Source organism: Eucalyptus grandis, chromosome 6, assembly GCF_016545825.1.
Source record: "Eucalyptus grandis isolate ANBG69807.140 chromosome 6, ASM1654582v1, whole genome shotgun sequence".
Taxonomy (NCBI): Eukaryota; Viridiplantae; Streptophyta; class Magnoliopsida; order Myrtales; family Myrtaceae; genus Eucalyptus; species Eucalyptus grandis.
In genome coordinates this window covers 35,940,009-36,012,097 of record NC_052617.1, presented here as the reverse complement: position 1 = coordinate 36,012,097, position 72,089 = coordinate 35,940,009, and the positions used below count along the sequence as shown (strand labels likewise).

Sequence of the window (72,089 nt, the reverse complement as noted above, 5' to 3'; positions counted from 1 at the left end):
CGAGGTTAGACTTTTATTTGAAACAACCATAGCCATTTTAAGCTCTTATTTGAATAATAATTTGGCAATAATAATAATAATAATTTGAGATTTTCCATAATAATAATAATAATAATAATAATAATAATAAGTAGTTTTTGTAAATAGGCGCTCTACTCTTTAAGCATACTTAATATTGAAATTTCTAATGCACTAATTACGTAAAAAACTAAAAGAAAGTAGTGCATGGGAAATGGCAAATTTTCTTTAATCGGGTTTTTAACAGAATCCATAATAATAATACTAGATATACAAATCTCGCATCCAAGAACTTAGGATATGGGATGCTTTGGCTGATTTTGGAAGGTTAGCACTCGAGGTTATGGTATTTTACCCACTTCAGTTAGGCTAGTGGTCTTCTATTCTAATCTATGCATTGGTAGCCAAGCGCACCAAAGTCGCCTGTCTAATATGAAGGATCCAAGTAGTAAAAACTGACCATTAGTTGATAAAATTCCAGGATAAGCTTTAGAAGGGAGTTGTTTTGGCCTTGGTGGGAACTTGCAAGTATAGTCAACGACCGCACACCTAATCTTCTGTTTGCTTGTTCATCTTCATCTCTATTGGTGATGAAGTATTAGCTTGAGCCTCGATTAACTATAATATGAATCCCTGGATTGTTCTACTTTTTCCTCTGATAAGGAACAGAAATAAGTTTGAGTCTCGCCATCCACAAGTTCTAAAGTAGGCTTAAGTAACTCCGGTTCCGTGGTGAACTCAAGCTGGGTTTGACAATCACTTCTTCAAAGGCTTTTGACTAAATGCTGATGTGGTTGGCAATTTTTTTTTTTGGAAAGCTTTGAGGAAATGCTTGCATTTCCAAAGTCCACTAGCCTAATGCAGGTCCGTAGGAGTTTTAGGTTTTAACATGTTTGGAATGTTAATATATCTTTTTCTTCTAATTTTTCCCTTGCTAAATTTTCAAAAGTCTGAAAGTGCCCTCACCATTTTCCACCTCATGGTAACATTGTTTGCAATGCTAAATCCGATCACCAACAATCTAGATCTATAGTTAGATCTAGTGCTAGCAAGCCTTGCTTGAGGTCGTGCCACCCTTGCTAGGGGTCGGTTGAGGTTATGTGACTTAAATGATGGCTACAATGCCAGATCTTGCTTGTCGGCGAACTAAGCCCTTTTCTAGTGTTGGTGAAGAGTTTGAGGTTTATTTGAAAAAAGTGTGATTTTTCAAAATAACATTCAAAAAATTACTCTTTTCTATATTACATAGTGCCAAACCGTATTTGCATTTTGAAAAAAAAAAGCCTTTTTATTTAAAGTATTTTACATTTCACCAAAGACTTTTCGCAAACAGCGAACGAATGCAGCCTCAAATATGCTGCCAGTGAAAAAACTGCATGATGCTAATCCAATTAAACGTGGTGGAGTAGGAATTTAAATCTTCTAGAGACAACTTCACGGGCTTGGTTAGTCTTGAGAACAGCTATTACATTCATTACGTTCTCCTGCCACTTGTCCATCTGGCTGACCGTAATTTATTGAATGTTTAACGTTTATTTGTGAGAGTATGGAAACAGGTGCCTAATTTACTCCTTGCCTGTAAGGTCACTTGCCAGTTTAACATGCTTTACATGCTTTTGTACCCATGTTGGTGAAACCCAGAAATGGTGTTTGACCACTCATTGACTGAAAAGGGTTAAAAAAAGAATAGAATCCTTTGCCAGCTTAGACGTGAGTGTTTTGCCCTAATAATTAGGTGAAGCATTTTCTTAAGGGGCTGGCAACGTTAGGCCCGGGCCCATAACTTGAGCATTAAGGCTAGTGGTCCTTAAGCCTCAAATTTTTAGCAAGGGAGGCTTGATTGGTAACCGTACTGAAATATAATCCAGAGTGCTTAACAAAAGATTAACGTATTAAAAATTAACACACAACCTCACAACCCGCATAAATACTGATTCCAAAAAAATCATATTCTAAACTATCATACCAATAAATATCACATCCCAACTCTACAAGCATAAATACTGATTCTAATATTAACCTAAAAAATTCATCTATGTGTCTAATAAATCAGCAAACTGGTCATAGGATCATAGCTCTAAAGTCAACCAAAAATAATATACATCTCCACCAAACTAAATGGTTATACAACTATATGAACTATACTAAAATTCTTCACCTAATATCATTCTTCTCCTATTTTCTGGTGGCTCTAGAAACTGAAAAAGAATTGAGATGAATACTATAAGCAAACCACCGCTCAATGAGTATTGTAAATATCTTCAAAGCATATTGAGCATTTGTTATGCACATTTTTAAACGTTGTCAGAAACACATTTATTTGAATTTAGTATAAAATATAGGTAAAAAAAATAAAATCAAAGATTAGTTATTTTGCTTCAACAAATATTTATAAATATTAGAAGTACTCATTCAATCAACAATATCAAAAACAAAATCAATGGTCAAGTTTATTGATCAATCTAGTGTTTAATATTTGACTATAGTCACACTTAACGCTCCTTGACAATCAAATTAATATAAAAGAGTTAATGGAATAAAAAAAAAAAATATGCAAGACAAATTTATAGTGGTTAGACTTTCCACTTGCCTACTTTATTCTCCCAGCTCCAATTGCCACAAATAAGCCTGAAATTCACTATATTATTTTCAACATTTTACTGTTCATGGACAGTACTAATTCTACACAAAGCTTTGCAGATGATTCACCAAAGATAAGCACCTCTCACAATACTACAGCTCACTCTTTTCCCCGATTACAAGAATTCAGCCATCAATAGAGAATTACAATAAAATAATAGTCAAATTTACCCATGTGAAAGCTAGAAATTTGATGCGACAGAGTGAGAATGAGAGTTTTTATTTCTCGCCACTCTTCGCGACCACATTTGATCTATTTAAATAGATCTTAAATCTTCAAAGTATTCGTTGGAAGCTATGTTAGAGTCAAATAAGATGTTGGTCTACCTTCTGTGATCATTAGACTTGCATTTTGCACGATCAAACGACAATATAAGGACAAAGTAGGGCATTTGCAGTTATAGAGTTCTTTACTTCTGTGGTTTGTCTTTACCGTTGATATGCTTTTACAAAACTAACGGATTTGATATTCCCGCATTTACATTTGGTTCCATCCACACTTTTCACACTTCTCACTTCTTTGTCTGTTCACCTTCTACACACTAGTCCTTCCAAGCATATAAACAGCCTCATATTCTACAATTAAATTCACTATCTACTAGTCAATCCAAGTTTTAATGAACCCTCATTCTATAGCCTGTTCACATTCTACAAAGTTCATCTAACCTTCTACAAATTATTCTACATAATTAAATGCACAAATTAGCAGCATTTGGTTGTTTTGTCATCATCGAAGCATCATAGATGTTCTTAACAAGCCAGTGGCTAAGCCTAAACAAGATTTTGAGAATAGTTTGCATACTCACAACTGTTCAATGAGTTCAACACATAGCTGCAAGAGAAAAAAACCATCAACATAATTCTCCAACTTGCCACAAAACCATTTTATAATTCATTTCATAAACTAGAACCACAAATCATTGTATATGACCTTTGTAATTTCCTTCATGATAAAGAATGCATTTCATATGGCATTTCTCAAACTATTTCACAAATTATCAACTCATTAACTATTTCAAGAGATATCTTACTATGTCATTTCAAATAACCAAAAGGGTAATAAATGCCCGATTTAACTTTGTGCAACAAATGTTCTTTAAACACCACTTTTTCTTTTGGGATAAATGAACTAGAAATCCTAAAATTTGTTACAAAAGTATTGAGATATACAATTCAAAAAGTACAATTAAGTCATAAAACTTATTAAATTGATATAATCAAATTCTTTAATTATCTCTATTTAATTGATGAACAAAAAATATTTCATTTATTATTTTTTCTTTCCCATATGATGTTAACGACACTAAAGCATTAATAATGAGATTAAAAAATATATGTTTTGGTTTAATTCTTTTTTTTTTACCCAAAAATCTTGCTTAAATAAGAATTAAAAAATAAGGCTAAAACATATTTTAGGAAAAAAAAAAAACACTTGTGAGGGCCTATGGGCCGTTGTCTCATTGCCAAAAAGAGCCAATAAGGATCACCGGGGCCTTGTTGATGACCAACAACTCTTGCCCAGATCTTGGAGAAGGTCGACCCTCTCCTAAATTTGGAGGATGGCCAGCCTTGGGGTGAGGGTTAGTGAACCTCACCCAAATCTACAACCCTTGTTGGTCATTTCTAGCAATGTTGATGAGGCAGTAGCACCCCCATAGGGGAATGCCTATAGGCCCTCGCCTATGGGAATTTTCTTCCTTTCTTTGTGTGTGTGTTTTTATATAAAAAAAAAATAATAATAACCTTTTTTTTAATTTTTTCTAATTTAATGAAGATTTGAGTTAAAAATTTAGAATTTGGACAAAAACATCTTCCTTTTAGTCTTATACTTGATGCTTTAATAACGTTAATGTCATGGAAGAGAGAAAATAACAAAAAAAAGCCATGTCAATTATTTTTGTTTGCCTAAGTTGGATGGAGTTAATTGAAGGACTTTAATTTACTAATTTGACAAGTTTAAAAACTTGATTATACTTCTTGAAAGTTTTATTACTCAATCACATTTTTGTTATAAATTATAGGATTTCTAGTGAACTTATTCTCCTTCTTTTTTAATAAATACTGTACTATATGATTTTATAAATTATAACATATCCATTTCCTATAATCTTCAAGAGATGAGTTTCCGAATCATAGAAGAGAAAAGCACCATTTACCTGAAAATGCAAAATCAAACAACGAAAGTTACCTTGAGCAGAAAAACTCGAAATCATAATAATCGAGTGAGAAACAAGTATCAAATCCAGCATATAACTAAGTTAACTAAGACTAACTGAACTAAGCTTATTTGATAACAAAACAACTTTGACGCATCAACGGAAAGCTAGCCCAAACTAAAACAACCACTGTTGAAAAAGCTTAAATGGGCGTTTGAGCTCTTCCAACGTCTGTTTCTTGTTATTTGAAAGTTTAGGGTGCGTTTGGCAACGATCTGTTCAGGGGCGATTCGACAAGAAATGATTATTTTTATTACGTTCAGGAAGCGATTCGAGTAAAAGAACGTGTTTGGTAACTGTCTAAAATTTTGATTACGGAATAGAATTGCGTTTGATAACGTGTCCATTGATTGTTCCAAATTATTTTTTATTTTTAAATAATTTTTCTACTTTTTTTTTTACCTTTTTTTCCTTTTCTTTTTTCATTTTTTCTTTTCATTTTTTCCTTTTTCTCATATTTTTCTTTTCTTCTTGTGGCCGGTCGCCGGATCGCGCAGCGACCTCACCGGGCGTCGCCGGCCCTCGGCGGGCGCCCCTCGTCGGCCGGCGTCGCCGCAGCCTCGCCCGGCTCTGGCGACGCTCGCCCGGCCCGCCGAGGCTCGGCCTTGCCAGATCGGCGGGCGGCGTCGCCGGTGGACGAGGCGGGCCTCGCCCGGCCGGCGGGCTCGCCCCGGCGAGGCCGCTGGCCACCGTCGAGCTAGCGAGCCCGGCCGGTGGCTAGGCAAGCCTCGCCTAGCCCGGCGAGCCTCGGCCTCGCCCGGATCTGCGGGCCTCGCCTCGCCGGTAAGCAGGCGGGCCTCGCCCGGCCCGTGAGGCCCACAGTCACCGTCGAGCTAGGCGAGCTCGGCCGGTGGCGGGCGGGCCTTGCCCAACCCCCGGCGAGCTCGCCGGTGGGCTGGCGAGCCTCCGGCGAGCTCGCCAGACCGGCGGCCGGCGATCGGCGGCGGGCGGCCGGCGACCGGCGGTGGTGGTGCGGCGGACGGCGGCGGACGGCGGCGGGCGACGGTCGCGTGATGGCGGAAGGAAAGAAGAGTTTTATTGTGTTGATTCTTTTTTTGATTCTCGGACGTAGAATCAATTTTTTTTTTATTCTCAAATCTACTCCAAAACTGATTAAGGAACAAATTTGTTCCCGGGAACAAAATTTTTACCAAACGCGATTCTCGTCCCAAGGCGATTACGGGAACAAAAATCAGAATTAGTCACTGTTTGGAGTGTTGCCAAACGGGGCCTTACTTGACAAACTTATAATGCCCACTCGCCCCGGCCTAAAAGATGGTCAGAGATGGGCGAAAACCAGCACCAAATGTAGTTTTTTCAATCTGGTTCCAACAGTGTGCAAAGATTTAAGAATATCATCCTGACCATATCGTAATCCAAAATCGACTTTTATAAGATTTAATACTTCCAGGACACCCAAAGTTTCTTTACAACATGATTTTACATTTCAATAATGTCTAGAATCAATCCAGTAACCTAAAATCAGAACTAATCCTAAATTACGGCTTAAACAAGAAATTTTGTTCAATTAGATAAATTAATCCTTCGAATTCTTACAAAGCGCTTCGTAAACGGTGTAAATCCAATGTGTCCACATTGTCCCGTTGAGCTGGAACTGAAACTCTCTGTCTCTGTCTCTGTCTCTGATGTGGTTCGCTTCTCTTTTCTGTCTTTCCTTTCTTGTTTCCCTCTCCTTTCTTCTTCATTTCCTTGCTAAACAAGCTGCAACATAAATTTATAGGCTGAAAGAAGTTAGTTTGTTGGGCTTATGATGCAGCTTCATGAGGTAAGAGATGGGAATTGGGTCTCTTGGACCTAGGTCCATTTTGTTTATTTAAAGGCCCATTCGTTAAGGTAAACGACGTGATTAAGTTCTTTCTGAAGCACTAAAAGAGTTTCACCAAATTTCTTAAGACATAATTTGCATCAAATTCTTGTAACTGTAGTCAACCTGGGAAATAATAGATTTTTCTTTTCCAGGATCCAGCAAACGAAGTGAACATATTTCGGCAGGTAAACATCTCTTTGATATCATTGGATTTGTATCTCTTGCTTGGGTAAATGGCTGATATCTTTTAAGTGAATTGAAATGGACAGCTGGAGCTCTTGCTATTGGCATTTTAATATCCGTCATTGCCATCATTTTCATCCTCAAGATTAAAACTGGAATCTTCTCATGGAAAGTTCTACTCTTTAAGAGTGAGAGATTGTGATGTTGAGAAATTGATGAAAATCCATGGATCTCTTGTTCCAAGAAGATACCGATATGTTGATTTGAAAAAAATGACCAGCTCATTTTCAGAGAAACTTGGTCCAAGGAGGATTTGGTGCAGTGTATAAAGGGCAGAATAGAGATGGTAATCTTGTGGCAGTGAAAATTCTCACGGAGTTGAAAAGTAGCCCAGAAGAATTTATCAATGAAGTGGTGAGCATTAGTAGAACTTCTCATGTTAATGTAATCACTCTTTTAGGTTTTTGTTATGAAGGGAAGAGAAGAGCTCTAGTATTCGATTACATGCCAAATGGTTCATTGGATCATTTCATATATTCTACAACAGCTTTAAATATGAGTAGTTCCTTGGAATGGAAGATACTAAATCAAATTGCAATTGGCGTTGCTCGTGGGCTAGACTATCTGCACCAAGGTTGCAATACTAGAATCTTGCACTTCGATATAAAACCTCAGAACATCTTGCTTGATCGAGATTTTACCCCCAAGATTTCAGATTTTGGCCTTGCTAAACTTTGTCATGGGCGAGAGAGTGCTTTATCAACTCTTGGCATGAGAGGAACTGTTGGGTTTATTGCACCAGAAGTTGTTTTCCGAAATTTGGGGAGAGTTTCTCACAAATCTGATGTTTATAGTTATGGAATGTTAGTTCTTGAAATGATAGGCTTCAAAAATGCACCCATGGAAGTTTCCAACAATAGTGAAATGTACTTTCCTGAATGGATTTATAGAAACTTAGAGCTTGGCAAAGATCTAAAATTGCCGATGAATGTGACAGTGGAGGAGAAGGTGCTAGCGAGGACGATGATTATTGTGAGTTTGTGGTGCATTCAAACTAGTCCATCTGATCGACCTCCAATTGGGAAGGTGATAGAAATGTTGGAAGGAAGCTTTGAATCACTACAAATGCCGCCAAAGCCCATCTTGTATTCTCCAACACAACCACTGTCGCAACACTGGGAAGAGATGACGTCGCATTCCAATGGGAGCCTTGAGGAGAGAATACTACAGAATATAGAGGAAAGCAGAAACACTTGGTAAAGTAGTAATGTATGACAAAACTTCTTGAGGTAATTGTTATGCCTTTCTTTAGTTAGAATATGTTTTTCTTAGAGTTGTGGTGAAAGTGGAGAGATTGGTTAGGCAGATTTCACTAGGACAATCATAGTAACTAGCAAGAATGATAAAAGAATTTCTATTTAGTAGATCAAATGCTTTTTGAAGGCTGTTTGTAAGCACACTTTGAACTTGGAAGATCAGTGCCATCTCTCATAGAACTCACATAGAAATGGTTCTTGGCAATGTTACTCTTCCATTATCATGTAAATTGATATTCTATGAATGTATAACATGACCATTGAGATAAGCAACATTTTTGTTAAACTTCAAGGACGGTTCTACAAAAAATTTGGTGGTCTTTATCCACACTTTCACAATCTCTTGTACTTAATGCCTTTCATTTTGTTGAAAATTAAATTATTTATCAAGTTGTTCAGGCTTCGGACTAACTACATGTGACATTTCTAAATTAACTCACTCAAGGTATTATCGGCTTTCGCCCATTCCATATTGAGCCTCGCGGTTGTATCATTTGGCGTACAGGTAGGCACTTTCTAGGAGGTCACTTATTCTAATAGTGCTCTAATTTGGACTCACTTAAATTTGGAGTTCCAAAGCAAAGTTTGCCATTACGTCAAAAAGCGCATCCGTTATTTAATTCCAAATAATATATATTATATCCCATAATCGCACAATTCAGCTCATTCCTACCTTCATCATCCCAGAAGCCGCTCCTTGGTCAAGCCTTTTAATCTTGGTGACCACTCCCTACCCTCGTTGAACCAGCTCATTGCATTATATGGTATACCAACAATGATTATCACATCATCACAAAATTTGCAAGATTTCCAAATTTGTACTAATCTGCTTTTACTTTGATGATGGAGTTTTTTATACTCTTCTTTATAGAAAGACTGATACTGATATCATTTAACAGATATTAATGAACTTAATCATGTCTTCAACGAAAACCAAAGAAATTCCATATATGGTAAATGGCATCAACGCCAGCCGACCTTTAAGGCTCTGTTTGTTTGCACTTCTTTTTTTTTTGTTTTTAAACACTTTTTTCTGTTTTTTTGTTCTTTTGTTCTCAGGAACAAAAAAGAAACAGAAATAAGAAACACAAAATTTGTGTTTCTTATTTCTGAAACACATTTGAGGAGAAAAAAAGAACAAAATCGTGTTCCTTTTCTATTTCTTGCTCCCTTCGAACACCGCCTCTTCTCCTGCGAGCCTCGTCTCCAAACAGGCTTCGGTCGGCGGCGCCGATCGTCCGGCTTCGGAAGCCGGTCTCCGCCTCGGCTCGGCTTTGTTGACTCGCCGCTCCTAGTCGTCGTCGTCGTCGCCGTCACCGTCGTCGCTTCAAGGAGAACGAAGCACCCCACCTTCGACGCTCGGGTCGCCATCAAAGCCTTCTCGAAATCCTCAAGCTCCTCTCGCTAGCTCGGCCATGTTCGGTGCTCGCGACGCCTTCGCCGCGTGATCTTCAGCTGCTACGGTTTCCCCCGCCGGCTCCGGAGAGACGATGGTGAGCAAGTTCCTCTGCGACTTCCGGTGGTTCCTCCTCCTCGCCGCGGCGGCGTTGATCCACATCCAGGTGATTCCTTGGTCCCGATTCTCACGCGATCTGGAATTTTTGCGGTTTTGTGTGACCGATCCACGTGCATATGTGCTCGCGGCTGCTTTTGTGTGGTTTTGTAGGCTTTTGTTGTTCGCTTCTTTCTTAAACGCCATTTCGCGTGTAAAACAGAAGACGATGCGAATAAATGGAACAAAAGTTGTTTCGTCTGCTGAATTTTCAGTTTGCTAATGCTGATGGACTGAAAATGCGGGCGAATTCAATTGCACCTTTATCTTAGCTTATGTATTTTGACCAGAGATTCTGTTCCTTTTGCGCGTGCTTGCATCGGTCGCTGAACTAAAGTAATTTACAAAATCATGCGAGATAGAAGGACTAAGGCTTCTTTCCTAACATGTGAAAGAAGTGTTCGATGTAGAACAAATGAGAAGGGGTTGATAGCACTAGATTGTCTACTCCTAGTAAAGATGTAGAAAATTATAGTGTTTGTGGGCCGTCTATTAATTGCAGAAAGTCTCGTAACTATAGAATAGCGTGATTTTAGATGTTCGTTGCCTTACGTCTCGTGTTGTGGGGTTACTTTGTAGGAATTTTGCTTTGATGACCATGGACATGTGGTACTTTAGGAATTTCAGCAGGAAAATTAAGAGATGCTTTGATTCAAGAGGCAAAATATGGGTCCATTAACTCAGGTATTTGATCTTTGTAGCTGTAGTATTTTTGGTGAAACTCGTTTTTCTTTCCTCTGTTTGGTCTGGTTTCTAGTAAAGGACAGGACATCTTATGATTGAGTACAGAATTGTATGGCCTTGTGCCCCATTCATAAATTTTAACTCATCAAGTTACCATCAAGAATTATAGTAATCCAATCCTAAAACATACTAATTTTCTATAACCACACTTAAACTATCTTTTTGTCGATTCACCTTCAATTGCTGCCTTTTTAGCCCTTTAGCTCTCCAATTTCATGTATAAACTGTTGTTCGATGGTTAGGGAGATGCTTATCTTTGATTATCACAAACAGATATCCAAAAACGGTTCTTGGCCAGGAAAAAGGATTTGTGCTAAACTTTTCTTTTCTCCAGTTTCGAGTTAAATCTTTCAGTTCAGTTTCTTCCCCAACATTATCATCTTTTTTGGCTTTAAAGAGATGCTCCAAAGATCAAGCAATGTACATATGTATGTAGCAGTCATGTTGGCTTCCGTGATCAATTCTTCTTGCATTGGTATGTTTATCCAATGGTTGTCCTTACTTCATTTGTTTATCCACCAAAATTATATGTTTCCTCGTTTGACTTTTATCTTTCTGTTTTTGTTTTTTTCCCTCTCTCCCGCAGATGTGTCTTTTCACGACACAATTGGAACATGCTGATCAACTTGCTGCTGCTGGAAGTCTCCATCCTATTACCTCATCCTGGTATCTACTTCTGGATCGATGGCCATTTGAACCTCTAGCTTTGTTCCAAGAGATACACATTCAGTTATTAAGATATGTACTCGGTAAATTTGTTATTATCATGTACAGCCAGCATCTAGACTTTTAAGTTATGTAATTATAAGCTTAGGTGAATTTAGATCTGCAACTCACTCTGCCTAGTGAATTTGAAAAAGAAATTTGAGTGTGTGGTGGAACCCTTTCCTTGCTGTGTGGGAGGAACCTTTCTGAATTTGTCATATTGAGCAAAATTTTTGAAAACGCTGAGTGCTGAATCTCTCTTTCATCCAACGTTTAGTAAATTTACTGTCTTGCTTGAAATATCAATTGGGAAGAGTCAATCCGTTCAAGTGAGAATATTATACCCCATCAAATGATGGTAGTAATTCTCATATATTGTGTTTTTATGGTTAGTCAAGAAGTACTAATGGTGGATCCATTACATTATTTGGTTAGTTTTGTCTTCGGATGGTTTTATTGTGCTGCTGTCCTTCAGGAGGAGTAGCTTCTGAGAGGATTCACACTTAAATGATGCTAGTAATTCCCATGTATTGTGTTTAATGATTGATCCAAGAAGTTTTAATGGGGGACCTGTTTAGACAGAGGGATGCTATAGTTCATTTTATTTCAAGTTTGAAGCTTCTTTTATTCATCTTCACAGCCTTATCAACCTTTTCTTGTCGAAGATATGTGTTTCCTTCTCCATCTCTCTTTTCTTGTAATCTTTAAATACATTTTGCGGAAATCCTTTATCGATCTGATTTCTTTCTGGTAGGATGGCTGTTGACCAGATCTACATGGAAGGAATTATCCCCAAAGTGGCCTAAGGCATATCCTTATTGGTTTGATATATTGGTTTTAGATCACGTATGTTTATAGCTCATGTGTCTCCCGAAATTTTCTTTGACAACACTAACTTTCTGGGATGACTGGTTGAGGCTACAAGAGAACCACCAAGGTTGACAATTTACTCTGATGTGTGGTCACTTCAGTCTTGTGCAGTTACTTTGCAAGTTTTGCATGTATAATATAGTATGTAAATTTATAACTGATTATTCACGGCCATGCTCATGGTAGAGGGCTTATAACGGCTCCCTTACGCATTGTCCTTGCTTGTATTAATGATTCTAGAGTTGGATACTCTCTTTCTCTCTTACTCGCACAAAAGATATGATGCTTTCTCCCACGTGCGGGATGGTGTACCAAGGACAGCATATGAAGGAGCAGTAATCTCCCGGTATTCACCACCACGGCATGCGTTTCTAGTGGGTCAGTTCTTTCAGGCTGCTTGGGATCAAACGTGTTTGATGCATTGAGGTGAGGTTCCACGGCGCTGGTAAATCATGGTGCCAGGACCTGAGCTTCCTCTTTCCTCCTCAATGCCTAGTGTAACTGGTACACTATCGGAGGAACCACCGGGAGCATAGCAACTGGGCTCGGCGATGAGCGCGAAGTGTAGAGGGCTGACGATTCCTTTTGCGATTTTGATTGAGGAGAGGGAGGATTCTTCTGAACGGCAGTGTCCAGTCCATACATATGCCTTTAAATGGCCGAAGCAAGCCGTCATTCATTGGAAGAGAGCCATAGGTCATGTTAGCTTACTTTTACACTTAATAGCACGTAACCTCAACAAATTTTGTTGCTCCCGAAGAAACATACATCTGTCTCTCGCCATGTTTCCCCGCTCTTTTGCCCCCGCTTTGGCGGGTTGGAGCGCGGAGGACTAAAATGTAAGAGACCCACACAGTCGAAAGTGGGAGTTCATGCCTGTCTTTGTATGCAAAACACGAGGAACTTCTAGTCATGTGTGTTGTGAACAAAATGGTGAGAAAAATTTGGTACAAAGTTTATTTATAAAATTTTCTTCAAAGTATGCACTTATAACCATGTTCAGAATGTTTGACTTTACTCACCATGAACAAAATTAAATTGATGAGCATTTTATGATAATGAGAATTCAAAATCAAGTTTACACTTTATTTAAAAAAAAAAGGGGAAAATTTTGGTACAAACTTAAAAAAATTTCTTCCAAGTAAGCAAATATGATCAAGTTTAGAATGTTTGTTTTCACTTAATATGGACAAAATTAAATTGATGAGCATTTCATGAGAATGATAATTCAATAGCAAGTTTACACTTTATTTAAAAAAAAGAACAATTGAAAAAAAAATTGGAACAGAAATTTTGTACATTACCAAACGTGTTTCTGTTCTTTTTCTATTCTAGAAACAGAAATTTTTGCAGTTACCAAACGTGTTTTGTTCTTTTTCTATTTCAGAAACATAAATTTTATACAGTTACCAAACGCGTTTTTGTTTAGAAATTATTCCTGGAACAGAAACACTTTTTTCTATTTCTGTTTCCTGGAACAATTTTTAAACATAAACGTTACCAAACGCACCCTAATTAAACAACTATAAAACAACTGCATAGTTGGATGCTCTGAAATTTGGCCCAGTTGAATTGCACCTCCCAGTAAGCCAAATTTGTTTGCTCTTTCTTTGTTTTTTGGCCGCTAGAGCCGAATGTTATTAAATTAATATATTTGAAGTTGACTATTTCTCCCGACAGAATATGAGTCAAAGTCCATTGGACAATCTGAATGCTCCGGATCAAGCCTTTTACTTGGTGGGAAACATTTATAAGGTTACTGCAGAGGCTACGAACCTTGAAATGGAGAGTCAATATATTTATCTATAACTGTGTAATAGACCCTCACTCAGATCGAGACGTTTAAATATGAGATTCGCAAATCGCGAGTCTCTGTATCTCTAGCATCATCCGTACTCATCAATGCTCCGGTATGCATATCAAGGTTAGTCCAAGATGCAGTTTAATTGTCCAATTACTCTTTTCATTTCCTCTTCCTCTTCTTATTCAACAACTTCTGTGGTATGGCGGCAGTGGTGACTGCTCACCGACACGCTCTCATCTTAATGCAGTGGACTCCGACTAAGCTGCCCCTTCTGAAGCATTGGTGGTGACTTCTCTGGCCTTGGCCTAAGCTGCACCAGCGGGTCTCACCCGCCCATCCTCAGCCTTGGCAACGTCTTAATCTAGGTAAATATCTAAAGTGGCCTGGAAAAGTGACCGTTGAAGAGGGAGAGATCACGAGGAAATTGGTTCAGATAAGCTTGTGGTGCACCCAAGCCATTCCATTGGATCGTGCGTCAAAATCTAAAGTGATAGAGATGCTTAAAGGAAGCCATTAGCTCTTTCCCATGCCACAAAAGTCCTATCTATCTTCTCCGGCGAGACCACCTTCATATTCTAAACACACTTAATTGTCGAAGTTCTCCATTAGCTATTGCAAAGAAGAGGTAGTTAGAATTAATTTGAATGAAGAATAATAGAACTAGGATTACATTGGGTGAGGTTTAGCTAGTGTCAAAGGCTTTTGAGATAGTTGTTTGCAACATAGTTACTATTCCATGAGAAATTGAGGAATGACAGATGTCGGGCAAATTTTATTACTTTGATACTTTGACATATGATGTTGAGCACTATTCTTAAGGTATTATTTGCCTTAATTATTGTTATTATTAGGGTTTCAAACAAATATACCTCCAAAATACACACTAAAACCACAGATAAATGAGTTCAACAATTACTCAATTTTTCTGTTGGAATTTCACCTCGAATGTGTTATCAAATTTTTCTATATGAAAAGAGAAGAGAGAGTTATGAAGAAAAAGAAGTTTTGAACGGTTGTGTTCCTTGTGTAGTTGTGATGAACAATATATAGTTTTGTCCTATTATAGACAATCGATTGATACATCTCGAGTATAAGTATTTTATCCTCATCGTATCCTAAGTAGAATTGACACTAACACGCGACATGTCGACACGTCGTTTTTAAAAAAACAGAGAATTTCGATACATTGGGACACTTTTTTTTATATATATACATAATAAAATATCTTTTTATGATTGTTGACACCTAAATTTTGGCGACCCAGTCATTTACTTATTGCATAAAATTAGGGATTAATTTTTAACCCCTTAAAAAAAAAGGGCTAGGTCGGTGTGGTGTTTTGGTGCTATTTGATGCAAGACCAACTAGATGTGTTTGGATAGAAGCGTAAACAGCTCACGTGCTAAACTGTGGAAACATCGTCAGGACAGGGTCGAAACTGACTAGTTCCAAGCTGATTTAGGAAATTCATAGTTCAATGTGTCAAATTGCATACATGTATAAAAGCTTGTGATGATTGTCACATGGTGTTATCATCAATCAGCTCACTATTATCACTGACTTTTCATCCCTTTTCGGTTTGGAATTTAGTGGTGCCCTTAAGCCAATTTCTTTTTCAATACATGAGTGCTGAATCTTATATTTGTGCAGCCATATTTCCTTATACTCATGTATCAGGAAAAATAGGAAAAGCCCAATTTTGCAAGGGAGTTGAATCGCAATGGCCCTACACTGTTACACATTGTGTCGGCCATGGGGGATTTGGAAGTCACGACGGAACTTCTAATAGTAGGCCTTGATTTTGGCATCATTTTCACCCCTACTGATGAGTAATGCTTTTATCGAGAATCATCTTCGTAGAATGCTTTGGATCAATCTTTTTGAGCCACGCGCATAGAGGAGCTCCATTATTGAAAGTATAGTAATTGGAAATACCACCCTGAAGCTGTAACGCGAAGGATTCAACGAAGAACCACAAGTCGATCTATAATACACGGACGGTTCCTTGTCTCAGTGTATGCTGGCTATGAAGGCCGTGTCGTGCAGTGAAGGCGAGGAGCAACAGAAGGCCGTGTTAGAAGCTCGAGAGACCCTGAAGACCCTGGAGAGTGGACTGGAGGGGAAGCGGTTCTTTGGAGCTCATTGCACCGTTCACGACGAGACCGCACTTCACCTGGCAGTGAAGAACGATAAGTCCGATGCGCCCAAGAAGTTGTCGAAGATGGAGATGCGGATGACCTTGTACGATGACGATGGGAACACAATCTCACAGCTGGCTGCGGCTTCGAAACATCTCTAGTCCACTGGACGGAAAAACAGGGTCAAGCTCATTGAAAGGTTATGATGACCGCACCCTCTTAATGCCAGAATTTTAATTCTGTTAAGCGAAAGTTTTGACCCATTGACCCATGCAAAAATTCTTTCAATTTTGTGTGGGCACGCGACTTTCAATAATTAAGGAAAGGAAGGATGCGGTGGAAACGAAAGCTGGTAGAGAGTAGGAAAGAAAAGGGATACGGGCGAGAAAGTTGAAAGAATCAATATATTGGTATTTATGCTACATTACTTCTTGTTTTAAAACAAGAAAGAGTGCACCATCAAAGAAATCGCACGCATCCATGAGCTTGAGCAAAAGGGAAACGAATTCTCTGCATCAACTCAAGGACAGAGAAAGAAATATTGTTGGATATGCCCATGGATCTATTCACGGCAAGAAAGGGGAGAAATCGACAAAACTTGCAAGCTGATATTCAATTTGAAGAAATAAAATCAAAAAGGGAATATTCAGCACGTATTCAATCGACTTGGAGCTGCCATATTATAAATAGAGCAGTAAACTGAGAGAGAAGAGGGGGATTTTCGAATTTCAGAGAGACACACGAGAGAGAGAGTAGAGCATACGCGAGGAATCTCGACCAGCTCTTGGCTGAGACGCTCCTTCCACGCATCCGCCCCTTCCACAGCCAGACTTGGGGTCGTGCTTCTGTCTCCATCACCGCCACATCGTGCTGCTGCCCTGGTGAGGTGTCGACGACGGCCAAGCTGCTCCCTGCATACGTGCCACCTGAGAAGTCAACCGAGTCCGAGCTGTTGCACCCAATCGCGTTGCTGCTTTGGTTTCGTTGTTGCTACGCACTGGCGCCATTGCTCCCTGGCCCGATGGCGCTGATCCTCCACTGATGAACGCTGCCTGATGCTACCCCTCTGCGAAGGGATCGCTGCCTCATCTAGTCGGCAATCTTATTGGGTTTCTATTTTGCAGCAACTCTCCCCGTTACTGTTCTAGTCTTCTTGTGGCTGCCCCCCCTTGTGCTGGTCATCCTCGTTGACTTTTCCAAGCCTGACTTTTCCAAGCCGAATCAGCGAAGCATCAGCCACCACTTGCGAGCGAGACACCATCTTTGAGCAGCACGTCATCTTGAGCTGCCATCAGTGAGTCATCCCGTCGTCCTTGTGCTATCACGTTGAACCTCTACCGTGATTCACGAGCCGCTGTTCGAAGGCCAAATTTGGAAGCAAATATTTGGGATAGGTAAGGATTTTGTCTATGTTAATTTCCGAAAATTTTATTTCCTTATTTGATATATTCATCAGTGCACATGATGAAATCCCCAATATGCCATGACATTCGCAACACGATTAGCCTTTTAAATTGGGAAATCTTCATAATTTCGCAACGTACATATGATTGGCGGTCAGATTTCACGCTCGAAATACGACCCGCAATCGTACAGAAAAATCACCAATCCGATCTCACGCTTGAGATATGGTTCGTGATTTTATTTAAAAATTGGCCAATCCGATCTCATGCACGAGATATGATTCGTCAATTTAGTTCCCAAAATTAAATGGACGTGGATGATGTCTTGTTTGATTTGGTGCCGTGTTGTTCTTGATGCTTTATTTGTTTGCTCCCGTAAAAGAAAAATATTTGAGTTAGATTAGATGCATGTTAGGACGTTACTTGTTTTAGATTATTTTGCATGTCTAGAATAGGAAATTTATTTATTTCGAATTTTTGAAAAAAATGAAAAATACAAAAAAAATTAGGATGTTAGATTTCTGCTTCACTAGTCTAAATTGCATGTTTAATTATTTGGCAATTATTAATTTCGAAATTTCAAAAAAAAAAGGAAAAAAGGAAAAACACACAAAAACTTCATTATGCATATGTCATGTAAAATTAGGGCATTTTTTGCACGTCATTGCATATTAGGGTGAAATTGCATTTAGTTTAATTTTAGATGATGTTTTTCTTAAGTTATTATAGGTTTAGGTATTTATCAAATAGACTGCATTTTAGGATTATTTAGGTTAAGATAATATTTTAGTTTAAATTAGGATTTGGCTCAACCTAATTCTAATATAAATTAATTAGGATCTTAATCTAATTAGGTAATTTTCACATTTCACCTAATTTCAAATTTCATGAAAAATACAAAAAAAAAGTCATAGGTTAAATTAGTTTTATTATTTAGGATAAAATGCATTCTTTTAGGAAAAAGAAAAAAATGCCATATGCATGTCATTAGGGTTAGATTCACTTTGAGATGTATGTCATTTAGTATTTTTGCTAGGCCCATTTAATTAGAAATTACATGTCATTAGAATTAGGTCATTTAGTTAATATTGTATTGCATATTGCATGATTTTCATTAATTAAGTGAAAATAAAAAAATTGCGTGTTAATTAGAAACCATATCTAGGGTTGTTGATGTGGATTTTAATTTAACATTGCAGATACTTTCGTTGCTTGGAGGTAAGTTTTTGCAATTTATTTATTGTTTATCTGAGTATTAAATTGGTGGTTTGCGCACCTGTATAATCACCTTACATGTTAGGGAAATAGTTTAAAATCAATTCAAGCTGCCTGCAATATATTTTTTTGAAAATAAAAAAATTGTACCGAAAAGGCATTAGAGAAATCTAGTGTAACCAAGTCCCCGTACCCATAGTCTCTGGTTCGTAGGAGTAAAATAATTCTCCCGTTATTTTACTTGGGTTTCTAATCGACCCACCAAAAAATAGATTAATGGCGACTCCTTATTGAAAATCATTTGCATGTTAAGAAATTTAAACTTAAGTCGCGAATTTGTATGGGCTTGGGAGAGCCCGAGTTAAGTCTAGGCTTAACAATCTATTAGCCAAACCCTAGGTAGATCACACCCGAAAAATTGGTTGCGACAATGATTATTTCAATCAAATTAATTTGAATCAAATTCATAAATAAATAAATAATTAAAAAAGCCTAGAATAAATATACACTAAAAACATTATTTTATCATTTAACATTATTTTATCATTTATTAATATCATTCATTGTTTCAATTTGACAAATTCAACTCTATTTCAATAATTCATAAAATTTGGAGAAAAAACAAGCGATCCATATTCTGGACTCACATGTTAGATATGTTGGAAAAAGAGAAAAAAACACTTAAGGGGTGAATTGTGTATCACGAGAAGTGAGAGTAAGAAGAGAAGATAATACTAGATTTTTCTTCTTTCTCAATTTATTATTTTTATTATTGTGTTTTATTTTTTCACACACACACACACACACACACACACACACACACACACACACACACACACATATTGACCTCTCATTAATTGAATTTTAAAATTGACCTTGATATCGGAATTGCATGTCAGAAACTCGTATGTCAGAATTCCGACTCGAGTGTCGGAGAGTGTCAAAAAAGTTGATTAAGTGTCGGATTTTTCAGCACGTGTTGACCGAGTGTCCGAGAGTGTCGGACACATGTTGAAGTGTTCGACACGACACGAAAACTCTTTGAAAGTGTCGGACACGACACGAAAACTCTTTGAAAGTGTCGGTGCTTCATAGATTGTATCAACTTTTCATGATCAACCATCACCAGTTTTCACGTTAACAATCATTTTCTTTCATAACCAAGAGTCACTTCTTTCATAACCAAAGATCGCCTCTTTTCGTGATAACAAACTATTTCAATATTGTGACTAAAGTTCATATGAATGATGTGAAGGATGTTAACTATTCTTTCTGTTAGGCTTCCAACTTAATGAAGAGAGTGATTCTCGACCTCCCTAACTTTTAAAGCTTAGAATATACATCTTGAATAATTTCCAATCTCTGATTCAAGTTTGGTCATATTAGATTCGGAATAGCACTTTGTTTGGCATAATAATTGAGAATGTCACAAAAAATTTCTTTATGTTTAAATGTGAATGGAATGACCTAGAACATGTGCACAAGTCAAAAGCATTCTATAACTATAAGTCAATATCCTCACCATATCCACTTTTTAACTCATGTTAATATACGACTTATATAGCTTACTCTCTCTCTCTTTTTCCATCTAAACATATCATATCCAATGCTATCAGCCCTAGCTTAGATATTCTTATCGTGTTAAGAAACTACTAAGTTATGATTTGAGCTAGTTAAGAAACAACCTGTCATCCCCAATAAATAAATAAATTAATATATTTGAGCCGGCAAAATGGGTCATAAACCCATATTATGACCCATTTTTAGTTAAATGGATCATATATGGATCAAGTGAAAGTTAACTATGGGTCTGAAATGGGTTTGAGAAAATAAAACACAAAAAGAAATGGATCTAAATGGGTTATTAGGAAACCCACTTTAAAGTTTAAACCTATGGTCTTTTTTAACTTTATAAAAAAATATTTTTATAAAAAATCGAAATTATAATTATTTTTCATATTTCAATTTTTCTTTTCTTTTTCTTTCTTTTTCTTCCTTCCTTAGCCGGTGGCCGGTTGGTGATAGGCCGGGCAAGGCTCGGCCTTGATGATGACTGGCGAGGCTCAAGCCTCGCCGGATCTGGCGAGACTCAAGCTCGCCGGCGTTGGGTGGGGCTTCGGCCCGTAATGATACAAGAGTTGTATATTGTTTCAAAGGGGCTGGGCAACTTTTGACCCGGCCCATAAGCTGAGCAATAAAGCCAATGGGCCCTAAGCCTCAATCTTATGCTAGGATGGCGTGGTTGGTAACCAAAATGAAACACGGACCATAGCGACTACAATTTTTTTTAACTTAGTAAAAATTAACAGACAACCTCACAACATCCATAATAGAGAAGCGTTTTGAAAAAGCTCAAGCTAAGAACAGATAAATCCCTTTGTATGGGTAGATGGAAAAAGGATGTGGCATTCCAATCCAACCGAAGGGGAGAGGAAGTTACTCGAAATAGATTAGTATCGCTTCATGGATAGATTTTAGATGATTTCCTATAGGGAAAAGACTAGTCATGTCTTGAACATTATTGTGCAAATGTGGATATTCATCACACCGACAGAGATCGTCAATGGCTGAAAAATCTTTATGATATGGTTCTGAAAAATTCTTGACTCTTCGGATATACAGAACCCATCTTTGTGGTCGTCTCCCAAATCGTCAAAACTTCCTGCTGCCTCTGGAGATTTTTTTTTTTCCCACTTCTCTAAATCCAAACAAGCAGCTTCAGTTGCTAACTGTTAATTATAAATGGTAATGGGTTAATGCATGTGCATGATTACCATGGAAGAAAACATATTAGATTAGCATTGGAGCACTGGTTCTGAGAAGTGCAAGCATGAGTACAATACCCACTTATAGTTCTGCTTTAGTGATTCCTACAACACTATGCACTTAGCGTATTTACAGTACTATTCTGATGGATGGACTGGGATGCTCTTCTCCGTTACCGGTTTTTGTATAAAGTCTTTGTTCTATCCTTATCCGCTCCCTTGGACTGAGTTGTAGTATGACCTAAGGGGTCCTTTCATTAATTCAAAATGCTGGGATTTGGAGGATGTCTGCCTATCAAATTTCTGATCCTCGTATGTTCCAGTCGTTTTCTTCCGTTGTTAAGAGAATCATGCCGCGATTGACAGTTCTCAATTTAATTCTGCAGGGAACCAAGATCAAGCGACACCTAAAAAAGGTAAGACATTTGCTTTTGTGTGACTGGTCAAGCTGTCCTAGTACTATTCTGATCGATATGTTGGGGAATTTTGATTGGTGAAGAAGATAGAGAAGTGCCCGTAGATTATTGATGTTTTAATGCATGATGAGGATTACTGTCCTTAAAGTATTATTTACCTCCACTATATTACTGCTGGATTTAGAACAAGTATCCCTTTGTGTGGGTAGATGGAGACAAAAGATGGCTGGAGACAGGCTAAAACCAGCAACCAACAATAGTTGTATTTATTTCTAGCAGTGTAAAACAAACTTAAAAATATCACTAGGACTTAACTGTAAACTCAAATTGACTACTGTAAATCTTATGGTTCCAAGACATCCAAAAAATTTTGACGACATGATTTTAAAGCTCAACAACCTGTAAATTTAACCTAGCAACCTAAAATTCGAACTGATCCAAAAGTACAGTCTAGTCAAGAAAATTTATTCACTTAGATGAGCTAAAGCTTACGCTTCAATTCTTATCAGGTGCCCCGAAATAACGATAATCAATCACATTAAGATGTCCTTGACGAGCATGAACCGAAACCCTTTCTGTCCCTGGCGCAGTGCTTTTCTTTTCTGTTTTCCGATTATTCTTTTTCTCTTTGCTCTAACTTTCAATTCCCTATTAAACCAGCCGCAGCTATTATAAAGAGGCTGAAGGAAGTTAGTTTGTTGAGCTTCACAATGCAGCTTGCACGGTCCCCCTTGTCTTTAAAATGACCATATGTTGCAGTAAAGAAGATATTTAAGTTATTTACTAATGAATCTACAAGAGTTTCACCAAATTTCTTAGACACAATTTGCATCCGATTCCTGTAACTGTAGTCAACCCTGGAAATAATAGATTTTCCTTTAACAGGATCCAGCAGGCTGCTTATATTGTCCCCAGGTAAACCTCTTTGATATCACTGCATTTGTATCTTTGGCTTCAATGAATCGCTGAAACATTTTAATTTTTAATGATTGAAAAGGACAGCTGGAGTTTTTGCTATTATTGGTGCTTCAATATCTGCGATTGCCGTCATTTTCATCCTCAAGATTAAAACAGGAATCTTCTCATGGAAGGTTCCACTCTTCAAGAGCAAGAAAGATCCTGATAATGAGAAATTAATGGGAATCCATGGATCTCTTGTTCCAAGAAGATACCGATATATTGATTTGAAGAAGATGACAAACTCATTTTCAGAGAAACTTGGTCAAGGAGGTTTTGGTGCAGTGTATAAAGGGGAGATCAAAGATGTTGGTCTTGTGGCCATGAAAATTCTGACAAAGTCGAAAAGTAGCCTAGAAGAATTTATCAATGAAGTCGTGAGCATTAGTAGAACTTCTCATGTTAATGTAATCACTCTATTAGGTTTTTGTTACGAGGGGAAGAAAAGAGCTCTAGTTTTCAAGTACATGCCTAATGGTTCGTTGGATAAGTTCATGTATTCTAGAAAAGCTTTAACTATGAGTAGTTGCTTGGAATGGAAGATACTATATCAAATCACAATTGGCATTGCTCATGGGCTAGAGTATCTACACCGAGGCTGCAATACCAGAATCTTGCATTTCGATATAAAACCTCAGAACATCTTGCTCGATCGAGATTTTATCCCCAAGATTTCTGATTTTAGCCTTGCTAAACTTTGTCTTAGGAAAGAGAGTGCTGTATCAATTCTCGACAAGAGAGGAATGGCTGGATTTATTGCACCAGAAGTATATTGTTGAAACTTGGGGAGAGTCTCTCACGAGTCGGATGTTTATAGTTATGGAATGTTGGTTCTTGAGATGGTGGGCATCGAAAATTCTAACATCAAAATTTCCAGCAATAGTTTAATGTATTTTCCAGAATGGATTTATACAAACTTAGAGCCTAGCAAAGATCTAAAATTGCAGTTGAATGTGATAGAGGAAGAGGAAGTGCTTGTGAGGAAGATGATTATTGAGAGTTTGTGGTGCATTCAAACTAGTCCATCCAATCAACCTCCAATTGTGAAGGTGATAGAAATGTTGGAAGGAAGCTTTGAGTAACTGCCAATGCCGCCAAAGCCCATACATTGGGAAATGACAACATTGAATTCCAATTGCAGCCACGAGGAGGAGATAATACTAGAGAATATAGAGGAAAACAATAACACATGGCAAAGAGGTAATGCACGACAGAATTTCTCAAGGTCATTGTCAGGCCTTTCTTTAGTTTGAATATGTTTCTCATGGAGTTATATCAAAGTTGAGAGAACGGTTTGGCAGGTTTTACTTGGAGAATTACAGCAATTAGCAAGACTGGTATGAGAATTTCAACTTAGTAGATCAAATGCTCTTTGAAGGCTGTTTGTAATCACACTTGGAATTTGGAAGACCAGTATCATCTCTCATAGAACTCACACATAAATGGTTCCCAGCAATGTTACTCTTCCACCACCTTGTAGATTGATATTCTATGAATGCATAACATGACTAGTGAGATGAGCGACATTTTTGTTAAACTCCAGGGACCGTTCAACTGAAAATCCTGGTGGTCTTTCTCGCTTTTCCTAGCCTCTAGGTTCGAGTCGCCATATTTTCTTGTTTTTAGGTACTTAATGCTGTTTGTTTTGTCGAATATTAAATTCTCTATCAAATTGTTAAGGCTTCAGACTAAGTAAATGGAATATCAACATCGATTATCACATTATCGAAATATTTGCAAGATTTATCAAGTCTGTACCAATCTACTTTTACTTTTCTGATTTAGTTTTTTTTTTTTCGGTAAATGGTAAGAATATATAGCTTTAACCAACAATTACAAAAGATCTTGTGCCAGACAACTTACACTCAACAAGACATCAAGTCAGAGTGAGTGGAAATGAGCCGAATGCAAAAAAGGACCGCAAGAGTGGGCCTAAGGAAGCAAAAACAGCCAAAACAACGACGAAAGGAAAAGGAAAGCAATGGGAGGCCACGAAGGCCAAATGAACCACAATCTACGCCCACATCCGCCAACGACAAAAGTGAAGAGCCATCAAGGAAGCACCCACATGGAGGAAAAGCATCCAGGACAACAAACACCGTGTGGGGCCTTGCCGAAGTAGAAGACTCCTAGCTGAAAAAATGATCAAATCAATACCCCAGCTATGCTACAATCTCTGGTTTCTATAAGTATCATCCATACTTCTGAAGGTGGTGACCTTGTCTTTGACGACCTTGATGAGTTGATTCTTCACCACTAGAATGGATAAGTGTTGCTCTCTAAAGAGGATGCCATTCCTACGCTTCCAAATGAAATAACAAAGAGCACTAAAAGAAAAGCGAGCAATGCACTTGTAAAAGTCTTTGCCCGCAAGGAAGGAGGCGGCCCAGTTGAGATTCTCAACCCACAACTGTTCCACCACGGCAGATTGCATCTGGAGGCCCAAAAGACGGGGATGCTAGCAGAGATGTGGCATAAAAAAAAATAGGTGGTCTATGGAATCCAGCACCTCATTGCGAAAGGACACAAGGCACTATCTATCCTACCATAAGATAATAATAGAGCTTGGGTAGAAAGCCTGCGTTTGGCAATAAGCCAAAGGTTTAGTTAGTACCTTGGAGTGATCAAGTTGTTCCATATGAACGTGTGCCAGGAGACCCAAGTCTTCCTCCTCCTAGTCAAATCCCAAGCCGAGGCCACCATGAACAAGTGGGCGATGTTTCCCTTTTAACCAAAACGATTGGAGAGGTGGGAAAGAGTGGGAATGGGTTCCGCCCAAGAGTCCAAGACCAACTTAGTCAAAGCTCCACGGTTAGTGAATAGGTCCGCCACCGTCACCTACCTAGAGAGGCTAGATGTATATATGGTTGAGTCTAGAAAATACAAGTTTAGAGGACCCTTGGGATGCTAGTTATCAAACTAGAGGGACACCCAGCAACCATCCCCGATTCTCCAATAGAAGGAGCTTCGAAACTCAGTCATGAGTTGGAGGATCTTCTTCCAAGCCCACGAACAACATGTCGGCTTTTTGGCCACCCAGGAATTTGACATTTTTAAGAAGGTCGAGTGAATCTATTTGCACCATAAAGATTCATTATCGACAAACAGGATCCAAATATGTTTTAATATAGCGGCTTTGTTATACTCCCGAAGCTTACAGATGCCAAGGCCCCCCTCTTCTTTTGGGCAACACACGTCTTCCCAATAAACCTTTGCACCCCTTCTTCCCAACTCCGGGCCTTTCCATATGAATTGTTTAAGAATTCTTTCGATTTGATCCAAGACCATTGCATGTAAAATAAAGACACTAGCCTAATATGCTTGGATGGCATAAATGACTTGACCTAATCAACTGTAGCCGACCGGCGAAGGATAGGAAGCGATGAGTCCAAGATTGTACCCTCGCTGTGATGCGGTTGACTAATGCAACAATCCGCCTTATTGATCCTGGAAGTGATTATGGGAACCCCGAGATAGCGAGCTGGTAGGCTTCCTTCGTGGAAACCAAGGGTAAGGAGGATTTGGTTCCTTGAGGAAGGTGATCCTCTTGCAAGGTAGACTTCACTTTTATTTGTGTTTGGAACCAAGCCAGACCAATTTGAAAAGATTTGGAGACCTTCCTTGAAGAGCTTCATTGAAGGCAAGTCAGCTTCATAGAGCAGGAAGACATCATCCGCAAAGAAAAAGTGTAATAGGCTGGTTGCTTTGCATCTTCAGAAATATTTGAACTCTGACAACGTAGAGTGAGTAGTGAGAATACCATAAAGTACCTCCATGACCAATGTAAATAGGTAGGGAGAAAGGGGGTCCCCTTGGCGAAGCCCACGACCACTAGCAAAGAATCCATGTAACTCCCCATTCAAAGCAATGGAAAATTTAAGGGTCCTCACACAAGTCATGATGAGCCGGGTGAAGTGATTAGGGAATCCGAAGGCCTAAAAGACAACCTCAAGGAAGTTCCAATCAACTGTGTCATAGGCTTTCCTAAAGTACACCTTGGTTGCACACTTGGTGAGTAGGGCTGGATGTGAAAACCAAAAAAGAGTTCTTGCCCCAGAAGGATATTATTCCTGATCCACTGGCCTTTAACAAATGCACTTTGGAAATGCCTAATGACATCCTGTAGCACTGCAGCAACCCGATTGGCCATAACTTTAGTAATGCACTTGTAGATGGTATTACAACATGCGAATGGCTTGAAGTCATCCACAGAAGTCGCATTCGGGCTTTTTGGTACCAGGAGCAAAATAGTGTTGTTGATCTCCTTTAAGAGTTTACCCGAGATGAAGAAATTCTTCACTGCCGATACAACTAACTAACCCACTATCTCTCGGTTATGCTTAAAGAATTCAGCGTGAAACCATCAAGTCTAGGAGCTTTGCCTCTAGCTAGAGAGAAGATAGTATCACGGATCTCTGAGTCAAAAATGGACCGATCAAGGAAGCTAACCTATTCAGCATTGATGGGAAATTGAATAGTCTCCCTAATGCCCCCAACCAAAGGTCTTCCTTGTATAATCCGTGGCGACAAAAGATCTTGATAGTGCCTAACAAAATGCTGGTAAACAAGCTCCGATTCAGTGATTTGGATACTCGACGCATCCATAACCAAAAGAATTCTATGACTTATCTGCCTTTTGTTGACATAATGATCATAGAATCTAGTGTTGCGATCCCCCTCCTTTAGCCACTTAACGCTAGACTTTTACTTGAAAAAGGATTATTCTTTAGAGCGCAAGTCCAAGAAGGTACACCGCTGACACTTTTCCAACTCTGCAAGGGCAACAGAGTTTGGGTCTTGCTGAAGGTCAAGCTAAGTGATCCGGAGCACAGCCCTTGCTTCAGAAGTCCTGATGGAGATGTTGGAAAATGATTTGCTGTTGAGAGTCTCGAGACGGACTTTGAGGGCCTTGAGATTGCACACTAGTCTAAACATGGACTAAACTTGGTTGATAATTGGAATGAAATCAGGATGATCCATCCAAAAGTCAAAGAATTTGAAAGGCTTCCTTCAATGAACCGGGTTTAAAACTTTGACCACCATAGGGGAATGGTCAGAAATACCTAGTGTAAGGAAGGAAGCTTCCGAGAATGAAAAAATCTTGCACCACTTGGAATTGACTAGGACTGTCAATCTTCCTTGCCTTCTGCAAAGGACCAGAAGAAGTAGTCCAAGTAAAACGACATCCAACATACCGCAAATCATCTAACTCAGTTAGAGATAAGCACTATCTAAATTCATAGAAGTGGGGTATCCGGTTATGCAGCCTCCTCAGTCTTTATACTCTTCCTTTGTAAAAAGACTGATACTGACATCATTTAACAGACACTAATGAACCTAATCATGCCTTAACCAAAAACCAAATGACCTTTTGTATATGGTTAATGGCATCAACGCCAGCCGACCCTAAATTAAACACATGCATAGTTGTATACTTTGAGATTTGGCCTAGTTGAATTCCAGCGCCCAATAAGCCAATTTTTTTGCTATTTCTTTGTTTTTTGGCCGCTAGGGCTGAATGTGTTTTAATTAATATATTTGAATTTGACTATTTCTCCCGACAGAATTTGTGTCAAAGTCCATTGCACAATCTGAATGTTCCCGAACTAGCCTTTAATTTGGTAGGTAACATTGATGAAGTAACTGCAAAGGCTATGAAACTAGAAATGGAGAGTCAAAATATATGTATATAACAGTGTAATAGACTGTTATTGAGATCGAGAAGTTTGATAGTGACATTCGCAAATCACAAGTCCCTGTATATCTAGCATCATCCACACTTGTTGATGCGTCAGTATGCATATGAAGGTTAGTCCAAGACGTGGTTCAAATCATCTGCAGGACTGCACGATGTCCAATCACTCACTCCATTTCCTCTTCCTCTTCTTCAACAACTCCTGTGGTGGCAGTGGTGCCTTCTCACCGACACACTCTTCATCTGAATGTAGTGGCCTCCAAATAAGCAACCCTTTTTGAAGCATTGGCGGCAAGGCCAATGCCGATGCCTGCTGTGGATACTCTGGCCTTGCCCTGAACTGCTCCAGCGGCTCCCACCTGCCAATCCTCAGCCTCCACAACGTCTTGAGTTAGGCAAACATCTAAAGTGGCCTGGAATAACGACTGTGGAAGAGGGATAGATCACGAGGAAATTGGTTTAGATAAACTTGTGGTGCGTTTAAACCATTTCATCGGATCGTCCACCAATCTCTAAGGTGATAGAGATAATTAAACGAAGCCATGAGCTCTTTCCTTTACCACCAAAGTCCTATCTATCTTGTCTGGCGAGACCACCTTCATATTCTAAACACACTTCATTGTCGAAGGTCGCTGATAAAGTTACGGTTGTGGGGTGGGGAAGTGTTGTTTTGATTGATAATGGATAGATTCAAATTGTGTGGAATGGATATCGATAGGTAAATGCAAATGAAAGAATAATACAATTAGAACCGATGCATATAGAACATGCCACTAGTCAAGGATCAAGATTGGGATTGACAAAGTTCACCACTAAGGCCTATAGAAAATCACCAGTCGAGGATACAAGACTTCAAGATAGAAGAGTTCACTACCAAGGCCTATAGAAAATCACTAGCCGAGGATATATAGCTTCTTGGCTCACCACCAAGGAAGAATCCACCTTCTAGGGATATAGATGACAAGGATAGATATTTGCTCAAAATCACAGAGACAAATCTCATATATTCTCAATACTCAAAATCAAAACACCTAGAGACTTGAACTGCTTCCATGTTTGGATGAATTTTCTTCATTATATAGAGGACAATTATCATTTAGGGCTGATCAATGTATAATATGTTTATAATTTTTTGGACAATTATCCCATTTTATCAAGGTTTGATTGGCTCAACAATTTCGCTAATAAAACTTTAATGCTTTTATGATTTCAACTTAGTCATATTGTCTTATTATCTTAAAAATAAATAACTTTTTATAGATCTTGATAATGTATTTCTACCTTGCACACACATTCTCTTTCTCAATTGGGAATAATTTCAACGTTGAGATTTTCTCGTAATTTTGATCACTTGCGTTGTCTTTGTAGACCTAATCATGGATTTGGTGATATTTATCCCTTCTTATTAGCCCAAGCTTTTTTCATTTATTATCTCAGTATACTATAGTACTAGATAGGGGGCACAAAAGCTCCATTGCCATGTAGATCGGGTAGGTGGGATTGGGTGGTAAGTAGATGAGGCTAGTTCAGGACACAAGCATGGGAAATGGCTTTGCTTGTTAGTTTAAGTTTAATTTCAGTTATGCAGTTAGTCTTTAAGAAGTTTCCGATGTTAGAGCCTTTCATAGGGTCATTGATTGGGCTTAGCTTCCTAATAAGTCAATAAAGACTTCTATTTTTCAACTCTTCCCGAATTATTTTCTATCTTCCAACCCATCTTCCACTTCAGTGATTCATCACTCACAACCCATCTTTCTTGTCACATCCTGAGTTAGACAGGAAAAGGGGTAATGACATGATCATCCTTCCTCTCAAAAGATGCAGCCTTAAACCATATTAAAAATAAAAATAAAAATCAACTCCCAAAAGTTTCCCACTAATAGCGCTCTCGCCCTATTTGCCGCTAACTAAGGAATCTGAAAGCATGAAAAACAACTGGAATGAGCAACTAGCGTAATGAGTAGTGCGTATCTTATCTTAGCAAATCGAGCATCCACTATACATATTTACAAAATCATAGCAAGACTTGTTTATCCAATTCCATATATTATACACGAACAAGATAAAGATGAGTTATACCACCTTAATATAACTATATACCTATAAAAATAAGATTTCATTTGATTGATAATCTCATATGATTATGTTATGATATTATCAATTAAACACTGCCTCGAGTGAGAAATGACTAAACAACATGTAAACATTAACAAAACGATATTTATGTGCTACAAATCGTTCACTAAAAGTGATTATTTAAATTTAAATGCAATGTGGAACTCGCACGCAAACTCTAAAATCTCGCTCCGACAAAACCGTTGCTCTAAAATGACTACCGTCAAACCCACGGCTCCACAATACCGTAATTCACAATCCTCGTGACGTGCACTCATGCCCCTTCCCTTTCTTTTCCTTTCTTTTCCTTTTTCTCTTTTTCCCTTCCTTTCTTCTTCTTCTCTCTTTCTTTCCCCTTTCTGGCATGGTCTCTCATTTTCCTTCATCTCACGATGGTCTTCTTTTTTTTTTTTCTTTTTCTTTTGTTGAACGAGTCTTTCTGTCTCTCTTTTATTAAGATGGGTCCCACTGCCTTTGATTGGTCAACTAAGAAGGCCATCGTGACAATTCTTGAGCCTGCTATTTGTTTGCTGAAACAAAACCCCTCCTGTCCATCCAACTGATCGGGAAATCCGTCCCCACCAGAATGAATACACACCTTCCGTTATGCACCATGTTCTTGGTCTTGATGATCAATATGACTCAATCGCAGGGCAATGATGACTTGTACTCAAAATGCAGCTACCTGTTCAACTGTGGGAATATCCAAGACGTCGGCTTCCCTTTTTGGGGCGGGAACCGACCCAACAGCTGTGGCCACCCGGCGCTACAACTTGCTTGCGAGGATAACGCTGCCAGTATCACGATATCCAATGTCAAATACAAGGTTCTCGACATCGACCCCAATTCCGCGGTCCTAAATATCGCGCGGGAAGATTTCTCCACCGGAATCTGCTCCCCTGACTTCACTAACTCCACTTTCGACCCTGCGCTCTTCAGCATGGTCCGTGGCTACAGCAACTTCACAATCATCTACGGCTGTCCGGGTCTGTCAAGCGCTGGGAACTGGTTCTCGTGCGCCAGAAGTGGTCGTGCTACAATATACGGTTATGGGCTTCTGGGGCTAGAGGGCCAGGAAGTTGCTCTGAGAGCGTAGTGATCCCCGTCTATCAAAATCTATTGTCCCAGTTGGCTTATGGCTTGGTGAACTTGGAGGAGCTAGGGAAGCAAGGATTCGAGGTCAGGTTAGAGGTGGATTCTGCGGCGTGTAAAAGGTGTGCTCATTCGAAAGGTGTCTGCGGTTATGATATCTCAAAGAATACAACGGCTTGTTATTGTGCTGATGGATCATTGGTATCCGCGACATGTCCGCCCTCTGCTGCACCTCAAGGTCAGCCGCCTCAGGGACAGCCGCCTCAAGGGCAGCCGCCTCAAGGTCAGCCGCCTCAGGGGCAGCCTGGTTCAAAAGGTATGCTTTTCTGCAGTTTAATTTCCAAATATTCGCATCACTTAATCTAATTTAGACTATTCTTCTGTCATTATTTATGCGGGCATTTTTAATTTTTTCGGAAATTGTAGGCTAACAAGAATGCAAGGGAATGAAAAATCCCCCTGGTTAGCTCAACGAATATCTGGCTGAACGTTACTTTCCATGGTGACTAAAATGAAAATTGCACCAATAGTCCTCCCAATAACGTCCTTTCAAGTATGTGAAACATAGATGACCAAAAAATAATAAAGTATGTGAAACATACAGACCGAAAATAAAATAAAATAAAAAGTATGTGAAACATACAGACCGAAAATAAAATAAAATAAAAAGTATGTGAAACATGACTATAGCAGAGGTGTTGGTACTATGACTTTTCTGATAAACAAACCACTTTGCACTCGGTCCAAATGAAAGCCATTGAATCATTCTTTGTATGAGGAATGAATCGGAGCTGTTATGATTTTAGGGAAGGATTATTTGCTCTTCTACCTATCTCTCTACTTGTTTAAATGCTTCTTGTGCAAAATGCATGTAGAGCGACATTTTCGGTGTTGCATCTCAGAGGTACTGTAAGGCGAGGCAGCCCTTGCACCTTCCATTTTCTATTCTTCAACTTTTGTAGAGGCACGATGAGTTTGTCGTGTAACATGAATATCCATTTTCTCAGAGCATGTTAATCTGCTCACTGAGACGGGATTGAACGCTACTATTTTCCTAATCTTTTGCTTAGAGCTTCTTACCTAAGCTGACAATTTTCTATGGGACAATTACAAAGTGAACTTTTAGTACTTTTGGTACCATCTTTGGCCATTTACATTCATCGGTACCATCTTTGGCCATATACATTCAAACGGCAGAAGGACCTTATCTTGACTTTCATCACGAAGATGAGTATTCGACCAGTGATTCGATTTGATCCGGTGATGGAAAAAAAGTAAGCAAGCATTAACTAATAAAAAATTCTGGATGGCCGATGCTCCACAAAATACTGCCTAGCACCAATAATTTCAAAGCCTGTTCATTCCAGTGCTGGTAAATTCTTCTTCACTTTGAACTCTATGAATTAAGTAATTCTGGAGAAGCCATTCCTGGAATATACTGGTTGGTTCCCAACATATAGCGCAGTTAAGCAAGTCATTACCAGAATTCAAGTGGCCAGTACTTTATGAAACTCTCATTCTTGTGGAGAAAACAAAGGCACGTCAGATCATCAACCTCCTACTGTTATCCAAAATCTGAAGGACTTGTATATGTTTATGCACCAAAGCCTCACTTTGCGCATAAAAATCTACTATTCAGTGCATTATATAATTTAAGCCCCTAATATCCCTTTTCAATTTCGGACCCCATGCGGCAGCAGGATATGTAGAGGAAGCATCATTTAGCCCCATCCTTCAATAGCTTACTTGCTCATGACCAGTGTCAGGTTTGCATGAAGAGATCTATGATTGAATCTTCCTGCTATTGGCCAATTGAAGTTCTTCAACCCATCATTTGTTCCATGAATGGTGCCAATAATAATGTTGCTTACTGTTAAAGGGAATCCCAAATCACGTTGATATTAGGCAATTACTCAGACACCCTTGAGTCTTGGAGAAATTACCCTGGACACTAACCTTTTTCAAAAAGAAAATCAGCCAGATTATCCCTGTCATACTTAAGACTTAAATGCAACTATTGATGTGCAATGGCCAAGGTGGTCGTCAGGTGGTGCTTATGTGGTCGCCACATCCAGCCCTAAAGAGCAAATACCCAAAGATTACTAGGCAGCTCCTAAGAATCTACATCACCATGACAGTAGATTCATCTACACGTATTCACGTCTGAGCAGAAGTTAATTTCATTACAGTTGCCGTGAGAACTTGACTCTGCCAAAGGAGCTTAAAGTGGTACAGCTATCGCCAGCAGAAAAAAAGAAGCATGTTTGATGTATTCATAATGTAAAAAATAAACTCTGCTCCTATGTCATAAAATGATCAATATGGTTTTGGGCCTACGATGCTGAGAAGGCTCTACCGTGACCAAACCTTCTATAAGTTACCATAATCCTGGAAAAACGTGCAGACTGCAAAACAAAAAACTAACAAGCAGACAGGAAATAGATTTTCTTTCAAGAGCACCAATCCAACAGCAATTGGATCTTTATATTATCAAGAAATTTAATTAACCATTCAGTTGTCCATCTCTGTTGCCATTGCCTCTTATTTTACTGAACTTAGTGTTAGATACCTGTGTTAAGACGTAATAAGTTTTTTACTGAAGCACTAAAAAGATTTCACAAAACTTCTTAGATATAATTTGCATCAGATTCCTGTAACTGTAGTCAACCCTCGAAATAATAGATTGTCTTTTTCCAGGATTTAGCAGGCGGCTTATATCGTCTGCAGGTAAACGATCTCTTTGATATCACTGAATTTGTATCTTTGGCTTCGATGAATCACTGATTCATTTAAATTTTCAATGTTTGAAAAGGACAGCTGGAGTTCTTGCTATCATTGGTGCTTCAATATTTGCGATTGTCATCATTTTCATCCTCAAGATTAAAACAGGAGTCTTCTCATGGAAGTTTCCACTCTTCAAGAGCGAGAAAGATCCTGATATTGAGAAATTGATGGGAATCCATGGATCTCTTGTTCCAAGAAGATACCAATATATTGATCTAAAGAAAATGACCGACTCATTTTCAGAGAAATTAGGTCAAGGAGGTTTTGGTGCAGTGTATAAAGGGGAGATCAGAGATGTTGGTCTTGTGGCCGTGAAAATTCTGACGGAGTCGAAAAGTAGCCCAGAAGAATTTATCAATGAAGTCATGAGCATCAGTAGAACTTCTCACGTTAATGTAATCACTCTCTTAGGTTTTTGTTACGAGAGGAAGAAAAGAGCTCTAGTTTTCGAGTACATGCCTAATGGTTCATTGGATAAGTTCATGTATTCTAGAAAAGCTTTGAATATGAGTAGTTCCTTGGAATGGAAGATACTATATCAAATTGCAATTGGCATTGCTCGTGGACTAGAGTATCTACACCGAGGATGCAATACCAAAATCTTGCATTTCGATATAAAACCTCAGAACATTTTGCTTGATCAAGATTTTATCCCCAAGATTTCAGATTTTGGCCTTGCTAAACTCTGTCATAGGCAAGATAGTGTTGTATCAACTCTCGGCATGAGGGGAACAGTCGGGTTTATTGCACCAGAAGTTGTTTTTCGAAACTTGGGGAGAATCTCTCACAAGTCCGATGTTTACAGTTATGGCATGTTGATTCTTGAAATGTTAGGCTTCAGAAATTCTGACATCATAGTTTCCAACAACAATGATATGTACTTTCCAGAATGGATTTATGGAAACTTGGAGCCCAGCAAAGATCTGAAATTGCTGATGAATGTGTCAGAGGAGGAGGAAGTGCTAGTGAGGAAGATGATTATTGTGAGTTTGTGGTGCATTCAAACTAGTCCGTCCGATCGACCTCCAATTGTGAAGGTGATTGAAATGTTGGAAGGAAGCTTGGGATCACTGCAAATGCCGCCAAAGCCCATATTGTATCCTCCGACATGACCACCGTCGCAACATTGGGAAGTGACGATGTCAAATAATGGAAGCCTTGAAGAGAGAATAATAGAGTTTAGAGGAAAGCAGTAAACATGGTAAAGTGGTAATGCATGACTGAACTACTTGAGGTAATTTTCATGCCTTTCTTTAGATTGAATGTGTTTTTCTTAGAGTTACAGTGAATGAGGAGAGAATGGTTAGGTGGATTTCACTTGGAGATTCAAAGCACTTAGCAAGAATTATACGAGAATTTCAACTTAGGAGATCAAGTGCTCTCTGAAGGCAGTTCGTAATCAGACTTGGAAATTGGAAGATCAGTTTCATCTCTCATTCCACGATCATGTAGATTGATATTCTATGAATGTATAACATTACCAATGAGATGAGCGATATTTCCGTCAAACTCCACGGACTGTTCAACTGAAAATCCTGGTGGTCTTTCTCACTTATACCTAGTCTCTCGGTTTGGTTCGCCACACTTTTGCGTTCCTTGGTACTTAACACTGTTCATTTCTTTGAAACTTAACTTGTCTACCAAGTTGTTCCGGCTTCAGACAACGAATATGGTATACCAACAGCGATAATCACATTATCAAAATATTTGCAAGATTCCAAACCTGTACCAATCTGCTTTTACTTTTCTGATACAATTCTTTATACTCTTTGTAAAAAGACTGATACCGACATCATTTGACAGACATTGATGAACTTAATCATGCATTCACCAGAAACCACACGACCTTCCATAAATGGTAAATGGCATCAACGCCAGCCGACCCTAAATTAAACACATGCATAGTTGTATACTTTGAGATTTGGCCTAGTTGAATTCCAGCGCCCAATAAGCCAATTTGTTTGCTATTTCTTTGTTTTTTGGTCGCTAGGGCTGAATGTGGTTCATTTAATATATTTGAATTTGAGTATTTCTCCAGACAGAATTTGTGTCAAAGTCCATTGCACAATCTGAATGTTCTCGAACTAGCCTTATTTGGTAGGTAACATTGATGAAGTAACTGCAAAGGCTATGAAACTAGAAATGGAGAGTCAAAATATATGTATATAACAGTGTAATAGACTCTTATTGAGATCGAGAAGTTTGATTGTGACATTCGCAAATCGCAAGTCCCTGTATATCTAGCATCATCCGCACTTGTTGATGCGTCAGTATGCATATTAAGGTTAGTCCAAGACGCGGTTCAAATCATCTGCAGGACTGCACCGATGTCCAATCACTCACTCCATTTCCTCTTCCTCTTCTTCAACAACTCCTGTGGCGGCAGTGGTGCCTTCTCACCGACACGCTCTCCATCTGAATGCAGTGGCCTCCAAATAAGCTACCCTTTCTGAAGCATTGGCGGCGAGGGCAATGCCGATGCCTGCTGTGGATACTCTGGCCTTGGCCTGAACTGCTCCAGCGTGTCCCACCTACACATCCTCAGCCTCGGCAACGTCTTGAGTTAGGTAAACATCTAAAGTGGCCTGGAATAACGACTGTGGAAGAGGGAGAGATCACGAGGAAATTGGTTTAGATAAGCTTGTGGTGCATTCAAACCATTTCATCGGATCGACCACCAATCTCTAAGGTGATAGAGATAATTGAAGGAAGCCATGAGCTCTTTCCTTTGCCACCAAAGTCCTATCTATCTTGTCTGGCGAGACCACCTTCATATTCTAAACACACTTCATTGTCGAAGGTAGCCAATAACATTACGGTTGTGGGGTGGGGAAGTGTTGTTTTGATTGATAATGGATAGATTCAAATTGTGTGGAATGGACATCGATAGGTAAATGCGAATGAAAGAATAATACAATTAGAACCAAGGCATACTAAACATGCCACTAGTTGAGGATCAAGATCGGGATTGACAAAGTTCACCACTAAGGCCTATAGAAAATCACCAGTTGAGGATACAAGACTTCAGGATATGAGAAGTTCACTACCAAGGCCTATAGAAAATCACTAGCTAAGAATATATGGCTTCTTGGCTCACCACCAAGGAAGAATCCACCTTCTAGGGATATAGATGCCGAGGATAGATATTTGCTCACACAAAGACAAATCTCATATATTTGCAATACTCAAAATCAACGTGCTTCCATTTGAGAATTCTCTTCATTATATAGAGGGACTATACATAGGGAATAAACTGAGTATTAAAGATAAGAGAACTACCTAATTAATAAACACATAGGAACTAGATAGTGTATTAAAACACCTAGAGACTTGAACTTCGACTTTTGAAACTATAATATAATTAAGATTTAATTCTTTGGAGGATATGGCAATTTAGTCTTAAACCTTTTAAAGATTTGCCAATTTAGATTTAAACCTTTTAACAATTTGAAGATATAACATTTTCAGACAATTATCATTTAGGGTTGAAGTGGCAAAGTTTCAAAAGGTTTAGGAATAAATTGGCACAATTAAAAGTTTTATGACTAAATTGACAAATGGTGTGTATGACTAAATTGATGCAACTGAAATATTTAGAACTGAATTAGTCGTGCTATAATAGGTTTAGAGTTTTTTGGACAATTATCCCATTTTATCGTGGTCCAATTGGCTCAAACAATTTTGCCAATAAAACTTTAATGCTTTTATGATTTCAACTTAGTCATATTATCTTATTATCTTAAAATAAATAAATTTTTATAGATCTTGACCATGTACTCCTACCTTGCACACACATTCTCTTTATTAATCGGGAATAATTTTAACGTTGAGATTTTCTCATAATTTTGATCACTTGCGATGTCTTTGTAGGCCTAATCATGGATTTCATGATATTTATCCCTTCTTATTAGGCCCAAGCTTTTTTCATCGATTATCTCAGTTCCCTGTATACTATAGTACTAGATAGGGGGCACAAAAGCTCCATTGCCATGTAGATTGGGTAGGTGGGATTGGGTGGTGAGTAGATGAGGGTGGTTCAGGACACAAGGTTGGGAAATGGCTTTGCTCGTTAGTTTAAGTTTAATTTCAGGTATGTAGTTATTCTTTAAGAAGTTTATGATGTGAGAGCCTTTCACAGCGTCATTGATTAGGCTTAACTTCCTAATAAGTCAATAAAGACTCCTATTTTTCAACTCTTTCCGAATTCTTTCCGAATTATTTTCTATCTTCCAAACCCATGTTCCACTTTAGTGATTCATCACTCACAACCCATCTTTCTTGTCCCATCCTAAGTCAAACAAGAATAGGGGTAATGTAACGACCCAGCCCCACTGTGTAATATTGTCCGCTTTGGACATTGAGTGTCACGACTTTAAAACGTGTTACACAGATTAAAAAGACCCCAAGCCTTATAAATTAACCCCAAGATTCCCCCCTAAGCGATGTGGGACTAGAGAGACCTCTCCCCTTCCTTGGGCTATCACACTCTCCACCCCTTAAGGGCACAACGTCCTCGTTGTGGCCCCCACACGCGGTCGGGAGTCGGCTCTGTTACCATTTGTAATGACTCGGGCCCTATTGTGTAATATTATCCGCTTTGGACACTAAATCCTCACGTTTTTTTTTTAGCGCAGCAGAAGTGTACGTGAAACGCGTTACCTGGGGACAAGGTTGCACTCAGCCATTCCTTTCCCCAAACCGATATTGTCCGCTTTGGCAGCCCTTCCTTGGCAGCCTCTGCACTACGCTGCATTCTACTTCCGATCAAACCCTAATTCACAGAGCAATCAATCCGAAAATCTAGAGAAGTGTGACAACCCAAGGAAGGGGAGAGGTCCTCTCTAGTCCCACATCGCTTAGGGGGGAAGTCCTGGGGCTAGTTTATAAGGCTTGGGGTCCCTTTAACCTGTATAATGTGTTTTAAAGCACTAATGACTCAGTGTTCAAAGTGGACAATATTACACAGTGGGGCCCGGTTGTTACAAATGGTGTCAGAGCCGACTCCCGACCACATGTGGGGGCCACAACGAAGACGCTGTGGTGGAGAGTGTGACAACCCAAGGAAGGGGAGAGGTCCTCTCTAGTCCCCACATCGCTTAGGGGGAAGCCGTAAGGACTCGATATTACATAAGGACTCGATATTACACAATGGGGCCCGGGTCGTTATAGGTAATGACATGATTATCTTTCCTCTTGAAAGACGCGGCCTCAAACCATATTTAAAAAATCAACCCCCAAAAGTTCCCCACTAATAGCGCTCTTGCCCTATTTATTGCTAACTAAGGAATCTAAAAGCATGAAAAACAAGTGAAATGAGCAACCACAGCTCAATGGGTAGTGGGCATCTCATCTTAGCTAATCGAGCATCCACTATGCATATTTACAAAATCATAACAAGACTCATTTATCCAATTCCAATATATTATACACAAACAAGATAAAGATGAGTTTTATCCCTTTAACATTACTATACACCTTTAAAAATAAGATTCATTTGATTGATAATATCATATGGTTATGTTATGATATTATCAATTAAACAATACCTCGACTAAGAAATGATTAAATAACACTTAAACGCTAATAAAACGATACTTATGTGCCTATAAGTCATCCACTCAAAGTGATTATTCCAATCTAAATGCAATGTGGAACTTGCACGCGAACCCTAAAATCTCGCTTTGACAAAACCTTGCTCTAAAATGACTACCGTCAAATCCACGGCTTCACAATATCGTAAGTCACAATCCTCGTGACGTGCACTCATGGAAACCCTTTTCCTTTCTTTTCCTTTCTTTTCCTTTTTTCTCTTTTTCTCTTCCTTTCTTCTTCTTCTCTCTTTCTTTCCCTTTTCTGGTCTCTCATTTTCCTTTATCTCACGATGGTCTTCTTTTTATTTTTATTTTTCTTTTGTTGACCGAGTCTTTCTGTCTCTCTTTTATTAAGATGGGTCCCACTGCCTTTGATTGGTCAACTAAGAAGGCCATCATGACAATTCTTGAGCCTGCTATTTGTTTGCTGAAACAAAAACAACCCCTCCTGTCCATCCAACTGATCGGGAAATCCGTCCCCACCAGAATGAATACACACCTTCCATTATGCACCATGTTCTTGGTCTTGATGATCAATATGACTCAATCGCAGGGCAATGATAGTGCTATATCAACTCTCAGCGTGAGGGGAACAGTTGAGTTTATTGCACCAGAAGTTGTTTTTCAAAACTTGGGGAGAATCTCTCATAAGTCTGATGTTTATAGTTTTGGCATGTTAGTTCTTGAAATGGTAGGCTTTAGAAATTCTAACATCGTAGCTTCCAACAGCAGTGATATGTACTTTTCAGAATGGAATTATGGAAACTTAGAGCTCGGCAAAGATCTAAAATTGTTGATGAATGTGTCATAGGAGGAGGAAGTGCTACTAAGGAAGATGATTATTGTGAGTTTGTGGTGCATTCAAACTAGTCCATCTAATCGACCTCCAATTGTGAAGGTGATTGAAATGTTGGAAGGAAGCTTTGGATCATTGCATATGCCGCCAAAGCTCATATTGTATCCTTCAACATGACCACTGTCGCAACATTGGGAAGTGATGATGCCAAATTCTAATAGAAGCCTTGAGGAGAGAATAATAGAGAATTCAGGGGAAAGCAGTAACACATGGTAAAGTGGTAATGTACGATAGAACTTTTTGAGGTAATTTTCATGCCTTTCTTTAGATTGAATGTGTTTTTCTTAGAGTTACAGTGAATGAGGAGAGAATCGTTAGGTGGATTTCACTTGAGAATCAAAGCTATTAGCAAGAATGATATGAGAATTTCAACTTAGGAGATCAAGTGCTCACTAAGGCTGTTTGTAATCAGACTTGGAACTTGGAAGATCAGTTTCATCTCTCATAGAACTCACAGGGAAATGGTTCCCAGCAATGTTACTCCTCCACCATCATGTAGATTGATATTCTATGAATGCATGACATTACCAGTGAGACGAGTGACATTTTTGTTGAACTCCAAGGACTGTTCAACTGAAAAACCCGGTGGTCTTTCTCACCCTCTAGGTGTGAGTCGCCACACTTTCGCATTCTCTGGTACTTAACATTGTTCATTGCTTTGAAACTTAAATTGTCTACCAAATCATTCAGGCTTCAGATTAAAAATATGATATACCAACAGCGATTATCACATTGTCAAAATATTTGCAAGATTCCCAAATCTATATCAATCTGCTTTTACTTTTCTGACGTAGTTCTTTATTCTCTTCCTTTGCAAAAAGACTGATACCAACATCATTTAATAGACATTGATGAACTTAATCATGTATTCACCAGAAACCAAACGACCTTCCATATAAGGCAAATGGCATCAACGCTAGCCGACCTTACATTAACCAACTGCACAGTTGTATACTTTGAGATTTAGCCCAGTTGAATTCCACCGCCCGATAAGCCAATTTGTTTGCTATTTCTTTGGTTTTTGGCCGCTAGAGCTGAATGCTATTTAATTAATATATTTGAATTACTATTTCTCCCGACAAAATTTGAGTCAAAGTCCATCGCACAATCTGAATGTTCCCGAACTAACTTTAAATTTGGTTGGTAACATTGATGAAGTTAAGGCTAGGAATCCTGAAATAGAGAGTCAATATATATGTATATAACATAGTAATAGACTCTTATTGAGATCGAGATGTTTGAATATGACATTCGCAAATCGCGAGTCTCTGTGTACTCATTGATGCTTGGGTATGCATGCATGTTAAGGTTAGTCCAAGACGCGGTTCAAATCATCTGCAGTGCACGATGTCCAACCACTCACTTCATTTCCTCTTCCTCTTCTTCAACAACTTCTGTGGCGGCAGTGGTGCCTTCTCACCGACACGCTCTCCATCTGAATGTAGTGGGCTCCAAATAAGCTACCCCTTCTGAAGCATTGGCGGCGAGGCAATGCCAAAGCCTGCTGTGGATAATCTGGCCTTGGCCTAAGCTGCTCCAGCGGCTTCCCTAGCAGTGTCAAAAACCGAACCCAAAAGTTCTTCCTTTTTTTTTTTTTTTTTTCGGGTTTGGTTCTCATTAAAAAAATAATAATAATAACTGGTTCAGTTTACCAAACTGATAGAATTAAAAAATTCTCCTTCTATTTTTTCTTTTATTTAAAAAAAATTTTTTTTTTTTTTTTATTTTTTTTTTCCCTTAGCTAGAACCTCGCCACAAGCCGGCGAGCTTGAGCCCCGCCAAATCTGGCAACCTGGGCAAGGCTCAAGCCTTGCCCTAGGTCACCAAACGTCGGCGGGGCTCGAGCCTCGCCCAACTCATCAGATCTAGCGGCTCAAGCTCGCCGGCATTAGGCAAGCTCGACCTCGCCTTTGGCCGTCATCGATCGGCGACCGGCCAATGAAGAAAAAAAAGAAAGAAAAAGAATTTAAAAAAAAAAAAAAAAAAAGAACAAAATAATTTTAAAAATTGATTTTTAAAAAAATTAAAAAAATTATTGAAAGGGATGCATGTAGGAAAAAAACAAAAAAAAAAAAAATGTAAAAGTAAAAACCAAGAAACTAAACCAAACCGAACCGGGATTTTAGTTTGGTTCGGTTTCATTCAAATCGGATTTCAGTTCGGTTCAATAAATTTCTTTATCGGTTCGGTTCGATTTTTTTGGAAAAGCGAACTGAACCAAACCATTTAACACTCCTAGGCTTCCCCCCACCCATCCTCAGCCTCGGCAACGTCTTGAGTTAGGTATTGATCTAAAGTGGACTGGACTAACGACCGTGGAAGACGGAGAGATCACAAGGAAATTGGTTCAGATAACCTTGTCGTGCTTTCAAACCATTCCATCAGATCTACCAATCTCTAAGGTGATAGAGATGCCCGAAGGAAGCCATGAGCTCTTTCCTATACCTCCAAAGTCCTATCTATCCTTTCTAGCCGGACCACCTTCATATTCTAAACACACTTCATTGTCGAAGTTCGCCGACAGTGATACGGTTTCGGGGTGGGGGAGTGTTGTTTTGAGTGATAATTGATAGATTCAAATTGTGTGGAATGGATATTGATAGGTAAATGCAAATGAAAAATATAATACGATTAGAATCAGGGCATATAGGACACGCCACTAGTCGAGGATCAAGATTGGGATTGACAAAATTCACCACCAAGGCCTACAGAAAATCACTAGTCAAGGATACAAGAATTCGAGATAGGAGAAGTTCACCACAAATACCAATAGATTATCATTAGCTGAGAATACAGGGCTTGTTGGCTCACCACCGTGGAAGAATCCACCTTTCAAGGATACAAATGCCAAAATAGATATTTACTCATGTAGAGACAAATCTCATATATTCTTGATATTCAAAATGAATTTGCTTATATTTGAGAATTCTCTTCATTATATAGAGGGACTATACGTAGGGAATAAATTAAGCATTAAAGATAAGAGAACTACCTAATTAATAAAGACATTGAAACTAGATAGTGTATAAAAACACCTGGAGACTTGAACTTTGACTCTTACAACCCACAACACAATTAAGACCTAATTTTTTTTATGATTTGCCAATTTAATCTTATACGTTTTGACATTTGCCAATTAAGATATAAATATTTTTACGATTTGCCAATATAGTCATTCCAAACAATTATCCAAATAATAAATTTAGAATTAAAGTTACAAAGTTTCAAAAGATTTAGGACTAAATTAATATAGTTGAAAGGTTTATGACTAAATTAACAAATGGTCAAAATGTTTGAAGCTAAATTGACACGGCCGAAAAGTTTAGAACTGAATTACCTATTGTACAATAGACTTAAAATTTTTTGGGCAATTATCTTGTTTCATCGTGGTCCAATTGCCTAAAAAATTTCACCAATAAAACTTTAATACTTCTATAATTTCAACTTAGTCATATTATCTTATTAACGTAAAAATAAATAATCTTTTATAGATCTCGATCATATATTTCTAGCTTGCACACACATGCAACATTCTCTTTATCCATCAGGGATAATTTTAACGTTGATGAATCTTTTTTTTTTATTTTATTGTGGACCAGTTAAAAATGTAAGGTAAACAAAGTGAGTGCATTACACATGGGTCTTTAATTATGTTCTTTATTTATGGCTTCCTTGTCTATTAGTATTAGCCAAGATCACCCTCACACAGTTCTCCAACAAAAGTCAAGAAAAGTAATAACGACACGAGTCTTTCATACAGCGTTCCACTGTTTTAGTTCATCGTCCCGCAACGCAGACGTTACGGCCAATTAAGAAGTCAATAAATGCAATGTGAAATTTCAAACTTGAAACCCCAAAATTTTACTCCGGCGAAATCGTTGCTTTAAATCAACTCTCGACAAACCTAGAGCTTGGCAATGTCATAAACCACCATTTCCGTAAAATTTCAAAGCTCAACAATTCAATATTCAAACTTTGCGATTCAAATTTCCTGAAATTTCGAATTTAAGTCATAAATCCAAAAACTACTCTAATTAAAAGAACGAGAAGCGTGCATGCTCTCAGCCCCATTAAAAAGCTGAAGCATTCCGCTGTTGCCTTTTTGCTTATCCTTTGTTGCATTTTCAATCATTTTCTTTTTTTCTTTTTATTTGACGCCCTTGACTTTTTGACTTTCAAAAAGCCCATATTTTACACTAGCAGGGCCCCACGTAGAAGTGGGACCCAGCCAACATTATTTTTCCAACCCATCTTCCACTTCAGCGATTCATCATCGCTCACGATTCATCTTTCTTGAGCCTGCCTATCTGCTTGCTAAAACAACAAGAGCCACCGCACTCCATCCAACTGATGTCTTCCACCAGAATGAATTCGCATCTTCTTCTGTTATGCGCGGTGTTCTTGGTCTTGATGATCAGTATGACTCGATCGCAGGACAATGATGACTTGTACTCGAATTGCAGCAAACCGTTCAACTGCGGGAACATCCAAGACGTCGGCTTCCCTTTTTGGGGTGGGAGCCGATCCAACGGTTGCGGCTACCCAGCGCTGCAACTTGCTTGTGAGAATAATGCTGCCAGTATCATAATAGCCAATGTCAAATACAAGGTTCTCGGTGTCTACCCTGGCACCGAGGTCCTAGAAATCACCCGGGAAGATTTTTCCAAGGGGATCTGCTTCCCTGACTTCACTAACACCACTCTCGACCCTGCGCTCTTCAGCATGGGCAACGGCTACCGCAACCACACATTCCTCTACGGTTGTCCAAATGTGCCAAGACCAGATGACCGCATCGAGTTCTCGTGCGTCATAAGTGGTATTGCTAATACAGACTGTTATGCGGTTCCCGGGACCACAGGGCCAGGAGATTGCGTCCAGAGTGTGGTGGTCCCCGTTAATCAGGCTCTATTGCCCAGTTGGGGAATAACTCGACGAGTTTGGAGAAGATGGTGCAGCAAGGATTCAGGGTCAGGTTGGAAGTGGATTCTGCGGCGTGTACAGGGTGTAATAATTCGAAAGGTGTCTGCGGTTATGACATCTCGAAGAGTACAACGGCTTGTTATTGCTCAGATGGATCATCGGGGTCGGCAACATGTGCGCTGTCTCCTGCCGGAGGACCTCAAGGGCGGCCGCCTCCGCCTCAAGGTCAGGCGCCTCCGCCTCAAGGGCAGGCACCTCAAGGGCGGGCACCTCCGCCTCAAGGTCAGGCGCCTCCGCCTCAAGGGCAGGCACCTCAAGGGCGGGCACCTCCGCCTCAAGGGCAGGCACCTAAAGTGCGGGCCCCTCCTCCTCAAGGGCAGGCACCTCAAGGGCGGACGCCTCCGCCACAAGGGCGGGCACCTCCGCCTCAAGGGCAGGCACCTAAAGGGGGGGGCCCTCCTCCTCAAGGGCAGGCGCCTCAAGGGCGGACGCCTCCGCCACAAGGGCGGGCGCCTCCAGGGCAGCCTGATTCAAAAGGTATGCTTTGCTGCCGCAGATGGATCATCCGTTTTTCTCCAAGTTAATTTCAAAATTATTCAATCTACTTATTCAATCTAACTTAAGACTTGTCTTCTGTCATAATTGATGTGGGCATTGTTAATTTCTTCGGAAATTGTAGGCTAACAAGAATGTAAGGAATGAAAAATCCCCCTGGTTAGCTCAACGATTATCTGGCTGAACATTACTTTGCATTTTGACTAAAGTGAAAATTGCATCGGCAGTCCTTCCAATGATGTCCCATTCAAGTATATTAAACATGACTATAGCACAGTTGTCGGTACTATGACTTTTCTGATAAACATGCCATTTTGCACTCAGTCCAAATAGTAGTCGTTGAATCATTAAGTGTATGTGGAATGAATTGGAGCTGTTACGATTTTCCTAATCGATGAGTCTGCTTAGAGTTGCTTACCTGAGCTGACAGTTTTCTATTACACAAGCACGAAGGGGACTTTTAGTACTTTCAGTACCATCTTTGGCCATTTACCTTTATATGGCCAAGTTAAAATTGCCAAGACTGATATCAGCATCGGTGGTACGGACCTTATCTTGAGTTTCACCATGAAAACAATTTAATATTCTACCTGTGATCTAATATAATCTGGAGGTGGAAAAGAAGTAAGCAGGCTTAGCTAAGTTTGCTTAATCAAACTTTCTGGATGGCCGATGCTCTGGAAACTGGAAAGTCCAAAAGGAGCTTTCAATGGACCAAAAACAGCGAAGCACCAATAGCTTCAAGGCCTGTTCATTCCCGTTCCACTAAATTTCTCATGCAAAAATTCTTCTTCACTTTGAGCTCTATGAATCAAGTCATTCCAGAGAAGCCATTCGGGGAATGTACTGGTTGCTATAGCATAGCTGAGCAAGTCATTACCAGAACTGAAAGTGGCAGTAGATTGAGGAACTCTCAGTGTTATGCAGAAAATACAGGACATCTTAGATCATCGACCTCCAACCTTTATTCAAAATCTTAAGGACTTGCATATATATAGATGTACCGAAGCTTCACTTCGTGTGCATAAATTGACATTTCAGTTTATTACATAACTTTATCCTTTAAAATTCCTTTTCAGCTTTCTGATGCTATGAAGTGGCAGGATTTCTAGATAAAGTATCAGTTAGCTCCATGTTCCAATCCATGGTTCATATGGAAACTCTTCTTCACTTTGAACTGTATGAAATAATTCATTCTGAGCAATGCAATTCTTGGAACATACGGGGTTGTTGCCAGCTTATCTGATGCTATTGTCATTGCAACTTTACTCTGTCAAGGGTCAAAAGAGCTAAAATTGCTATAGCTATTTGCCTTAGGCCATAACCTTGTAGTTGCAATGTTTTGCCATGTAGTGCCGATGATGTTAGAAACTTGTCCATCTGAGATATATGATACTGTTGATGACCATTGTTCCCCCCTTATTTTAGGGCATCATCACTCAACTCAAAAAAAATATTTGAAATGGCAAGCATTGCCATAACAAATCATGTATTTTAGGTACCCTATGCACACTTTCTAGCAAGCAATCGAGATGAAAGCCATAGGAGGACGCGACCAAGTGAGGATAAACCGACCTACCCGGCCATCCCCTTTTGGACGCCTTTGTCGTACTTTTGAGTATCAGAATGGCCAGTGAGCTACAGTGCATAGGTCCCCATTGGTGACTCTTTATTCTTCCTAAGTCCATCCATCTTCAGCACATAATGCAATGGGCAGGATAGTCACCTCCGCTCCTGGTTTTTGCTCCTACCGGAAGCCACCAAAGCCATCACGACCCAGTGTCCTATATCTGCTTTTTCAATAACATTCAATCACTCGACCAAAAAAAATTTACATGCAATCAGGTGATTTAACACTCGCGCTTGCTGAGATGATCCATACTAAACTCAGAAGCCCTTTAATTGGAAATCATTAAATATCTCCAAATTACCAAACTCAGTAGCGCTTTTGTTTGTCAAAAACCTGGCTAGACTCGAACTTGTAAATAATTTGATAAAGAGAGACCAAGTTCAGACTAAGTCACACATATTCAAATTGACCGGCGCAGCATCTAAGAATTTTGACACCGAAGATTTTATTTGAACTATTCCTCTCCCTCCTTTACCAAAATCCACCAATTTCTACCATCGATTACTAGTCAAGCTTGGAAATCATATCACCTTTCCTTCTCTTCCTTTTTCACTGTGTCAAGTCCAATGTAATTTTCTCTGCTTCCATTTTCATCTCCCAAAAGAGAAGCATCACCGTCACCATCCCCTTTTAAATCTCTCCAGATGTTTTTTTATCATAATCCAGATCCCAATCCTTGCTCCAACGTCATAGGGTGTCATCCTGCAAAACACCACTTATGACTTCAGCTTGCCCGAGTTCGAGCTGACTTGTCAGGACAACAAGACAGTGCAGATCACCATACCGAACGGTGCTTATCGGGTTCTTTTGGGTCGCTAACACCTCCCAAACGATGAAGTTCACTAGAACAGGCTTTTGGAACACCATCTGCGCAACATATTTCTACGTGCCACCCAGAAATCATCAGCTCTTTCTCCTCCACCACGGAAACTGTGACCAGTAACCTGAGTCTGCAGTACGGCTGCCAGGCAAGCCCATTTGAAGTCTCGCTGGCCGTTAATAGCCAGTTTAACTGCTCCATCAATGACACCAATGTGATGGATGACTTTTTAATCTTCGGCTGAGAAATTCATTAGGCCACTGGAAGTGGAAGCCTGGACTTTGAAAAGCTCATTGATGTTCTTAGTGCTGTGCCACGGCTCCAGCTGGCCATGGGCAAATCGATTATGTGGAAATTATGATCAATTTTGATGAAAATCATGGAAAGATTCAGTGTAATACATAAGTCCATTCTCACTGTTTGATTTATTTATAACGTTAGAATAAACTATACTGATTAATCATAAGATGATCGATATGGTTTTAGGCCTACGAAGCTGAGAAGGCTCTACTGCGAAGGTACGTTAGAATAAACTATACTGATTAATCATAAGATGATCGATATGGTTTTAGGCCTACGAAGCTGAGAAGGCTCTACTGCGAAAAACCTTTTGTAAGTTATCTTAATCCAGGAAAAACCTTCAGACTGCAAAACAAAATACTAACAAGTAAGACAGCCAGTAGATATTCTATCAAGGGTACCAATCCAACAGCAATTGGGTCTTTTTATACTATCAAGAAATTGAATTCGCCATTCTGTCCCTATCTTTTGCCAATGCCTCTTATTTTCACCAAATTGCTTAGGCACAATTTGCATCAGATTCCTGTAACTATAGTTAACCCTGGAAATAATAGATTTTCCTTTTCCAGGATCCAACAAGCGGCTTATATTGTCCCCAGGTAAACCATCTCATTGATATCATTGAATTTATATCTCTAGCTTCAATAAATTGCTGATATATTTTAATATTTGAAAAGCACAGCTGGAGTTCTTGCTATTATTGGTGTTTCAATATCTGCAATTGCCATCATTTTCATCCTCAAGATTAAAACGGGAATCTTCTCATGGAAGTTTCCACTCTTCAAGAGCGAAAAGACCGCGATATTGAGAAACTGATGGGAATCCATGGATCTCTTGTTCCAATAAGATACCGATATACAGATTTGAAGAAAATGACAAACTCATTTTCAGAGAAACTTGGTCAAGGAGGTTTTGGTGTAGTGTACAAAGGGGAGATCAGAGATGTTGGTCACGTGGCCGTGAAAATCCTGATAAAGTCGGACAGTAGTCCAAAAGACTTTATCAATGAAGTCGTGAGCATTAGCAGAACATCTCACGTTAATGTAATTACTCTCTTAGGTTTTTGTTACGAGGGGAAGAAAAGAGCTCTAGTTTTCAAGTACATGCCTAATGGCTCATTGGATAAGTTCATGTGTTCTAGAAGAGCTTTAAATACGAGTAGTTCCTCTATATGGAAGATACTATATCAAATTGCAATTGGCATTGCTCATGGGCTAGAGTATCTACACCAAGGCTGCAATACCAGAATCTTGCATTTTGACATAAAACCTCAGAACGTCTTGCTCGATAGAGATTTTATCCCCAAGATTTCAGATTTTGGCCTTGCTAAACTTTGTCATGGGCAAGAGAGTGTTGTATCAACTCCTAGCATGATAGGCACAGTTGGGTTTATTGCACCAAAAGTTATCTGTCGAAACTTGGGGAGAGTCTCTCACAAGTCGGATGTTTACAGTTATGGAAAGTTGGTTCTTAATATGGTAGACTTCAGAGATTCTGACATGAAAGTTTCTCACAGTAGTGAAATATACTTCCCAGAATGGATTTATAGGAACTTAGAGCCCAGCGAAGATCTAAAATTGCCAAAGAATATGACAAAGGAGGAGGAAGTGCTAGTGAGGAAGATGATTATTGTGAGTTTATGGTGCATTCAAACCAATCCATATGATCGACCATCAATTGTAAAGGTGATAGATATGCTGGAAGGAAGCGTGGAGTCACTGGAAATGCCGCCTAAGCCCATCTTGTAATCTCCAACGCCACCATCGTCGCAACATGGGAGATGACAACGTCAAATTCCATTGGGAGACACGAGGAGGAGAGAATACTAGAGAGCATAGAGCAAAGAGAATATGCAAGAAAGCAATAACACTTGGTAAAGTGGTAATGCAGGATAGAACTTCTTGAGGTAATTGTCATGCCTTTCTTTAGTTTGAATACGTTTTTTTTATAGAATTACAACAAAAGTGGAGAGAACAATTAGGCAGAATTCACTTGGAGAATTATAGCAACTAGCAATATTGATACGAGAATTTCAACTTAGGAGATCAAATGCTCTCTGAAGGCTACATGTAACCACACTAACTTAGAAGATGTCATAAATTAAGCCAAATCACAACCAATTATGGCAAAATTTTAACTATCAGAATTGTGCAATATGCAACCACATTTTCTCTTTGTAGAAGAATGTAAATAACAAAGCAAATAAGAAAGAAGAAGAATGATATACTGAAAGATTTCATGTGGAAATCCCAATATGGGAAAAATCACAGGACGTTGATCCAAGAACTACTCCACTTAATCAAAGGAATAAAATTAGCACTCTAATTGTATTTCTCTCACAATAAATCCTAATAACTATCACAAAACACATCCTCTCTTGATAAGCTCTCGAGATTTCTCATGTTTACACACCCTTACTTGAAAAACTCTCAAGAACTCTCATGTTTACTTACGCTGTTGAAGAATCTTGTAATGTTTCTAGAGTGTTTTTCTAGCATATTAAGAAACCTCCACCCAAGCAGTTATGTTTATAGTGGTAGACCTCCACCCAAGTTAGGAATCCTCCCTAATTGATTGACAATCGCCTCCCAATTAGAAATCTCCCCAATTGATTGGAATTCCTTTGATTTGGGCAATTTCTGGAATTGATTCTATCCTAATATTTTTCCTAAATAAGACTCTTTCTTATTTAGATTTCTTTCTTTTTAGCCTCCTGCCATAATAGAACTTCTTCCTATTAAGTACTCTTGATGAGCAATCACCCAGATATTCCATATCGACTCCCAAATATGTTGGGTTGCTCCCAACAAATCTTCCCCCAGCCCATCATGGACGGTCTTCAACTTTCTTATCACTTCGATAAGCCAGCCTCCTTCTACAAAATTTAAGTTTCACAATAGATAGAGACTTTGTCAAAATATCAGCATTATTTTTATCCATGTGGATCTTCTTGAACTTTAATTGCTTCTCTCACAACATTTCTCGTACCCAATGATACCTACCAATGTGCTTCATCCTCGAATGAAATTTGGAATTTCTACTAAGATGAATAGCACTTTGGCAATCGTAATACACAACATACTCATTTTGCTTGTGCCTTAACTCTTGCAGAAATCTCTTCATCCACAACATCTCTTTGCTAGCTTCAGCGATGGCTATTATTTAGCCTCTGTTGTGGACTTTGCAACACTTCTGTAATCTTGATTGCCAAGAGATAGCTCCACCTACAAAAATCATCAAATAATGATATGTGGATTGGCTAGGATCTACATCTCTTACCATGTCTGCATCAATAAACCCCTCAAGTATCAATTTTCCATCATCAAAACACAAGCACAAACTAGATGCATATTTAAGATACCCAAATGTCCACTTGATAGCCTCTCAATGTTGTTTGTCGAGCTTTAACCTGTATCAGCTAACAATTCCAACAACGTACCCAATATGTGGTCATGTGCACACCATCACATACATGAGACATCTTATGGCAGAGGTATAAGGAATTTTCAACATTTCTTCATTCCTTTCACTTGAAGGACACTACCTCATACTAACCTGAAAATGACTAGCCAAAAATGAGATGATTGCTTTAGCATTGCTCATGTTGAATCTTTGCACAACTTTCTCTACATATCTTTATTAGGATAACCATAACGTTCCACGAGCTCTATTGCACAACATCCTCATCCCAAGTATCTGTTTGGTTGGTCCATGGTCCTTTATGGCAAATTCTTTGCTCAACTCCTCCTTGAGCTTTATGATTTTTCTAACATCACGCCCCACAATTAACATATCATTAACATATAATAAAAGAATTATAAAATCACCGTCATTTAATTTCTTGATGAACACACAATGACCTACTGTCGTCTTCTTGTATTCATTTATCTCCTTGAATGAATCAAACTTCTTATACTATTACTTTGGAGCTTGTTTGAGCTCGTAAAAACTCTTCTTCAACCTACATACAAGATTTTCCTCCTCTTTAGTGACAAAACCTTCAAGCTACTCCATATATGTCTCCTCATCAAGATCACCATATAAGAATGTTGTTTTAACGTCAAGTTGCTCGACCTCCAAGTTCAAGGTTGCCGCCAAACCCAAAACTGCTCAAATGGATGACATTTTCACAACATGAGACAAATATCCTTATAATCAACTCCCTTCTGGTAATCAAGACCCTTCATCATCAATCTTGCTTTGTAACATGGTTTGGAGCTATTTTCTTCAATTTTCAACTTAAATACCTATTTGTTCTTGAGTGCTTCTCAGCCCTTTGATAGCTTCACAAAATCATAGGTGATTATCATGCAAGGATTAAGGATTACATCTCTTCTTACATTGCTTTCATCCATTTCTTCTTGTGGGTATCAATTTCCACTTCTTGGAAAGTCTCAGGTTCTCCCTCATCAGTGAGAAGCACATACTCATTTCGAGAGTATTTTCTGCTAGTTTCTCTCTATCGCTGACCTCCTTGGCTGTTCTTGAGGAACATCATCAGCATTAGTTTTTTTCTCCTCAACTTCATCATCAACTACTGCATCTCCACCATCTTCGTTAACAAACTTGGCCTCAACTCCTTTGCCAAACTCATCATTAGCTACTATCTTGATTTGTGCTTGCTCACCCAAATTATTCTCAGCCTCTTATTATGCTCTCCCATCAACATAATGTTTTTATGAGTCTAAGGGCTCCTAGTCAACTCACTCTTCCTCCAAACTTTGAGGCTCTTCACACTTCTTAAGGTTTTCGATAGTTTGATCCTCAAAGAACATCACATGTCGACTTCAAAACACCGTCTTGCCTTGGGATCCCACAATCTATAGCCAAAATCCTCATTAGCATATCCCAAGTATAGGCACTCCTTGGCCTTTCCATCTAGCTTGGCTCGTTCATCTCTTGGTATATGTGTGAATACCGTGCAATCAAACAACTCTCAAGTGACTATAAAAATAATTATTACCATTCCATACACTTTGTCGTGTCTCGCCTTTGAGTGGAATCGAATGTGACAAATTTATCAAGTCCACCACCGTCCTCATTGCCTCCTCTCAAAAGGAGTTTGTTGCTTGGGAGAGCATACACCTTATCCTCTCACATATGGTTCGATTCATCCTCTTAGTAATATCATTATGTCGTGGTATCTTAGGCATTGTTTTCTTGAGCCTTATGCCATGAACTTTCCAGTAACTCTCAAATGGCTCTTGGTATTCCCTGCCATTGTCAGCCCTCACACACTCCAATTTTCTATCGACATCCTTTTCTAGTTTCACATGTAAATTTTTAAAAGTATCAAGATTTCAATTCAATGACCCACACCTTCCTTGAAAAATCATCTATGAAGGTGACATAATAAGAAGTACCACCATTAGTTCTTGAAATCATAGCACAAACATCAGTATGTAACAAATCAAGTCGATTAGCCTTTTTCAATGGTGAGATAGATTTAAATGTAACTATTTTTTTTTCCTACGATGCAGTCTTCACAACGGTTTATAGAGGTACTTTTTATTTTTGGGAGTAACTTCTTCAATGTAAGAGTCTTCATTCCATTCTCACCCATATGTCTAAGCCCTTTGGGTCAAAGCTCAATAGATACCTCCCTTACTACATTAACATATCCACCGCATAGCGTCACTTGTATGATAGAAAATAACATGTTTTTCACTCCTTATATTTTCGGGAGTAGCATCTTCGATGTAAGAATCTTCATTCCATTTTCACCCATATGTCCAAGTTTTTTGTGTCAAAGCTCGATAGATACCTCCCTTACTACATTAACATATCCGCCACATAGCTTCACTTGTATGACAGAAAGTGATATGCTTTTCACTCCTCTTGCCATCACCAAGTTGCCCTTGGTTAACTTCCACTTCCCTTTGTCGAAGTGACTCACATAACCATCATTATCTATTTTTCCTATGGAGATCAAGTTAATGCGAATATCAGAGACATGTCTTACCTCTTTTAAGATAAGCTTGCATCCATTGTCAATCCCGATCTCAACATTTCCTATGCCAACAATTTTCGATGAGCCATCATTACCCATCCTCACGAGACCAAAGTCTCTCGCTGTATATGAAGACAAAAATTCTCTCTTAGGGACTACATGAAAGGAGGCTCTAGAATCAACTAATCAAGTGGTGTCCTGGCATGTTAAGTTGATGATGTCATCAGTGCAAATAATCATCATGTCTTCCTAAATCATAGAAACATTTGCAGCCGGTGCTTCAACTTGCTTCTTGGCTACCTTCAATTGACAATCTCTAATAAGATGTCTGGTTCTTCCACAATGAAACCAAACTCTCTTCTCAACATGTGGCCTTGAAGTTGAATGACGTTCAGGTCCACGAATTTTGCTCCTCCCACAATCTACTTTCTTCTTTTGTTCATGGATAACAAGAGTTCTTTCACCATTATTATAATACCCCCACCCCCTCCCCCACCAAAAAAATCCTTGCACCTTTACTCTTCACTTAGCAATCTGTCCTTCATTAACTCCAAGATCAATGCTCCATCTGGTGTAGAATTGTGAATCGACATGCTAAGGTGTCCCAGTTTTTTGTCATAGAACCTATCAGAAAGCGTGCATGCAATTTTGAATGATCATACTCTCCATTGCATTGATTTGATTCACTAGATCTCCCATAGTGCCTTTGTATTTAGAGACCCTCATTCCATCTTTGTACTCCATATGCGACACCTTTTTTTTATTAAGGTTGCTATGTTTTGAGATGTATTCCTCACCTATGTCCACTTCAGATTTCTCCACAAATCATAAGCATAGTCTTCTTGGATGAAGTTTTCAACGATGCTTTGATCGAGCCACCTTCTAATGATGCCAACCCATCTTTTGTTGAGGAAAGTCTACTCATCCTCCTCCTCCTCCTCCTCCTTCTCCTCCTCCTCCTCTTCTACTGCTAGTATTGAGGTTTTAAGGAGTCTTAATCTTCCTTTCCAGCTTTTGTCAATTTAGAAGCTGATGCCAGAGTAGAGATGATCCTTCATCTTGCACCTCCATTTGCATAATTTGTAGCCATGAGCATGATCATGTTGACCTTATCTTCCGACATCTTTTAGAATCTTAGCTTTGATACCACTTTGTTATAGATTAAGTCGAATCACAACCAATCGCAGCAGAATTCTAACTGTCAGAATCGTGCAATACGTGGCCGTATTTTCTCTTTGTAGAAGAACATAAATAAATAGCAAATAAGAGAGAAAAAGAACGATACACCAAAAGTTTTTATGTGGAAAATCCAAGATGGTAGAATCATGGGACGCTACTCCAGAACTGCTCCACTATAATTCAAGGATTACAATTAACACTCTAACTACGTTTCTCTCACAATAAATCCTTACAACTATCACAAAATACATCCTCTGTTGATGAACTCTCAAGATCTCTCATGTTTACACACCCTCACTTAAAAAACTCTCAAGAACTCGTGTTTACCCACGTTGCTAAAGACTCTTATAATCTTTATGGAGTATTTTTCTAGTGTATTAAGAAATCTCCATCAAAGCCCTTATGTTTATAATGATAGACCTCCACCCAAGTTAGAAATCCTCCCTAATTGATTGACAATCAACTCCTTACTAGAGATCTCCCTTATTGATTGGAATTCCTATGATTTGGGCAATCACCAGGATTGATTTTATCTTAGTATTCTTCCTAAATAAGATTCCTTATTTAGATTTCTTTTCAACTTCCTACCATGATAATACTCCATCTGTCACACCCCAAAAAAAAAAAAAAGAATGCGAATGACACGGCCGTCCTTCCACACGAAGGATGCAGCCTCAATCACAACCAACAACCTGATATCAACTTATATATATCAGATAAACCTTCAAATTGGTTGCAACATCAGAGTTTCTATAATCCACCACAAGATAGACATTTAGACTCAGACAATCCAACCACTAGCAAGGATCATATGTACCACTTCCTTAAAACATACCAAACAAAAATAGAAGTCTCCAAAAGTTTCCCACCGACGGTGCTCTCGCTCTATTCGCCGCTAACCGAGGAACCTAAAAAGATTAAAGGAGGAGTGTGATGAGCAACCACAGCTCAGTAAGTAGTACATATCTTCTAAGCAGACTGAACAACCACTATGCATGTATACAAAGCAATACCAAACTTCATAACGCCAATTCAATATATAAAATACATATTGTATCTTATAAGAGTTATTTCTTATCATCAAAGATTTATATTAATATGGAAAACTCATTTAAATGGCCATCAAAAGTCAAGTATCAGTGGTCGAATCCATTGAATAATCTCTATCAAAAACACATATCAATGGTCTATCCATTGATCAATATTTTGCTCAATAACTAACCATGGTCACGACACAACGCCTTGTGACAAGGCGATCAAGATTCTCCCCTTGGCAAGGTCTCCACCTACAAAGCCAATGGCTAGGCCCAGAAGGATATCCTAAACCTAGTATGCATACCCCAAAAACTCACCACTGGGTTCACAGTCATATTGAGCATAAATAACCATTCTCCAATACCATAAATCCAATCCAGAAATCAATATCTTAAACCAAACAAATAACATTTTGCAACATAGCCCATCATCCATTTCATATCCGTTTCTCAAATCATCATAAACCTTTCCATAAATCAGTCACAAAGCAATTTCATATATGTTTCTCCACAAACCTTGTATAAGATTCACAATCAACCAAAGGGTAGCAATTGCTCGATCTAGCTTTTATGCAATAAAAATGCTCTTCTCAATTCAATATATATATATACATATATACTTCAAGACATGATTTTACAAAACTAAAGAAGATATAGTACCACTCACCTCGTTGTCTACGACCAAATGACGAACGATACATGTATCGTCGAACTCACGGCCCTATGAAATAACTGAAGAATAATGTTACAATCTAATAAAATTCTATCTCGACTACGACATGACTAAATTATGTCTTAACTCTAACAAAAGGACTTCTACGTGTTAACAAATCGCATAACCAAAGCGATTGTTCAAGCCATTTGCAACACGAAGTTCAAGCGAAACTTGATCGCGCCTTAACTTTCTCTTCCGAACCCCGATCCGAACGTATTTATAGTCAATAGGGAGCCCTTGACACATATTACAAGAATCCCAACTTGGCCGCCCCGGAATCAAGCCGAAAAATGACAAAATACAAGCCCGAAGCTGCTGGACGCGTACTGTTCATTGCGCGCAGGAAACTTTGAAATTTTGTTTCGGACAAACCATAAACTCAAATCATGATCCGTAAAATCTCACGGCTCCACAACACCCTAAACTACCATTCCTACAAAAATACGCAGCTCAACAACTCCAAAATCGGACTTCGCCGCTCGATTTTCCAAAAATTCCGAATTTGAGCCCTAAACCCAAAAATTACTTCAATCGGACGAACGAGGGGCTTGATCTCTTATTGAGATCGAGACGTTTGAATATGAGATTCACAAATTGCGAGTCTCCGTATCTCTAGCATCATCCGTACTTGTTGATGCGCACGTATGCATATTAAGGTTAGTCCAAATCTTCTCTAGGACTGCACAAACCTCGATTTAATACACCCAGTTGAGATATCAACTATAATTAGTCGAATCAATTAAGGAAAATATAAAAATTCTCTTAAATATATCTCTAACACACCCAACGTCTTCTTCACACCATAAGGGAATTAAGATAATGCCATGATTTTCTATAGAAAGTGATATCTACATTCTAATTATATAAAGCTCGTCTTACCAAGTTGGGAGGACCAATACTGTCCCTCGTATCGCTTCCTATGGCAAGCCGTTCCTTTCTTTACATTCGTCCCACTCAAACCAACCCCAACTGAATTTTCAACGTAAAATTGGATGCTCTGCTTTTGAGACCATTTCAAATAGAAAAAAATTACCAAAAAGTTATAAATTTATTGCGCTTTTACCAATTTAATCATAAACATTTTAATTGTCCAAATTGAATTCTAAATATTTTCATATTTTACCAATTGAGTCCATTTTGCCAATTTATTTACTTTTTCTTTTCTTTTCTTTATCTTTTCTTTTCTTTATTTTCCTTCCCTTTTCCTCCTCTACTTAGTCCCATGGCACCGGCGATGGTTGACAACCGACCAAAGGCGAGGGCTGGCGAGGCTCGCCCTTGCCAATGTCGACCCTCGCCTCTGGCCAGCAAGAGTGAACTTTGCCAAAGGCCAGTAACGTCGACCTCATTGGCCCTACTTCTTGCTAATTGCCAAGGCCCATCAACTAGCTAGACAAGGAGGAAGGGAAGGAAAAATAAATAAATAAATAAATAAGGAAAATAAAATAAAAATTCAAAAAATATTAAAATATTATTTAAAAATGTAGCCGTGCCTACCATGCCATGTAGGATGACCGGCATCCACATCAATGATTTTTTGTCAAAATTGGCTAAATAAACTTAATTAGCAAAACATGAAAATATTTATGACTCAATTGGCATAATTAAAAAGTTTTTGACTAAATTGATAAAAGTATAATAGGTTTAAGACTCTTTGGGCAACTTTCCCATTCCAAATCCGAATTCATAGCTGTAGGTCTAAGAATATGATGATTGTTGTTGACTTCGTCCGAGGCCAACGAGAAATTTTCTGCCCGTGAACTATCGAATAAAGTATGATGCAAGTAAAAAGTGAATTTCTTCCGTAGTCTTATCAAGAAATGAGCGAATCGTATCATAATCATCTCGCTCTTTATATGTTCTCGATTAAGAGGAAAGGCAATGACCGTGAACGAATTTGGCAGATTTTAATTTCGTCAATAAAAGATATAGTGGGTTTAATTTGAAAGCAAGTTTGTTGATCCATCGCCATAAATATATCAATCTTTAGATAATTTGGGACATGCCAAAATATCTCATGCTTGAAATTCATCTCAGAGAATTGCATGTGAAATTTTTGGTCACCCTCCATCTCATAGTTAAACTTCTGAATTCCGTTTTCTGACTTTAATACATTTATCAATCCAAAGCAACAATTCTCTACAGTGCAATTTCACATCCAGCTGCTCAGACTTGAATTATAGGAGAAGGCTGAATCGTAATGAATGAATCATGAATAAAATCAAAGCTCAAGTCAATTCAATTACCTCCCAATGGAGGTTTTAACCATTGATATGAGTTTAAACGAAAAATATGCTTTGAACGCCTCTTTTTCATTTTTAGGACATGATTTTACAAGTCATGGAAGAGATAAGCATCACACCGCCAATCAAAATCAAATTAAAAATTACGCCGCCTAAAATTTTCAAAATTCTATAAAGAAGGATTAACCAAATGTAAAACTTAAAACTTACGTTCCAACTAACTTTGACTAGGACTGTTAGGCGATGCTATTTTGGGTCAAAACGTCCACCAGGGTTGACGAGAGGAAAGCTGTTTAAAATGGCCTGGACTGCGGCAAAAACAACTCCAGTTCTTGTCCACCCATCGGAAGGGGCAACTCTCTAGATAAATTCCTCTCGAGACGAGAGAAGAGAACTAATGATAGGAATGAAAAATGAACCAAGAAATGTAAGGGCCCTTGGACCACAGAATTTCAGAGTGGCTTGGCAGTCAGCACTCGCCATATCGCTATATCATAGAGATTACATAACGAAGTCTAAAATACTTTTGTTAACATTCACTTCAGTAAGATCAATACTGTTACAGGTTTTGCAAGACCACGTACTCTATATGGTGAATCCAATTCGACCCATCTGGGCATCCATCGTTTTCCAAGGTTGTAGAGACGTGGGACTTGCTTGAATGAACCGTGCCCGCATCTATACAGCATGACACAAGTCCTTAGCTATATGTTCTTTCCTATGGCGTCCATGTTGTCTATTAGCCAAGTTAAGATATGTTGAAGATGTTGAGAAAATTTCTCAAATTGATTTTGAAGATTTACAAAACTGGAGTAAATACTTTGATTCTAATGATAAGTATTTATCCGATAGAAAGTCTGATGGGATGTGATCAAAGTTATCAATCAAAATCGGAATCGCTTAATTATTTCCTTTCTTATGTGCTTTGTCAAACGGTTAGGAAGAAGATAATATCCTCATGCAACGGCTAGTAGCGATTAGTTAGATTTCCCGCCTTCTATATAAGGAGTTCCAAAGGAAAGTGTCTCTCGAAGATTTGGATTTCTTGGAACGTTAGACTTGAGACGAAACATTCTTTTCAAGTTGAAGCACTTGACTTATGGAAACTCAAACTACTGTATGAGTAGCAAAAATTTTGAGAAGCATCAACCTCGGCGATCATGAGGCAATCAAATCTTCTCAACCAGATCCAGGACCAACGGGTAGATTGGCTGGATAAGTCATCCTGAAGATATGTCCAATGGTCAGCTTGGATTCGAAGGAGTATAAGAGGAGGTTTCAAAATTGAAGGAAACATAATTCACATTTACGAGAATTGAAGCTTTTAATTCCAAAGTTTGAAGACTGTTTATGATCTTATACATTTGTCTCTGTGAGTATCATTGTGTAACCATTTAGAGGTTTAGAATATGTGAAGAGTTATACACACGAGCTTGAGTGTTCAGAGCTCGGATATTGTAACCTCTTATTTATTCTTATTAGTAGATTCCAGCCAATTAGCGGTAACCGAAAAAGTGGACGTAGGCTTGCAAAAGTTGACTGCTATAAACTTTAAACTTTTGTGTGCAATTCTCTATCTCTTGCTCTTTTCATTCATTGTAATAAAATTGTACACCGATAAGATCTGACAACTTCATCAGAAGTTGTCTTGTTGCAATATTTATTTAAATTCTTTCATTTCCGCACTATCATCTAGGTGATAAATCTAGCCATAACTATTGGTATTTGAGCCCGATTACTCTTTACCGAAGTGTTTTATTACTTCTAAGTTAACGATCTTTCGATGGCTAGTAATATTGCACTAGGTCTAATGGAAGGTCAGAGTGATACAAGGAGATGCAAACCCCTAGAGTATCATAACTTGGCAGAAAGAGACACTTAAGTGCCATAACTTACGAAATGTACACTTAAGTGCCAAAATGGAAGCAAAATGGATCACTTGAGTGCCAATTCGGCCAAAATCCGCCAAAATCCGGCCAAATTGCATACGTGGCATTTTTCTAGCGAAGCGAGTGTAGAACGACGCCGTTTTAGTATTTGTTTCCTTTACCCAAAAAAAACGACGTCGTTTTACACGCTAACATGGCCAAATAATGCAAAATCGGCATCGATTTGGGTTGACATAGTAAAAAAATATATAAAAATTAATTAAATTTAAATTTAGTTAAAATATTTAAAATTAATAATTTTAAAATTAAAAAAAAAATGGGGGAGGTGGTTGAGGCTCGCCCTTAGCCACCGTTGCCGCCTCCCCGCCATCGCCGGGCCCCGGCAAAGGGCCGGCGACCCCGGCCGACCGACGGCAAGGGCTCGCGAGCCCTCGCCCCAAATCGAGGCGAGGGTTGGCGGCCCTCGCTAGGCCGAGCCAAGGGCCACCACCCGCTAAGGCAACCCCGGCGGGTGGCGGCCCTTTGCCCAGCTGGGTGAGGGCCGTCGACCCTCGTCGGATCTAGGCGAGGGTCGCAGGGGGAGGAGGAGAAGGGGAAGCAGCCGGCAGCTAAGGAGAAGGAAGAAAAATGGGGAAGGAGGAGGAGGGAGGCAACCGGCGGTGAGGGCTGGGCCACGGTGGCCCCGACCGCCCTCCCCCCCACCTTATGGTGACGGCGGGGAGGCGGTGGTGGCGAGGGCTCGGACCTCGCCGCCGGCTGCCTTCCTCCTCCTCCATTTTTTTTTTAATAAATATAAATTATGTTATTATTTTTTTAAAATTTAATTTAATTAATTTTTATATTATATTAAAATTCAAATTATGCCAAAACGACGTTGTTTTGGCCGATTTAAGGGCTCTATTTTGGCCAACACCCGAAATGACATCGTTTTGGGTGAATTAGAGCCGACTCGGCTCTCCCGAGCCACCACAGCAGAAATATTAATATTTAATTGCCACATATGATTTCCGGCCAGCTTTGCCAGAGGTGGCACTCAGTGTCCCACTTTTCTTAAAATATGACACTTAAGTGTACCTTTCATAAGTTATGACACTTAAGTGTCCCTTTGTACCAAGTTATGGCACTTGAAGCATTCTTTTGCCATGATACAAGGCCTCTGTACTTCAAAGATTACAACATTTGGAAGAACAAAATGAAAGCATTCATCATATCCAAGGATCCCTTGGAGTGAGACATTGTTATGAGGGGCATAAATCCTGACACTTCTTCATCTAAAGAAGAAGGCAAAAAACCTTAAGTCTCAGCCTCATCTAATGCGAACATCAAGAAAAGAAAAGCACTAGATGCTAAAGATCTTAATTCGTTATATTGCGCATTATCTCCATATGAATATAACTGAATTTCCTCACGTGAATCTGCAAAAGAAATTTGGGATAGGCTGTAGGTGACGTATGAAGGAACTGATTGGGTTAAGGAGGTGAAGATAAACATTCTTCATCAGGGCTACCCTACCAAACGGAGGTAGGCCAGCCCTTCCTCTCGCTCTATTTGTATTTTCTTACAAATGTATATAGGTATCTGGAACATCAGGGGTCTTGTTAACCTAGTTAAACAAGCTGAGGTCTGCACCTTGGTCGCCTCAAATAGTCTTTGCTTGGTTGGGCTTTTGGAAACTAAAGTCTTGGAGTCTCTATTTTCTACCATTTCCAGCAGATTATTGTGGGATTGGTGCTAGATAGCGAATTATAGTTGCTCCCCCAAAGGGAGGATTTGGATTGGCTGAAACCCTGCCGTCGTTAGTTTTGAAGCTTCTTCGATTAATGTTCAAGTGATTCATGAGAATCTTAGATAGTTGTTGTCTGGCGATGACTGTTGTATTTCAGTATTTTATGCTGAGCACACCTTTCCCTCCTGGAGAATGTTATGGGAGGACCTCATCCGTTCAAGTGTAGCAATGCAGAACTCACCTTGGCTTGTGGCGGGTGACTTTAATGCTATAAAGGAACTGCTTGACAGACTAGGTGGTACAAATGCTTGGATCCCTTACTTTGACGAATTTGGTCAGTGCCTAGCTCGAGCAGTTGGATGATCTTAGGTATATCGGTTTTAGATTCACTTGGTCAACTTCCTCTAGCTCTAGGCGAAAATTAAGAAAGATTGATAGGGTCTTTGTGAATTTGAGATGGAGTTTCGTTTTCTCCTATTCTGAGGCTACCTTCCTTGCCCCAAGTATCTTAGATCATTTGCTGATGATTGCTAAGGTGTTGAACCCCGTCAAGCGGAGGATCCCCTTCAAGTTCTTCAATTATTGGATGAAGCACCCTAATTTTCATTCATTTGTCTCACGGGTTTGGGAGGATCATGGAGTAAGTGTTCACATGTTTAGACTAGTGTCTAAATTAAAGTTTTTGAAAGGTCGCCTCAAGCAGCTTAATAGGGAATCTTTCTCCAATATTTCTTCTAGGACAGCTGAGACATGGTTTGAGCTTCGAGCTATCCGAACTGCCCTTCAACAAGACCCAACCAATGCTACTCTCGCTGAGTTGGAGAAGACATAATGAATAATTTTCATGGACCTTCATGAAAAGGAAGAGTCATTCTTCGTGGCAAAAGTCCAGATCGATGGCTCTCTCGAAGGAGACCAAAATACTAAATTTTTCCATCACTATGTGAAGAACAGACAAATGAGGAATAGGATACTCTCTGTCATGGATAGCTCTGGTAGTCTTATCATGGATCCTAAGCTAGTACAGTAGACCTTCGTCTCTTACTTTCAGGACCTCTTAGCACCGAGGGATGTGCAAGGAAGACCCTCAGCATCGGAAATTCGGTAGTATATTCGGCATCCTTTAAAAGTTAACCAGTTGAGCTTGCTTTTCCTTAGCTCGTGGGAAGGCTCTTGGATTTGATGGATTCACTATCAAATTCTTCAAACATAACTAGGAGATTATAGGTCTGTTGGTCACTAATGTGGTGAAGGATTTCTTTGCCACAAGGAAGTTGCTAAGAGAAATTAACAATACTATCTTGGTTTTAGTACCAAAAGTGCCTAATGCCACTTCGGTGACAAATTACAAGCCTATTGCCTATTGTAACACTATATACAAATGCATCACCAAATTGTTGGCCAACCGGATAGCTGTGGTTCTCCGAGATGTGATAAGCCCTTTCCAGAGCGCTTTTGTGAAAGGTCAGCGGATCAGAGATCATATTCTTCTGGCCTAGGAACTCTTTACTGGATTCCACGTCAAGCCATATACTACTAAGTGTGCAATTAAAGTGGATTTCTAGAAAACTTATGACACGGTTGACTGGGATTTCCTTGAGCTTGTTCTACTTGGCTTCGGTTTTCCTGAGTATTTGGTTCGTCTCATCTTATTATGTGTTTGCACCCTTAAATTCTCTGTTGCTTTAAATGGGGAGTTGCATGGTTTTTTTACTAGCGGTAGAGAACTTCGGTAGGGTGACCATATCTCCCCTTACCTTTTCACCTTGGTAATGGAGGTTTTCTTCGAAATCCTCTATAGACGCTCTTTGAGGCCGGATTTCAAATATTTTTAAAGGTGCAAAGCAACAAGCTTGTCACATTTATTCTTCGTAGACGATGTCTTCTTGTTTTGTCAAGCTGACTTGCCATCGGTTTGCATCATAAAGGAAGGCCTTGACTTATTTTCTTCTTGGAGTGGTCTTCTTCCTAACCCAATGAAGAGCGAGGTCCTTTTGGTAGGAGGTTCGGCAGCTTCAAGGAGTGAAATCCTGCACTCACTAGGGTTTCATGAGGGAAGCCAGCCGATTCGCTACTTGGGGGGTGCCAATCACTATCAAGAGGCTAAGCAAGACAGACTGTCGTATGCTTGTTGACCGTATTACAACGATGGTACAATCTTGGACCCATCGATTTCTATCTTTCACCGACTGGCTACAACTGATCAAGTCGGTCCTTCATGCGATTCAAGTTTTTTGGGCTAATGTTTTCATTATTCCCATAGTTGTATTGGACCAGATTGAGTGAACCCTGAGGCAGTTCCTCTGGAAAGGCCCCGCCCTAGGTAAGGGAGGGTGCGAAGGTTGCTTGGGAGGATGTTTGCCTCTCAAAAGATGAGGGAGGGCTTGGCATTAGAAGGCTTCAGAATTGTAATAAGACAGCTATGCTCAAGCATATATGGATCTTTTTCTCTGATAATGAATCATTATGGTACAGGTGAAACCACTCCACCTTTTTAAAAAGAAAAAATTTCTGGGTTGCAAGCAAACCGACCCACTATTCGTGGGCTTGGAAGAATATCCTCCAACTTAGGTAGGGGTGAGCATGGTCCGGGTTGGTCCGGGCCACCCCTTAACCCTAGGACCCACCTGTACAGTGTCGGTCCTCAATTTTTAGGACCGAGGACCGACCCTATTGAACCTGGGACCAAAGATCGGACCGACCCAATGAGTTCGGTCCGGTTCTAGGGTCAACCCGAGACTGATTGATAATTTTTTTCGTCTTATTTTTTATACTCCTTAAAAAAGCAAAACTACAAATTCAAATTACACATCCATCAACAATGCGGCATTGTGCAACTAAACTATAAATACTAATACATATTTAGCAAATTTAAGATGACACAATAATAGAAATTTCGTACCTGCTAACCACTCATCGAGATATGAGACAAGATGGAAAGTTCTTGTAATTATCTATCTTTAATATTCATAACACCATATGCAAAAGTGTTTTCTTGCATTTGATCATATAGAGTCCACTCAACCAAAAAATGAACTTCACACCACTTGATTAGCAAATCACCGTAACAACTGCAGTATTACTCTACTCTTCAAAAACTTCTACCATTTGACACAAATTGAAATGCAAAGTGCAATTGAAATTTATTAGTAAAATACAACTAAACCATAAAAAATTCAAAATACTTAATATAAACCATGAATATATAACTTCACATCTTGTTAATTCACTTGAACTTCTAACACCTGAAAACAAAACAAATGACACATAATTAATACTCAACAAAAGTTTTAAATTGAAATTATTATTAGTGCTATTAATAGAACATCTCAATATATTATAATATAACAAACATTTTACTTAGGTTTGAATATATAAAATAATTATAAATAATATAATATAATATACGGGGTTGGTCCAGGTTGGACCGACCCAAAACTCTTAGGACCGAGGACCAACACGTACGGTGTTGGTCCTAGAATTTCAAGACCAATGACCAACCCAGTCCCCCTTGGGAACCGGACCAGACCTAGGCGGGGTTTGGCCGATCTAGAGTCGGTCCGTGGTCGACCCTAGACTCCCCGCTCACCCCTAAACTTAGGAGGCTTTATCGAAACTACTTCGTGGAGTATAGGGGATGGTTGCTCAATTTCCCTAGTTCAACTACTGGCATCCTAGGGGGCCGTTAAATCTAATCTTTCCAGACTCTTTCATCTATAGTTTCGAGATTCCATGGCAGGCAACCGTTGCGGATTTTTATTCCCCCACTGTTCAGCCTTTAAAGGATGTTCTGGATTCGTGGCAGCATGCTCTTCCCATCCTCTCTCAAAATTCGGATCGTTTCCAGTGGAAGGAGTGTCCATCTGGGAGTTTCACTATCACTTCAACTTGGGAGGCCATTAGGCGAAAGAAGGATCGTGTCTCCTGGCACACCTTCATTTGGAGTTCTTCCATCTCACCTCACTACTAGTTCAATCTCTAGCTTATTACCAAGTATAGACTCCCTACCCAAGCACTATTATTGTCATATGATAGAATTGATAGTGGCTTGTGTGCTTTTTGCAATGAGATTCCGACTCCATTGACCATTTGTTCTTTGGGTGCCATGTCACCGCCAGCATTGCTTTTTTTTTTTGGGCCGCCAGTGCAATCTACCTTGGCGCAACAACCCGGGCGAATAATCTTCAATGGGCTATGCCTCTACTCTCGAGTAAAGAATTCGTTAAATGCATTGCCCGTTTCTCCATTAGAGCCCTCTATCACATTATATGGAAGAACATGAATGATATTTTGTTTAGAGAGCTAACTCTTACGATCCCGGCCATGAAGAACCATCTCCTTGAGGTTGTCCGAGATAAGGCTCTAACTTTCAGTAATGTCGATAGTACCGCGAGGAACGAGAGACTTCAGTGTGCCTGAGGCATTGATCTGATTGTTTTCTCTACAATGAATTCTTGATCGAAGCCATGAAGCTGCTTTTCGTGTAGCTGCTTTTTCAACGGCTTTGATCCTTAGGGATGGTTGTTCCACCAAACAAAAGGCATGCTTGAAATGTGCCTTTTGTGTTTTTGTTTGGTGCTTGGGGTGATCTGACTGCGTCCGTTTTGATCCCTATGTTGCCTTTTGTTTTTTGCTTGGGTTGGCCGTCCTGTGTGGCTGATACCATTTGTTGCTTATTGCTTTTGTCTCAGCACCCTTCCACTTGCCTTGACGTCTTGTCATTCTGAGTGCAAGTTTTTGGTGCCGAGATTTCATCTTGTATAGTTCATAAAGCTCAATACAACTACTTACTTTCACCAAAAAAAAAAAAATTCTTCTCTAGCAATACGAAGCCTTTAAAAAGAAACCTGAAAAAAAAAAAAAAAAACCGCAATTAACATGTTCAGTAGATTTATTGATATTATCAACGGATTGGTGTATCAAGGGCAATTTGTATGAGATCCTATGAAAGTGAACAAGATTCTTCGAGGATTGTCAAAAGAATGGAATAGCATTAAGACGCCCATTTGAGAAACTCAAAGGATATCACCTCTCTCCATGGATGAACTCGTGGGAACACTCAAATCCTATGAAGAAGAACATCTGAACGATGAAGATCCTAAAGGTAAGAAATTGATGACCTCAAAGTCTAAAATTGATTTTGATGTTTCAAATGTAGAAGATTCAGAAGATGACGGCGAGGAGATAGAGTTGCTGACCAAAAGATTTCAACATCTTACAAGAAAGAGAATAAACTCTAAACGGAAAAAGCCAACCAAGAAATTCGAATGAAGAAATTTTTATGATAGAGACAACAATGAAGGTAAGGACGTAATATGTTTTGAGTGCAGGGAAAAGTGTCACATAAACTCCAGTTGTCCTTTATTCAAGAAAAGGAAGGGGAAATTTGAAAAAAAAAAAAAAAAAAAAAAAGCTCTAAAATCTGAGACGTTGAGCTACACAGAGTTTGAATCTAGCAGTGATGAGCAAGGAAATCTATGCATAACGGTGGAAATTGAATCTAAAGAAGATGAGGTGATTTGTTCGGATCCTATTCTCGGCGATGATGATCTTTTTGAAGAGTTATGCGCAGAACATAAAAAAGTGTTGAAGAAAATTTTCGAGTTGAAAAAGGAAGTCTCTAAATTGAGATAGCAAAACATTATGAATGAGAAAAAGATCAGTGAGCTGGAAGAGGAGAATTCTTCTGACAAGGAAGAAAAAGATATTTTTGCAAAAAAAAGTTGATTCCTATAAGGAAGAAATTTCAAAAATTTGCAGGAAATTCTCTCTTGGCTCGAAGACATTCAAGCATGCCCTCTCTATACAAATGTCGTACTACAACAAATCTGGCATCGGCTTTGAAAATGCAAGCAAGATCAAGATGACTCTCCAAATGTCAAGGAAAGATTAAAGCGCAGGCCATCAATCCAGTATTATCGAAATCATTTTGGTAAACAATTTGTCAAGCCTATTGGATCTCATTATTATGATTGCTTGAATTGTGGTGATCCTAAAGCAACAATGTCTATTTGATTGGAGGAAATCCAAGTCAATCAATTGTAGGTTTGATGCCTCCACTAACTAGAAAGAACCGAAACAAATTTGGGTACCAAAGAATAAATGAATTGCTCTCTTTCAGGTACTAAAGAAAAAGAGAAAGAAAATTTGGTAAGTAAAGGTATGTTTTTAATTATCAATTTGCTATGATTATATATTTTGAATATATATTCTCATTGTTTTTTGATATCCTATTTTCATATTGTGCCTAATATGACGTGCTCCATAAAGTAAAATTGGGTTGTGCCACAAATATCTTTTATGAAAGAATTGTGTGATGCATTTTTGGTGGTTCATTCAATATAATCAATAATATACAAGTGATTGATTGATATATTGTTTAAAGATAATTTAGATTTCTTGGGCTGATTTTATATTTTTATCATGTGTTGTGAAGTGAGAGTTTTTTAAAAAAATATTATTTGATTATGCATATTATTCACGTGATGATCTTTCTACGCCATTAGATTATGGAAAGAATCCTTGGATGTTTTATGAGGTTTTCCTATTTTGCGTCTAACAAAGGAAAGGATCCATTTATGTGGATACCAAAAAGGAATGAGTTTATTGCAAGCAATTGTACAAAGAAAGCTTGATTGCGATTAATGTAAATCATGATGCAACCAACGAAGCGAGAATTTTTTTAAAGGAAAGGTATTTTCTACATGCTATTGGGATATGAATTGGTAATATGTGTTGCCATATTTATAAGATCTTGCAAAGATTTAATACATATATCATCTACATTCCTTTTGTGAAATATGTTAATGTTATATTGATATTTATATGCATTTGAGATTTATGTTGAAGGAAGAAATTTTTTTCATATCGAAAGAATATTATTGCGTATTTTCATATATTTGGATACACTTGCTATATTTTACAAGTTATCTTATAATTGGCAAGATTGATCTGCAAATCAAAGCAAGGTACATATGTGATATTCTCTATATTTTGCAAATATTGTTATCTCTTTTACAAGAAATTGCAGGTGACAAAGGAATCTATTCATATGAAGTTTGGAAAGTTTGATCCGAAAATTGCGACGATTCCGCACAATTTTCAAAGGATTGAAAATTCTCCTCTTTGTGCAAAATTTGTGCAAATTATTGAAGAAGGAAAAAGTGGATGCAAAGAAGGAGAAAATCGCAATCATTTCCAAAAAAAAAAAACAAAAGGGGCATCAAATTAAGGGGAGCATAAATCAAGTGTGATTAAGTCAATTTAATTTTTGTCTCCTCTTGATTATGAAAGAAAAGGTAACGTCTGTTTGAACTTGATAAGTTCTACATGATCTGGTTAGTATATTTTTTATTTACACTTACTTTTTTGTCACTATAAATCTCATATTTCCATTATTTTTTATTATGACAAAAGGTATGTGCAATTTTTTATATTGCATTTGTGATCATGGATATATATTGATGTCTATGGTATTTGATTCTACAAGAACATGAACTATATTGCATATATTTATGTTCACAGTAGCATCTATTACGTTTCATGCCAAATATGTTTTCAAGATTGTGTGTGAAGATGCATAATCTTTGTAATATTCCTTCCATTATTTTTATTTTTTTGTGATGTTGACAAAATGGGGGAGGAAAAAAAAAGCATAACACTAAATGTAACATGAAGATTTTGAAGATCTTTCATGATCTTGCTCTGCTCACACGGAGCTATATAAACACAAGAAGTTTTCTTGAATTTATTCTTATCTTAGACTTTTTTAATCAAAGTTTCTTTACAAATCTTATTCACTCTTATTAGCTCGATATTCTATAAGGAGTTTGTAATTATCTTTACTATATCAACAAAAATTCTTATAGAATTTGCATTGTGTCTTATCTAAAATCATGCTTTTGATAGAGCTATTTGATTATTAAATTTTCTCAAAATCTTTTGTTAAGTTTTGCTTAAAAAGTTGTCATCATAAAAATGGGGGAGATTGTTGATGAAATTTCTCAAATTGATTTTGAAGATTGACAAAACTTATCTGAAGTAAATATTTTGATTCTGATGATAAGTATTTTTTAGGTGGAAAGTCTGATGAGATGTAATCAAATGTTATCAGACGTTATCAATCGATGTGGAATCACTTAATTATTTCCTTTCTTATGTGCCTTGTCAAACTGCTAGGAAGAAGATAATATCCTTGTGCAACAGCTAGTAGCGATTGGTTAGAT

At 38.8% G+C, this 72,089-nt stretch overlaps 1 protein-coding gene and 2 pseudogenes across 1 annotated transcript; all 3 read left to right on the top strand.

Moving 5' to 3' along the window:
- Nucleotides 1-7,043: 7,043 nt before the first annotated feature.
- LOC120294443 lies at nt 7,044-8,145 on the top strand (annotated as a pseudogene).
- Nucleotides 8,146-34,497: 26,352 nt separating this feature from the next.
- Nucleotides 34,498-35,853, top strand: LOC104451918 (PR5-like receptor kinase). The gene has a single exon (XM_018875993.2). It carries the CDS (start codon nt 34,624-34,626, stop codon nt 35,566-35,568), a length of 945 nt encoding a protein of 314 aa, XP_018731538.2. The 5' UTR covers nt 34,498-34,623; the 3' UTR covers nt 35,569-35,853.
- Nucleotides 35,854-49,892: 14,039 nt separating this feature from the next.
- Nucleotides 49,893-50,912, top strand: LOC120294442 (annotated as a pseudogene).
- Nucleotides 50,913-72,089: the final 21,177 nt, after the last annotated feature.

What these genes read in the sequence shown, in the direction of transcription:
- LOC104451918 (XM_018875993.2), top strand. Translation starts at nt 34,624, where the DNA reads ATGGGAATCCATGGATCTCTTGTTCCAAGAAGATACCAATATATTGAT.